Source organism: Drosophila gunungcola, unplaced genomic scaffold (genome assembly GCF_025200985.1).
Source record: "Drosophila gunungcola strain Sukarami unplaced genomic scaffold, Dgunungcola_SK_2 000127F, whole genome shotgun sequence".
NCBI lineage: Eukaryota > Metazoa > Arthropoda > Insecta > Diptera > Drosophilidae > Drosophila > Drosophila gunungcola.
The window spans coordinates 1-52145 of NW_026453288.1; the positions used below are offsets into that span (position 1 = coordinate 1).

General features: G+C 38.4%; 5 protein-coding genes and 1 long non-coding RNA gene across 7 annotated transcripts; 4 read left to right on the forward strand and 2 right to left on the reverse strand.

The window, feature by feature from the left end:
* The first annotated feature begins 8999 nt into the window (after positions 1 to 8999).
* LOC128265509 (uncharacterized) lies at positions 9000 to 10811 on the forward strand. Its single transcript, XR_008268879.1, has 3 exons — positions 9000 to 9392; positions 10174 to 10284; positions 10560 to 10811. It is a non-coding gene; the product is annotated as an uncharacterized LOC128265509 (long non-coding RNA).
* A 3008-nt stretch (positions 10812 to 13819) lies between these two features.
* LOC128265502 (clusterin-associated protein 1) lies at positions 13820 to 16286 on the forward strand. The gene is made up of 4 exons (XM_053001537.1): positions 13820 to 13912; positions 14009 to 15214; positions 15742 to 16035; positions 16096 to 16286. The coding sequence occupies exons 1-4, from the start codon at positions 13891 to 13893 to the stop codon at positions 16203 to 16205; spliced, it is 1632 nt and encodes a 543-aa protein (XP_052857497.1). The 5' UTR covers positions 13820 to 13890; the 3' UTR covers positions 16206 to 16286.
* A 451-nt stretch (positions 16287 to 16737) lies between these two features.
* Positions 16738 to 47871, reverse strand: LOC128265517 (uncharacterized). Its single transcript, XM_053001558.1, has 7 exons — positions 47452 to 47871; positions 34853 to 35410; positions 31601 to 32074; positions 31414 to 31535; positions 18501 to 18618; positions 18309 to 18440; positions 16738 to 17470 (listed from the first exon to the last, which is right to left on the reverse strand). Exons 2-7 carry the CDS (start codon positions 35345 to 35347, stop codon positions 16985 to 16987), a joined length of 1827 nt encoding a protein of 608 aa, XP_052857518.1. The 5' UTR covers positions 35348 to 35410; positions 47452 to 47871; the 3' UTR covers positions 16738 to 16984.
* On the forward strand, positions 19101 to 23692 carry LOC128265516 (protein phosphatase 1H). Its single transcript, XM_053001557.1, has 3 exons — positions 19101 to 19807; positions 21233 to 22707; positions 23110 to 23692. Exons 1-3 carry the CDS (start codon positions 19449 to 19451, stop codon positions 23226 to 23228), a joined length of 1953 nt encoding a protein of 650 aa, XP_052857517.1. The 5' UTR covers positions 19101 to 19448; the 3' UTR covers positions 23229 to 23692.
* On the reverse strand, positions 25994 to 31208 carry LOC128265515 (ribosomal protein S6 kinase 2 beta). Its single transcript, XM_053001556.1, has 2 exons — positions 28299 to 31208; positions 25994 to 27423 (listed from the first exon to the last, which is right to left on the reverse strand). The coding sequence occupies exons 1-2, from the start codon at positions 30535 to 30537 to the stop codon at positions 26840 to 26842; spliced, it is 2823 nt and encodes a 940-aa protein (XP_052857516.1). The 5' UTR covers positions 30538 to 31208; the 3' UTR covers positions 25994 to 26839.
* On the forward strand, positions 32670 to 34586 carry LOC128265518 (zinc finger BED domain-containing protein 4-like). Of its 2 annotated transcripts, XR_008268880.1 has the most exons (3): positions 32670 to 34001; positions 34057 to 34304; positions 34368 to 34586. XR_008268880.1 is itself a non-coding variant. In XM_053001559.1 (2 exons), exons 1-2 carry the CDS (start codon positions 33024 to 33026, stop codon positions 34554 to 34556), a joined length of 1470 nt encoding a protein of 489 aa, XP_052857519.1. In that variant the 5' UTR covers positions 32682 to 33023; the 3' UTR covers positions 34557 to 34586. The 2 variants fall into 2 exon arrangements, 1 of the variants encoding a protein (XP_052857519.1); XM_053001559.1 differs by having other exon boundaries at positions 32682 to 34304.
* Positions 47872 to 52145: the final 4274 nt, after the last annotated feature.

The following is a 52145-nucleotide window of genomic DNA, read 5'->3' on the forward strand; positions in this document are numbered from 1 at the left end:
TTAATTTATTTACCAAGCGTTTCAATTAAAATGTTTGTCCACCACTTGGACGAAAGTTTTTCTCCGGGCGAAATTATGGCCAGCGAAAAGTTTGCAACAGGGTGACCGGGAACGGTGTCCTAAGCCGCGACTGCGGCAATCCCCCAAAGTGCTGTTCAGGTGGCTCATAAATGCTAACTGACAATCGATAACTGCCGGACATAAATCACGCCGGAATCGACGGTCCAACTGGCGCCATCTGGGGGTCGCAATTGGATCCCAACAGTGTGACCGAGTCCAACGAAAATAGAGCGACCACACACACAATTCAACTTGCAAATTGCATTTGTGCATTATTCAGCGGCACTAGTAGCAGCAGCCAAAAGCGCAATTTGCAACTTTTGCCAGCAATATCAATTATGTATTTAAAACAGAAATTAGACGCGACACCGACAATAATAAAAACAACCTGGGCCACATGTCGAGGACACCAAGATGTACTCAAAAAAATTATACTACTTCGATACGTTTTTGGTCAATGGACTTCATTCTTTGCAGATCTTCCGAATTCTTAACTAACAAAAGTTTTCAATACAAATAATTGTTAAAATTAAAACAAGAAGTTTTTGATAAAAATGTTTTCCAATGTGTTACTTAAAATATTTGACACCTAACGACATTCTATTTTTTTGTGTTTAGTTTTGGAAACAAAATTTCCAATATTCTTCATCTGTTTATTTATATGGGAATAATGTTTTCTCCAAATAATAAATACATTTAATGTACATTTATTTTTTTTCAAATTGGCAACCAAACGAAACTTTTGTTTTTAAGCATGTATTAGATTTGAAAATCTTTTCAAGTGTAGTAAACATTTAAACAGCGCTGACAATGCCCGCCGAAAGGGCGCTGGAAAAATCACAAAACTTTTACAATTTCAACGGATAAAAAACGTGCATAGCGTCAAAGGGAACTCGCGCGACGTAAGTATATATGTACGTACATGTGTATTTCTGAGGGGTGCGGGGGCGTAGGCAAAAGTAGGGGCGTGGCATGTCGAGGTGGGATTGAAACGGGACGGGCATGCCCCAAACAAAAGCAGGCGGCCGAATTGCTTTAAGCGCGAAAACAACCGCCGCCACTGTCGCCGCTGTGATCGTCTTAATCAGTGTTGAGCAACTAAAAAAAAACGTAACTTAATAGTAATGATAAAATCATGTTTTAGGAAAAGCTACACAATTTGACAATAAAAACATTTAACGGCATAAAAGTCATTTTTGAATTTTTTAAATTATATTTTTAAAGTATGTTAAAAACATTTCAATTAAAATATATGTATTTATAAGCCATAACTGGTAACATCTTTAAATGGCTGAAAACAGAAAAAAAAAAAACCGTTGGTTTCATACAAATGTATTTAATAAATTTATGAGATCATTTTTAAAAGAACATTACATTGTATTGTTAAAAAAGCAAATTTTTTACAAATAACTATGTTAGAATCAATTATTGATAAAAAAAAAACCTTTTTTTAAGCTAAAAAGGTGATAAAACTAGATCTTATTATATTCTTGTATTCTTGTGATAACATTTCCGAAAATTTTTCATTTGGAAAACGTACTTTCGAAACCACATCCTCAACACTAGTCCTACGAACAGAAAAGGATTGAGAAGGTGTGAAAGAGAGGGGGATAGTGAAAGAAAGTGAAGGAGGCAACGATAGAGAGGAAAACATATACGAGTGTTTGTTACCTCTGTCCATGGTGCGTTCCTTTTCTGCTCGTTTTGCAAAACTTTTGTTTTTTGGAACAAAACTACAAACACAAGCAAACATGCGCTTTTACACACTCACACACACAGCCACACAGACAGGAAAACAGGACATAAAAGTGCATTCATAGCTGCTGTTTTGCCCGCAGTGTGTGTGTGTGTGGGGGAGTATCTGTGTGAGCGTATCTGTGTGCTCGTGCGCTTGCAGCAACTTCTAGTCCAAAATGAATGAATAAAGTTAGTCAGACAAATTGCATTTCCCGAAAATATTATCCCAAACAAGTAATTGAAAATTTGCTGGCCGTATTTATGCTTCCATTCCCCAGTAAAACGGATGAGTGACTAAGGATCGTAGGCTCAAAATGGAAGTTAAAGGCCATAAATAACTGGTCTTTAAAATTGCTAATATATGATCCAATGCGAAGAAAGTAGCATTCACTGCTTTTAAATTTATCAAAACTTATCTTATACTTATTCTATCTGATTAAAAAGGCTGAATGTGGCTTTCGAAAATATGAGCATATAAAAGTTATTTTGAAGATCATAGAAAAGTTATTTGGAAGAGACTTCACTTGCTTCATAGAAAATTGTGTTGTTTAATTCGGCAAAGCTATTTAAATAATTGATTTACAATGATTAAAGTGAATTATAAAAATTGAATATTAATAAAAAAAATTATTTAAAAATTAAATGAATAATATTTTAAGCATTTAGGAAACAAAAACAAATGTTTTATATACAACCACGGACAAACGTTCCCACATGCAATCATTCATTCAATTTTGTCCAAAAGGTTCTTAAACCGACTCTATAAAGTATATAAATTCTTAATCAGCAACTTTAGGAGAGTCGATCTAGAGTCGATCCGTTCTAAGATCAATGCCATAAGCTCTCAAAAGAGGAACAAACGGTATAACAATATTAACCGTATAAGCTTAAAATATTTTTTTTCTATCTATTTTTTCACTTAAAAAATTTTGGAAAAAATATCCCAGAAAATCACTACCATTTTACAAATTTGAATTGTTATTTAATTTTTTTTTACTAGCTTGAAACGCTTAAGTAAGTCTCCCTTGCCAAACTTAAAGTTAAAAACCCAATTTAATTGCTAAGTAAATTGCGTAACTTTCGCAAACTGACATATATGAGATGCCACACTTCTCCCTACTTTCTTTTGCTTTCTCTCACCTTTTTTTTGTTTGATGCTCAACCACAATGTCACGTGCCTGTGTGTCGGGTGTGTATTTGCAAAGTGGGCGGGACAAAAGGCGGTGGGTTAATTGTTAAGCGGCGTGTGACTTTTCCAGCCACAACTCTCAAGCCGCTCACACACAAACACACACACACACACACACGCGCGAACGCACACGCAGTCGGAAAATGCCACACGAATATTATGTCAAGAGCGTAATTATTGAATTACTTGACATACACACAAAAAAAATGAACAAAAACAAGGGGGTAAAGAGGTCCGTAAAAAAGTCAGGTGGCACATGTAGAGACTTGCTGATATTATGCAATATAAAGTGGCAACTTGTAAATGTGTAAAAATGCCTGTTACAACACAAACGCATATGTGTGGGTATTGGTGTGTGTGTGTGTTTGTGTGTGTCGCGCAAATAACAAAAAACCAAAACATGGCCATCCGGTTAGCTGACACCAAACAAGCAGCAGTAACAGTGCCAACGGTAATGGTAACGGTAACGGTAACGGTAACTGCAACGTCCGTGGGCGGCCAGACACGCCCCTAAGCCCCTTAGCATCCCCCACCTACCCACACAGACACAATGAACTCATACATATGCACAACCGCTCTGAGCATTCGTTTATGCGGTTAAAGTAGTGGCAAAAGTAGTAGCCACCAGAAAATAAAAAGAAAAACAGGGGAAAACTCCCAACATTCAGCACTACAAAAATCAGTACCAGTACAGTGAAAAATACCTATTATTATGACAAAAAATTGTAACTTAGCTGTTTTTTTAATTTTAAGGATTACATTTGATTAAAATCGTAAAACAATGTCATTTAGCTGCCATGGGAACGATCGAAAAATTCAGCTAAAAATCATCATAGCTTTAATGCTTTTTTACAAATATACGAATATAAATCGAAATTCAGATGTTTTAGGAATATTAAATTTTCGCAATAGCTGCTAGGGTATATAAACTTCGGCTTGCCAAAATTTGCAAATAGTATATAAATCGAAACGAGCCAAATCGGACCAATATATCATATGTTAATATTTACATAACGATTTTTGTTTAGTATTGATAAGAAATGAATGGTTTACGAAATATGAATGGTATTTAATGAACTTAAAATATTGAGACTGATTTGGACTTTTCTCTTTGTGTAATTTTTTCCGCTGCTACCTAATGTGCGTGTGTGTGAGTGAGGGAAGCGCGTGCCTTTTGCCGTGCATGTGGTAACACACTCACACTCACACCCACACTCACACCCACACTCACAGAAGCACAAGCGGCAGGACACATACAGAGGCACTTATTCAAGCTGCTCGCATATGGATAGAAAGAAATGTTTACCTTATATTACCAGTCCGCAGTCTAACCAACTCCTCGCTGCTTTTGGCCCCACTTTAGACCCCTTTTAACCATCTTTTTACCTCGCGTTCACCCCTTTTCACTTTTTACTTTACATCACCCTTGCCCAATTGCATCTGTGTGTTTGTGGAGGTGTTCCAGCAAAACTTTGTCATTTAGTTAGGTGTAAGTTAGTTTTTTGGCTTAGCCGGGCCAACACTTTAAACAGAGACAGAGAACATGGCCGAAAGGAGAGGAGCAGAAGCAGAAGCAGAAGCGGAAGCGGAAGCTGGGGCTTTTAATGGACGAACAGGGGAACCGCACGGAGTTACCTTAATTTAGTGCAGTTTGCAAAATGTGCGTACGTGTAGAAAGAAGCACTTCCTCACACCCACACGGCGTCCGCCAAAGTTGCACTTTCCTTTAAATCAAACACTTGGCGAAACATATGATCGGAAAAGTTGGGAAAACACACTTACGGTGAGTCAGGGAAATGAGTCAACGACAGGATGGATAACTTTAAACATTGCTTTTACAGCTGCAGCCACCCAAATCCGTAAGCGGTAAAGTTGAATGCAGCATATATCAAATGGGATGGTGTATTTCGTTTCTGGGAAATATTCAAGTAGATTTAAAAGAGACTACACAGAACATATTAAGAAAAATGCAACAAAATCACACATACCACACGTGTACCAATTTCTCATTGAATTCAATTTGTGATTCGGAAGAATTCACCTCCTTATTACAATTAAATTGACGGACAACTTTTAGCTTAATGAAATGTTCTAGTGAAGTTGTTGTTTAAAATGTTAACACTCTTAACTGTAAGTACTGTGTAATCTTAAAATATTTTGAAACATATTTAAGACGTTTCATAATAATACTGAATTTATACGACTAAAAAAAAATATTTCCGTCCTTTTTAAAACCTAGAAAAATAACAAAACAACTAAAAAAAATGTATTTTATGTAAAAACAAGAACAGATCAACAATTTACCATTTTAAGGTATGGCTAAGATAATTTTTGACCTTTAAGTTATTTTTGTTTCCCAATTAAATGGAGTTAGTTGGTAATGCTGGCTGTTGTCAGCTAATCGTCAAAAATCCGCCTTGAGTATATTCTTATAGTTGACAGCCTCGGTGGCATTCCCCAAGATACCTGGCAGCAACAACAATAACAAATTTCTGGGGGCCGACGATTAGCAATTGCTCCGAAAGTACTTCGCCTTGCGTTTGCCGCCTGACACGCCCACAAAAACGGCCGTTAAGCGAGAAGGGCGTCACCTGAAACACTACGGAGCATCCTGCTTATTTTCTTCTGTGTGTGTGGGTGTGCGGTTGGGTGGGAAAATTGTAGGGTTGGGGGCGGAAAATTGGAGGTGGAAGTGGGAGGGTGTGGCTGGCGTGTGCCTCTGTTAGAAAGGCGCGTGTAAAGCAACAGAAAATCGATTAACATGGCTTTAATGGCCCCCCATCTCTTGGTGCCAACAGTGCTGTCAGATTGGAAATGCTTACTCTAAGTTTGAAAAAGTTTTATTAAAAGAAAGGTTTATAAAAATAATAAAATTACATTTCTAAATAATAAGCAATTCATTTTATACATTAAATTAAATGTGCTGAATATAAAGTTACCATTTTAAGTTTTAAAGGTGTAAGTTTGTGATTATGATTTAAAGCAATTTAATTGATAATTGTAATTTGTGACTAAGACCACATACACACATTAAAATGTAGTTTTTATCTAGTTTTTTTTTCTTTCATAAAAACACAAATTAAGGGGTGATAATATTTATCCTTGTCGTATGGAAACATTATTTTGGTGTTGCTTAACATTTTCGAGATATTTGACCCAAAAAAAGTTAAAAGGTATTATGAAGGTACCACGTTTATTTTGCCCTGACTCAGCTTCGGTTTGCAATGAAAAGTGGCCAACACTGCCGCCAATGAGTGTGAGATGGCGAGGCGGCAAACTTTTGCACGCTTTAAAAACAAATCCGCACCCGTACCCCCGCACTTCCGGTGTAAATATGCCAACATCTGGGTCCCAGACTTCGTAGGCCCCTTGAATCGTGAATCGTGAGCGACTTTGGCGGCATTAATTGTGACAGATTTGCGCCATCATCCCCCAATCGCACTCGCTTTAAGTGCCGACCTTAAAGTCTGAAATTGGATATTAATGCATTCAAATTTAGCGTTATGGACGCGATTGTAATTGACTTGAAATTGTGTCGCCTTCTGCAATATGGCCACAGTTATCAGCTAAACGCGATTTAATTGATTTGAACTTTGACATAGCCTAAAATGTGTAATAAGCTTGCCAGTGAAATCCAGGCGATTAATAAATTTAAAGCAAACTGCCTAATTAATTTGCTGCATTTGATCTTTGGGCATTTTCTATGATCATTTGTCCTCTTCCAAAATTTTCAAAATTGACCTACAACTTGACTTTTTAAGACAGACTGTCGGTGCTCAAGTCACTTTAAATCTGTATTTCGAATACTGATTTTTGAACAATTTTGAGTGATTTTGATGATCATTTTTGAGAATTTTCAAAACAATTTCTTTACAATTGCCATTTTGTCCCTTTATATTACATATTTAAATCTGTTTGTATCTCTCCGAATAGAGAGAAGCCCCCAAAGCTGAAATTCGATTGATCGGTTAAATTGGCAACGGGGCAAAGCCCCCACAACAATAATATTTGTAAATCAAATTTACTAACATTTCCACAGTAATACCCGCAGACTCACGCACACAGGGTCTAATTGAAAATGCAAATTACAATCGGACATAAATGAAAAAAAATAAATTAAAAAAGGACTAACCAAACGAAAGTAGAAGCCGTAAAATAAACTATCGATTGCGGAAACATAAAACTGAAAATCCTTTTTGCATTAAGTTTTACGCCATACGCAGTACGATACAGACAACAGTTTTTAAAAAAAGCAACTCAAAAATTGTAATTTGTATAAAAAAGAATCAACCGAAAACTCTAGAAATTACATATAACTATTATATATTTTGTAAGGTTTGAAAAATGTCTTTAAAGTAACATTTAAAAGTCTAGCATTTTAAAAATGCAGTCCAGCATCCAGAGCATCTTGCCAATTCCAAATAAACTCTTTAAATGCAAAGCTTATTGTGGCTATCGATTACTTGAGTCCAAAAACAGCTAGAATATTCAACAGATATAAGCCCAAAAACAATTCATGTGCGTTCAGTTTATTTGCCTACATATTCACAAACATATGTACTTCTAATTCTAGTTTGGTTCAATTCAAGTTTTGCTTTTTGACAAATTGCCATGTATGTGGTGGTTGCTGGATGGAATGTGGGATTCATGCAGCTTTATTATTCATTACCAATGCAAAACGTTTGTAAATCGTGCACTCAACTGGGTTTTTAAGCCCGTAATCGAAGCTTGAAGGCCCTGGAAATATTCTAAATAAATACATAAAAAACATGGATTAAAAATAACATTCAATGGTTTCCTTGATTAAAAAAATGTTTAACATATTGCGTGGAATTTAAGAAGACCTGAAATAATATAAAAATTTGTAGAAGAACAAAACAGGGCTTAGGATGCCAAAAAATAAACAAATGTAACATACAATTCAAGACCTTATTTTTTTTAAATGAGATTATTATGTATCTATTATCATAAGATCTATCATGATTTCGGTCTATTTTTCAAGATTTTTAAAAGTTTTGTTTAGATTTTTTTATGAAAACTGGTTCTTTCTTACTATTCGTTACTGAAACTAATTATACATGTGTATGAAACTTAACAATGTTCAAACTAATTTGTTTTAAACAGTTCAAACCCTTCATGTACTAAAATTTCAGCACAGAATTTCGTTGCCAACTAGTCGTAATCAAACCTAATTACAAATTTATCCTTTCAGGAAGTCTAATTTATAGGCTGTGTCGAAAATCGAGCTCCGGACTGCAGTAAAAAAAATGCAAATGGCAGAGCTTTGCGAATGTCAACGCGAAATATTTATGCAGCATTGATTTGACAACAACACAGCCTAACAACAATTGCCGGACAATGAATTACCCAAACTACGGGTTTTCGCAATCCTGCAACGAAAACCACAAAGGAGGATCAAGTCCGCTTGCTAATGACAGGACATTCGTGCTAATGCCATTCAAATTAAATGAAATTAAGCAAGGCCATGCAAAAACATTTCAATATTATCAGGGCAAAATATTGGCTTTAACTAGAAATGCTGTCAACATTTAATTAGCGTAGCTATGGGAAATAATATGACTGAATAAATGCGCAAATATAAGCTTAAGAAGCAGTGAATGAGTGAAAATATAATATGTACATAATTAGGAAACCAATGTTGAAATATTTGGATATTTACTCGGAATTGAACCAGCTGAGGCCATTTGGAATTTATTAAAATAAAAAGTACAGTTTTGGTGTAAGCAGGGGCATTTGCAGTAAAGTAAAGTTATTTGAATATCAATTGCTTTCCCTACAGGCGTACTTTCTAAACAGCACGGTGGGTAGGTTTTGCTGGCTGAGTAATGCAAAACTATTTTGTACAATTATATAAGATATATGAAAATGGTTTAATTACTTGATGAGAAATTATTCTTAAACACCGAAGGAGAATGTGTAACATTCATTCATAAATACAAATATATATATTTAAATACATTTTGTTATCCACTCCACTCCATTAAATTGTGCCCCCAGAAATACCTTAAATATGTTTGTGTATGTCCAGCCATTTAAAGTTCAGGGGTTAATCAGTGGGCCATGGGTTAATTCAGATTGGGTGTTAACATCCTTGAAGTCCTGCGTCTCGGGTTTTATTCATCCGCCGGCTGGTTATTGTTGCACATGGTAGTGTTCATGGGTGCCAGCCCCTGTACCGCCCACGGCCCTCCGCCCACATTAACCCTTTAGCAGCAGCATCCTGATACGCCCCGAGACCCCCGCTTAACCCCTTAACGCCGGAGTGCGTGACTCAATGCCTGATTGTAGTCTGATGCAGATTGGCTCCGGCTGCCTCCCTCCACCCACACACGGCCGCCTGCCACGCCCACTCGACCTCAGTGGTGCCAATTATGGATGACAAAAGGTAGCTAAAAATATAACTTTACAGTTGGCCACTTAAATAACTTATACCTGTATTTTTTACTATTCATTCAAGAAATAATATATAAATTGAAAACCATGCCATACTTGATTTTATTTAAAGAACTATTTATAAATTATCTGTTTAAAATTATCTAAAACTAAGCCACAAAAAGCTGCTAGTTAAAAAAAATATACAAATTGCACCTAAAACTTAAGCTAGATTAAAAATAGTAATTGTGATAAAGCTAACTCCTTAGATTCCTTATAAAAAATTTTAAAACCGCAAATCTATGATGTAAACTATATAGTTTATTCGTGTACATTTTTAATAACCTTAACTACAATTGTTTCAACAAAGTTTAAGATCTTCTCTATGGCAGCTATAAAATAAATATTAAGTCGTCTGATCCCGAAAATTAAAATATAAATTAAGCTCTGAAAATATGAGTTTAATTATGAGTTTGCGAAAGTCACCGTAATTTTTCAATAATGTTTTTTTTTTTCACTGTAATAACATTGATTTCCACAGTCAAGGTTATCAAATCAAAAATAACATTCACAATTTAAGTTTAAATAAAATATGCCATACTTACGAATGGATACAAACAACTGTACACAAATGCAAACAAAGCATAGTCTTTTACCGGAAAATAAAAGCATCAGTGCACATGATAACTGCGGACTTGTTGAAATAATATTATTATCAAATCAGCACGCCAATTTAATACTATATGTGACAAACTAATTCAACAAGCAATTTGTATACATTATTTTTGGCAAAGATAAACAATGCGGGGCCATAAAAGCCAGGTATTTGAGTCCAATGCCCATCATTCAACTCCAAGATGCGTCTCTTTCTGTTGTTATTTTTGGCCCTCAGCTGCTGCCTGATGGTGAGTTTAAATTTGTGGAGGTTTATTAAATTTTGTATTAAAAAAAAAATAACTTTAAGATTTATAAAAAAAAGCAAGCACAACGGAAAGCTATATATTGTACAAATTAATCAGTAAATTAATTTGGCCCAAACGCTATATGATGTGCTGCCCAAGTGGGTTTAAATTAAAAAAAAATTTCTACCTTAATACTTTTGACTAAAATTTCAATATGCCAGTCAGTCATCAACTGTTGTTTGCTGTCCTATTGTCTAAAAGAATTCAAATATTTTTAGCAACCGAGCATGGCAGAAGTGGGTTTGGTTCGTGGACTGGAGACTGCCACTCATCATCACAACTCCACTGGAGAACAATTCAGAGCTCCTCCACCACCACCTAGCTCTACAGCAGCCGGATCGACAGGTTAGATGGTTCCAACACTATGGAAAGGAACATCTTTTGACCGCAGCCGAGTGCAAAAAAATATATCACGTTATTCACTTGAAGTGTTACTCAATTTGTACTACAAATAAAGGTCTAGCAAACAGTATGGATTTATTTTCGGATCATTAGAAAAACTTCAAAAAGGCCAGAAAAAGGCCATCATGCCAGAACTTTAGCGCAGTCGGACATTGCGACACCCGGGGCAATGCAAATATATGCACATGTTGACATAAGTACATGCAAGCCGACGCCGGCCACCAAATGACGATGCCAATGGAGTTGATAGAACCAACTAAGATGCCTTTGCCGGCCGACCCACCCGCCACCCACCGCCCACCGCCCAATACCACCCCCAACACACTGGATAAACACCATGCAGCCCAAGAATTGAGGTTCCCAGACAACAACAACACAGGTCTAGCCAATATCATTTCACACTCACGACCAGGCGACGTTTATGCGAGGTTATCAAATTACAAAGACAATATTACTCATGTTTATAGGTTGGGTTGTTTTTGAAATGAACATATATTTATACGATTTTTTTCCTTTTAGGCATTTGTTATTTCAATATCGCAAGACATTTCACACCCACAGTTTTACCAGTTTTTCAAGCCAAGCTGTGGTGTAAGTTAAAACCAAAGTCATTTGAGTGGAAATTACGCTGCAAAAACTTTTTATTCATTTTTCAATAGGGACCGTAATCATGATAAGTCATAAAAATCAGAATTTAATGATTATTATTTGAGTATTGTTTAATTGACCAAAAATAATGTATTATTTTGAGCAAAAAATAATCATTATCTAATCATAATTTATTTAAAAGATTTATGAAATTAACTAGCTAATGGCAAATACTTATTTTAATATTTCTTGTTATAAAAAGCCTCAATATGTTTAAGTAGTAGCCAAATCTTAGGCTATAAATGGCATATTACAATATTTTTTCTACAATTTAAAATATTTTTCACTCTGTTTCGGTGAATAAAGTGAAAATGGTATGTGCTATATATATTTTCGGAATTGTTTTTTTGCTTTTTTTTGGCAGGGACCGTAACGATTATAACTAAGCTCACAAAACCAACAGTAATTAAAAATTATTTGGATCATAGAAAAACTATTTGAACACATATAAATTGGGGATAAACTATTTTTTTGTTGTAAATAACCTTAAATATATTATTTTAGATTTATATAATTAAAATACCGATTATTTTTGATATATTTTCATAATAGTTTATCTGCTGTTTTTGTTTTACTTTTCAAACATAGGACCAAAAAAAAAAAAATATTCAATAGATATTGCATTATATATACTCTATGCTCAATTCCTTCATGGTGATATTTTGTATATCAATAACTATTGTTTGCGGGGTTCCTGCCGTTTGGAAACTCTGGCCGTGTAAACAGCCTGAAAAGCGAGACAAAACTGGCGGCCGAGCAGAAAGCCTTTGAGCCCTGAGGTCACTGCAAATGCGTGACGCGTGAAAATTCGTCAAATGCAGGCCAACTGACATGGGGGAGCGACTGACTGTATGCCCTCTTCTCGCCACCAGATGCTGCTTAAATATGCACAAAGACTCGGCCATGCGAGTTTTGGGAGGTGGACGGTGGGCGGTGGGTTTGCCACGGGGCGTGGCTCGACTGGCTGTCAACTGATTAAGCAGCTGAGAAGAGAAGCAAGGACCTAGGACCCGGACCACCTAGGACCAAAGACCAAGGACTCATGTGAGTGGCTGTCATCGCCGCGATTCGGGGCATTCATATGGTAACAAGCGATTCACACCACTTGAATTGCAATTAAAACCCAGAGACTGAGACTGAGCAAGAGACTGAGACTGAGTCTGAGTCTGAGTCCTATGACTGCCCGGAGTAAAGCCGGACATGAGTTAATCTACCAAAACTCCGTGTTACAGAATTCTTCTCTTCAAATATATAATCAATTTAATTGCATGCAAATGATTTGATTTTATACCGAAATAAAACATAAATGTAAGCGTTCTGTTTGCAGTAAAGTGTGCTATCAATAACCATCGATCCATTGTACCTCTATCGACTCATAATAGTTCTTCCAAATCCAACTATTATTTTAGAAGTAAGTAGCTTTTTCATACCGATTAATCCATTACATTTCCGTATAACTTTAAATTGACCCTCAGGCTAACAGGATGCCAAGTTAATTGCTAATCGCTAATTATAATCTGTCACTGGCACAAAGCGTTGAATTGAAACTTAACGGAAATTAGATAAAATCTTTGTCTTGGTAATAAATAAATATAAAGTGGAAAAGCATGAATTAGTAAGCATCGTACTGGGCTACTTTTGATAAGCAACTGGTTAAATCCAATCGCTTTATTAACTTGAGAGGAGCCCTGTGTCGGCGGAACTGAACAGTTAGATGAACATCCTTAATAATATCGTATAACAACAAAAAATGGACCTTTAAATCCCCTTAATTTCCAGTGGAAAGGAAGCCGCGCAACCGTTTCCTAGGTGAATTGTATGACCGACCACAGCAATCGAGTTAAAACAAGTCACAATTAGCCGGTAAACACTGTAAGAAAATCAAAATACCAGAAGAAAAATAAAAATAAGCACAACAAATTAAATAATTATGCAAATGTACCAAAATGTTAAAATGAAGAAAAAAATAAAAACATTCTTCTAAACACATTGTAACCGCAAATCAATGAAAAAACTTATAATAAAATAACTAAGAGTCATTTCCAAATTATGTTTGTATTTATGAATTTACCAGTGGAAAAGAAACAAAATAAAGTAATTACTAGTAATAAGATTTTAATGAACATTTTAAATTTAAATTCATTAACTTCAGTTGGAGATTAACTTAATATGACTTCTGTGATAATCCAATTTAGTTAAGTATTTTTTTTTTGAATTTTGTGTTTTAGAGGTTGCGCAAAAAAAGGGAGATTTTTGTTCTAAGCTAAGTATTGTTTTAAATTGTTTTAAATTTAAAATACTTATTAATAGTGTGTGCTGCTCTAGTTTTTTTTTGCCAGTGCATTTTGCGTTGCCTGGCAACCTTCAATTTGGGGTTCGGTGGCGCAAACAAAGGCGCCCGAGACCACAACAAATGACGGAGTGGAAAACGCAATTGGTAGCGCAGCCGGCGCAGCAAAGACAGGTGAAAACGGGTGCAAAACTCGTCGGAATCCAGGAATGTCCTTCAAGGATGTGCGAGGTGCGTGACTCTCTGCTTCTGCTTCTGTCCCCTCTAAATGGCCACCGACCACCGACCACCAACCATCGACCACCAACCACCGCATTCTTCTTCCAGATCTGGGGGAACATCTCAAGCTGTTGGGTTTTCCGCGGGTATTTCCGCTGCAATCCCTGGCCAATCCGCACGGCAGCCTGGCCAGTTTCCACATAGTCGCCGAGCTGCTCCAATGGCTGGCCGGCCTAATGGAGCCGGGCGCCCATTTGCCCGGCGGCGTGGAGTCCGAGGAGCAGCGGATTCTACTCGTCCGTTCGGCCACGGAATTCTTTGTGACCAAGGCGGCCATTCGCCTCAATCCCCGGAAGCTGTATGCAGCCGCTTCGGTCACGGCAGCGGAACTTCAGAAGGTAACCCGACTACTGACCGCCCTGGGCCAAAATGATGCCGATCGCGACGAGGACGAGCACAGGGAGCAGTACGGGAGTCTGAATCCCGTCGATATTGGCGATAAAATGGAGGACTTGCGCAAGGCTCGAGAATTGGCAGCAGACCTGGCGCAGCGGGGCACAACCATCTACGAGCTGCTCTCGCAGGAGCTGCTGGACAAGGAGGCGCGTCTGTCGCTGGCCCACAAGCCCCTGGAACTGCTCAGCGTGGAGAGGACGCTGAAGAATGCCATCCAGGCCAGCCAGGTGCGATTGCAGTCCGGCCGCGCCCAACTGGAGGCGTCCAAGGTCGAGCTGAATGCATTGGGCTCCAAGCTGCAACGACGACGGGCGGAGCTCGAGCGGACCCGCCAAAGATTGGAGGCCCTGCATCGCATACGGCCGGCGCACATGGCCGAGTTCGAGGAGTGCGAGAAGGAGCTGCAGCAGCTCTTTCAGCGCTATTTCCTTCGGCTGCATGTCCGGGATGCGCTGAAGTCACAGCTGGAGTTGCGCACCAAACGGGCCACGCCCATTGCCTCGCCCCTGCTGCAGAAGCCGGCGGAGACCTCCATGCCCTTCATTCCGGATGGACTCATCGAGGACGATGATGACGACGACGACGGCGATGACGACGATGACCAGGACGACGACCAGGACGATGATAACCTGGATGACGAGGGCCAAGGTCATGACGATGGCGGCGTCGAGGTCTCCGGCCTCGAAATGGTAGTAAATGGACGCAGTGTGTTCGGCCTGGACTCGGAAATACCGGACATACGGGACGAGGACAAGCTGATGCAGCAGATCAACCTCACCGCGGCGCAGGGAAAGCGTCCGGGTACCGCCACCTCCAGGATGAGACCCACCACGGGCAGGAGCAGGAAGGGAGTCGGAGGTAAGGAAGCACACTGGTAAAAAACACATAGTAAATTCAAGTATTTCATACACAATTTGGAAAGTTTTTCGCTTTGATTGAGTAAACAGTTGCATTGTGGGAAAAAAAAGCCAAATTAATTAAAATGATTAAAGGATATAATTCTTTTGCGCAAGTTTAGTTTCGGTTTTAATTGGTTTTCTAAACAATTGGACCGTCGAAAGAAAAGTATAAGTACATTTAGAGCGCTTTTTTTTACACACGAGATCATTAATCGATTAACCTCTTTCTAACTCAAAAAATTATATGTAAACTTACAATTCTTTTAAATTTTTGGGACATTTTTTGTCTATTATTTAATTAAGAAAAATTATTTTTTGAAGTATATGTACTTTTTCCCATAGTTTATTGCGGTTTTTAGGTATTTTAGATATGGCAACATTTCATTTTATTCAATATTTTATTTGACAATTTTGGAAATTGATAAAAACTGACACGACGCATCGAAATCAACTTGTTTGTACTGCTTAAAATTTAACAAATTATAGGGAAAGGGGCGGCAGGAGCAGAGGGAGGAGGTGGCGATGCCAGAGCCGCTCGAGGATCCAGAAGGGCAGGAGCAGCTGGCGGAGAGGCCGCTGGAGGTGGCGCCCATCGAAACGGCCGCAATGGCCCCGGAAGCAGTATGCTCAACTCTCGGGACGATGACAGCAGCTTTGGCAGCTCCGACAGTGAACTGGATGTGGGCGAGATCATGGGCATGAGCGGGATGAGCGGAATGAGCGGCATCAGCGGGCTGAGTGGCATGAGCAATATTGCCCTGGGCGCCGGCGATGATGATTGTAAGTCCTGCCATTATGCACAGTTTCATTCGGCACAACTTGTAATACTATTTTCCCCAGTTGACCTCAACTCCATCGATGACGTTAGCATTTTGAAGTTAACAGGCGAACTACCGCTGCGACCGAAGACGGCCAATAAAGCGGAGCACCACAGCGACGAGGATTTCTAGAACTAACTAACTAATCATTTTCTACGGATTTTATAAACACGGCCAAGAGGGCATTCAGGTTGTCACAAATAAATAATTATTCTTAGCAAATGATCAATTTATTTTTTTCCTACCAAACATTCCTTATGTATGTGCCAAAAACGTTTTAGTTTATATACCCTTGCAGCTATTGCCAAGATTCAATATTCTTTTAATTTCAATTCATATGCGTTTATGTTAGAATCATTGAAGCTATGACGATTTTAAGATCAGTTATTCAGTTAGTTATTAGATAATTCAGAATTAAGGTTTAAATCACATCAAAATCGGACGGATATATATCATATAGCTCCCATGGGAACAATCAAAACATTAAAAAAAAATAACACAATTAATCTCACATAGACATACAACAATTCCGCCCTAAAACTTTACAAAAATCTTTAAAAGATCCCGATCTAAAATTATTCTATGGTCCGAATCATTTTGTTTATTTTATTTAACAAACCTCTTTATCGTTTGTGAAGTAGATTACAAAGTTGAATGAATTAAATTAGTTTGTTTAATTAAACTTTATTCGATTCATATTCATAAGTGTCTTACAATTAATACGCATATGTAGATATAGGGATAGAGTTATGGATAGGACTAAAAAAAGGATAATTTGTATCGCAAGGGCAGACTAAGGAGAGCCTTCGAAGCTGCACAGTGGAAAATATATATACAAAAGACAGATGAAATGGGAGGGGGGGGGGTTTGGTGTTTGTTGGGTCCATAATACCCCATAATACCCATACCCCTTACATCACCACATCCCGGCAGACGATCTTCGTTTTGGACGAGGCCCTCTGACCGCCGTACAAGTCCGAGGATGCGGATGACGAATAGTCGATGTGACTGCCCGCCTGCGACTGTTCCTGTCTGGCCAAGAAGCTATCGGCTATGGCTCGATCCAGACCGGTGTACTGGAAATTGGGTGCTCCGTCCAGGACGTCCGCTTCCGATTTGCGGCGCTGCCGGCGATTGGCATCCGATTTGCCTGCCCGCCGGCGCCTCCGCTGTCCGTTGATCTCCGCCGACTTGGTGCTCTTGTGGGTGCGATAAGTGCCGCCCAGACTGGCCGGATGCGGATGGGCGTAGAGCACGGATCCGGGTCCGGGTGCGGTTCGCATGTACGGAAGGGTCATCCCGCGGTATTGCGGCGGCAGCGGCGGAACCGGCAGCAAAAGTCCAGCTCCGGCGCCCGGCGGTGGAGGTGGCAGGCGTGTCGGTGGCGGCGGAGCCATCTAAATTAAATCAAAACATGCATTACCATCAACATAATCAACATATTAACAATTCAACAGAATCTGGAGAAAGCAGGAACTGTTTTTCATAAAAGGTTCAATTTTAAAAACTACAAAATAATAATTATTATCTTCACGAAAAATGATCATTTTTGAGCTAAAAAAAAATCAATTTAAACAATTATGATTATTTTTGATAAAACAAAATAAAACTCAAAATTAATTATTATAAATGATTATTTTTTTTAAGTAAAATAAAACTTTATATAACATTTTTTTTTTTTAACTCTGCACATAGGAGTCCGCAGTTTCAAAATTAGCTTTTTTAAGAGCAAAAATCATCAATTATCATTTTTGATAACAAATAATGAAAAACCAGATTTTTATAGAATTACTCAAAAAATAAAAAAAATAATTATAAACAAAATAATATTACTAGGAAAAAATTTAAGATAATAAAACATATAATTTATTAGTTGAATACTTAAGAAAAGTAAACTTAATTATTTTAATTTGAATTGTAACAAGGTAACAAGCTTTTAAAATAACAAGTTCAGTAAATAACACAAAAAGATCAACTTCTGAACCATAATTATACAAAAAATAAAAATATAACTAGAACATTGAAGAAAAATAAAATATATAATTTTGATTTTAAATCATATTAATTCCAAAAATAATATTTTTGTAAATATACCTAATTAATATTATTAACATAATAATGAAGAAATGCAATTTGAAAGGTATGCCGCCAAGAAAAATTCAATTAAAGTGTAAAACTACTGTTCGAAATAATGTAATACTAGTCAATTATAAATAAATTATAAAACAAACTTACACCACTGCCAGCGGTCGAGGGAATAAGCATAATCTGGCGCGAAGGCGGCGTCAATTTGCGGACCGTGGGAGGCGGCAGGCTGCCCATCTGGGTGGCATACATCCACATTGCCGCCAGCTTCTCGGTGTTCACCTGTTAAAAAAAAAACCGATTAAAAACAAAGTCCATATTTTTTATTCATATTTGATCCACCTTTTCATTGCCATTTAAAGACATTGCCTTTATGTATTGATCAACCTTTTGTTGGTCCAAGGCAATTCCAGAGGCATTCGACTTTATAATGACATCGCGTAGCTCGCTGTGCTCCGATCTGCAAAAAGATTAAAAAAATGCAAATAATAATAAAGGTTTTTATTTTCAATTCAAACGTTTTCATAGTTAAGCAATACTGGAAAGTTGGCAATTTTATAGCAATCGATATTTGGTCTTATTTTTTAAAGTGCTGTATTTTGGGTTTTTTCTGGTATATTCTCGATACTCTCAAAAATGAGCGCCAATATTGAAATGTGTTAGCCTTTTTGTTTCGCTTAGATCTGGAAAGATAAGTAATTTCCTGGCTAAGCTCAAGTTAGAATATTTATGTAGCACACTCGCTCTGTTCACAATAGTGAACACAACCATAAAAGGACTTGTCAAGTTTTTTTTGACTGTCACATAATAAAACGTTAATGCGATAAGTTGAAATTAGAAATGTTATTAGACACTTTACTTCGTCGTATTGGCTTCACTGTATTTCTTTGTTCATAAGCGTTTTAGTATTTTTCTCCTATTCACTCTAGAACGTTGGTATTTTACGGCTCTGTTAGCACGGTCACACTGCAGCGCAAATCGATTTATTTTGTAAAAAAAAGAAAAAAAAAACCGCATAGATCCGCAAAGTTTTTGCAAACAAGCGTGTGCAGCTCGTTCGCCCTGTAGCCCAGTGCCGCAGAACGGAGACCCACGGCGCCGCCTTGATAAGTCCGCATCCAGTATATACCCGATAATCACGATATTCTGCGTATTATTCAAAATCAAGTAGAAGACACAACACAACGGCACAACAACAACGCAAGCTCGCCACGTCAGTGGGAGTGAGCGAGAGCGCAATAGCCAAGCGTACGGGAGAGGGAGCGAGAGGGATAGAAAAAAGGAGGAAAAATGTTTAGTAACTTTAAGGAGCGTTTTATATCGGCCATAGCGCCCGACTTACCGCCTCTGCCGGGCAGCGGTGAGCGGAACAGTGGCGGTCACCATCACCACCACCACCACAGCTCGCCGCACCAGCGTCTCCGGTTCGGCGGCTCCGGCGGACAACCGATGCCGGATAAGTTCCCATACGCGCGGCCCCCTTTTCTGCAACTTCTCACGCCGGATGAACTGCGCGCCTCCGCGGACCACAATGTGCGACCCATCATCGTGCCGCGGGACATCAACCTGCTGCCCTGGGGCACCGGATACGCCGAGTGCGTCAATTCCGGAAAGTCTGAGTGGAACGAGGACCAGGGCGCCTTCTGTCGGTGAGTGGTGCGGCCAATTTGGGTCACCGTCGCCGTCATCATATACTCATTTGTTTAGGTGTTTCTTAAATATTCCCCAAGATATGGCTGTCCTATCTGAACAATGATCTTTTTTCGAATCTCAGAGAAGACTATTTGATTGTCTTTTAAAATCAAACCAGGTGGTGTCCATTAGAATAATAGAAAAGAAATGCAAATACATATATGTAGATAGAATGTAAGATCATCCCTAAAATAGTCCCAAGGGGTCAACACATCTTTTCCTATCGATTTTGTCATCATATACTCATTTGCTCAGGTGTCTTTTTTAAATATATTCTGTGAGATATAGCTGCCCTATCTTAACAAAGATGTTTAGAATATCTGATAAATGTTATATACCAAGTTGTAAATGATTGTCTTTAAAATCAACTCAGTGGTGTCAATATAAATATTTAACAATATTTCTTATCCCTAAGAAAATCTTACTATCGATTTCGATATAAAATTATCCTTAAAATAGTCTTCCAAGAATCGAAACTAATAATCAAAAATTGAATTTTAAATTCTTATGAAAATATTTTATTTATTAAAAAAAAAAAAAACTTTCGTTAGAAATCTTTTTTCGTGCCTTTGTTTAGTATCATTGACGTATTTGTTTGTTTATTTCTCTCTTACATTTTAATTTAAACAATTCATTTCCCTCGCACTCAACAGAAAAAATTTTAACATTTTCTGAGTGTTAAGTATATTTTGCACAAATTCAGCCACTGCATTTATATCTTCAAAATAATACAAAGAAGCTACTTATTTGTGATACGAAAGACCAAGATTGTTTAAAGGTTGCGTCACTATTACCAAAACTAATAAGTTAGTCTCCAAGATAAATGTATTTGTTTCTCATGTTTTCCCAGAACAGAGTGTCAAAAATCTCTGAGAAGTAAGTAAGACTGCTATTTACACATGTTTAAGATAGTGTTTTGATTAGGTATACGTCGCATTTAAATCCTACAAACGGTTTTGGTAAACAAAAAACACCGAGAATTGTAAAATTAATATATCTGCTGTGAAAAAAAAATGAAGTATTACTTATGTATATTGTTCAGCTCAACTACTCATTTAAGCTTTTTGTTCAAACCAAATATAACGCATTCTATAGCAAATTAATTGGTAAACATGACTGGTAGCAAAACAATACTGAAACAATAGTGGAACTTCCTGATTCTAAGCAATTACATATATCATTTATTTTAGAGAGCTGATAAGAATTTCATTGTAGCTTTATATTGCGTTTTTTTACTATGGTTTTTAAATGTCAGGCATATTTTATTGATTTTTTCACCTTGAAGAATAAAATAGGATTTGTTAAGAAGAATAAGCATAGCTTGGAATTTGAGTTGGAGTGATTGTCAAACCTAATCTCTGTATTACCCTTTCTATCGCCAGGCAAGTTCTTTCGGATCCGGAGCACAAGCACCCGGACCTTCCCTACACATACTTCGGCATCTTCGACGGACACGCCGGATATGGAGCCGCACTGGCCGCCTCGCATCAGTTCCATCACATCCTGCACGAGAAGCTGGTAGACTGCCTGGAGCTGCTCCTGCCACGGGATGCGGAGGCCAACAGTGGCGGCGGCGGGGATGGCACCAAGCTGAATCCCACATTCCCGCACCCCATCTACTTTCAGCGACGGGTGAGCAAGGATGAGCTGATCGTCGGGGCGCTGGAGAGTGCCTTCTTCAACATGGACTCGCTGATAGCGCAGGACAGTGATCGTTACCGCGATGCCGGTGGCTGCACCGCCTGCGTTTCATTGTTCATCGATGGCAAGATGTATGTGGCAAATGCCGGCGATTCCAGAGCCGTGCTCTGCCAGCGGCGTGCCACGCCCGAGAAGCCACACACGAATGCTACGGACTCTGGCATTGAGCCGGACCCCCTGGAAGCTAGCTGCTACCCAGTGCCGTTCTCCGCGGATCACACGCCCGAAACGGAGCGCGAACGACTGCTGAATGTGGCCAGGTTGAAGCCACACCTCATGGGCCAGCACTATGTGGCCATGGAGTATGCCAAGCGGCCGCACATCAAGGACATGGGCCAGCGCATCCTCTGCCGGCAGGGAACCATGCGCGGCTGGACGTACAAGACGCTGACCAGGGAGGATCTCCGCATGCCGGTGGTCAATGGCGAGGGCAAGAGAAGTCGTCTGCTGGGCACACTGGGCGTAACGCGTGGCTTCGGCGACCACGAGCTGTTGGCCATCAACACGGGCATACAGATCAAGCCCTTCCTCACGCCCCATCCCGATGTGCGGCAGAGGGACCTCACGCAGGTGGTGTGCATTCCGGACGAGGACAATCGGGACGGTGACTACGGCGTCCTCGTCATGGCCACCGACGGCCTGTGGGACGTTTCCGAGAATGAGGCTGTTTCACGCACCGTCTTCCAGACGCTCTCCAAATATCCAACGGAGAAGCATCGCTATACGATGGTCGCCCAGGAGCTGGTGGCCCGTGCCCGTGGCAAAATCAACGATTCCGGGCATTGGCGACTCGCCGACAGCAAGGCGGCCGCCACTGTCGATGACATATCGGTGATTGTGATCCCGGTTAGCCAGTATTACAAGGAGCATGTGGAATGGACGCAGAACTACAAGCGGGATCTCGAGCACCGCCGTCGCCAGGCGCAGGCCAACATGGCCCAGGAGGCGGTCAACGTGCTCAATGGCGTGATTGCCGAGGAGGCGCACGTCGTCGAGGAGGAGGAGGAGGAGGGCGAGGTGGTCGTGCACGAGGCCCGGACCACGCAGAAGCAACCGGAGAAGCAGCAGCGTTCGCAGGAGGCAGTCGACGAGACCCTGGTGGTGGAGCTGACCCCCTCGCTGAAGCAGGTGCAGCTAAAGGACGCGGATGCAGCAGGTGAGCGCACACGCCCAGCCAATTCTTCAATTTAACTTAACAAACAAGTCTTAAATCTCTGAGCAAGAGTTCGAGCAGAGGCACATTCCAAATCAATCCAATTCAAATACAAAATTGATTACACACATTTATCTAGGAATGGCATGGTTAAAGCACCCATTCACAAAAGAAACAACTAATTTTTCAAGCTTTTTAAAACAAATTAAAATGAAGTTTATCTGGACTAAAAGCCAGTGGAATTATGTACACCACCATGTTTAGTGATCCAGATAAGTTTGTCTGTACAAAAAAATACCCAAGATTTTTGGCTCTACAAAAAAAATGCATGACTAAAAACAAACTCTTGTAAATATATATCTATATATATATACATATACTTAAACTATTTTTTTTACATTCCAGCGGCCGATTCCGGCAAGGAAGAGGATAATGGTAAGGAGAAGGAAAGGGAGGCGACGACAACGCGACAGCAGACGCCACAGCAGCAACAAAAGGGCCGCAAGGGCAAGGGAAAGCACTAGGACAAGGGTCCTGCCACACAGGCCGCATTATTGGGCTTATTTGGAGACACAGCAATATTCAAACGGATGCAGATGCGACAGTTAATAACACATCTATATTTTTTTACACTCCACACACAAGAACAAATTCAAAACATTCAAAGTTAATTACATAATTTGCTTATGTACAAAAAAAAAAAAACAAAAAAGAAAACAAAACAAAATCGCAAGTCAACTTAATTGCATTGTACAATAATTTGCTTTAACTAAGTGTATTTATTTTGATCCAAATTTGCTAAGGGATGAACAAAGCCTGAGAATAACGGCGAGATTTTCAATTAAAACAAATCAAAACCTTATGATTCCAATTAAACACATACACGAAAAGAAAAAAAAAACTAAAAACAGAATTAAAAAAGTATTTTAAGCAGTGAAACGATAAAATAAAATAAAACAACAATTATTGTTACATAGAAACAAGCGAAATAATTATTGGGTTAAGAAAATATTAGAGAAAAGAGCCATTTAAACTAAACAATATTAAAGTTGTGTGAGTCAGAAGAACGTTAAAAAAAAGTCAAGAAGATAATAAATAAAATGATATAGTAGTATTATAGTACATAGCTTGAGTTGGCTAAAAAGATTTCTAAAGTGGTGGGAGACCTTCCCACCCAATTTTTCAGAATATTTTGTGGTAAGACTTATCTAAAACGATAAGAACCCACAGATAAGAACACGATTCATTTGCTTTACGTTTATTAAATCATAGATAAGCATATACCGCAAATGAACTAAAGGTTTCATATGAGTAAACCCCATTTTATCAAAACAATTTCAAACTTCGAATTTAATTTATTTTTCACTTCATTTTCTCCTGTTTTGGTTTCTATGATTCAACTTTACAATAATTTCGAATCGATTTCGATTACAATAAAATGTTGCTCATTAAATTTTTCAATAATTCATTAGGTGTGATTTCGGATTTCATTCATATTATATAGTTGTGGAAGCTGTAAAAATCTACTAAGAAAATATATGTACGTAGCATCCATATCTATACAAATTTATTTTGTTTTTTCAGGGAGTTTAGTCGATGTCCAGGTTTAGATCGAGGTCCAAGATTATGTATAATGGTTTAAGTGGCTGTGAGGGTATAGTATTTGGTTCCAAATACTTGGTTAGATTTTTCTATGTTTTGGGGACTGCCTGCCATCTCTGTCTATCTGGTGCAAGTTCAAAATTTGGTTCACAAGCCAGTTGTAATATTGTTTCATAATATTTAGTTATGGTATTTATCTTGATCATAAGCATAAAGTACACATTTTAAAGAAGTGCCAATTATCGAAATATATGAGTTTTGAAATGGCGATGCTACGATAATTTCTGTACGAATTTTTTAAAACGTTAAGAAGCGTTTTGAAAACCAGCAATAATGCTGAACTATTTGGTGTGTCATGAGCCATGATTTTCTTATAACTTCTTAAATCTTTTTTAAGGCGCTTTTTTGAAGTACCCGCATATCATATATAATATATATTTTTAAAGTTTAACCATCAACGCCGTTAATGGCTTTGGGTACATTTTTTGAAACTTTCATATTGTTAAGCTATTGTTTTAGAAATTTAGCAATATATCTTGACTGCATAACCTTTTTATGATAATATAACCTTTATCTTAAAATGTTGTTGTATATTTGAATTGGAGAATCATACAAAATCCTCCCCTCCGTTCGCTTCCCTGTTTTTTTGTTTTTGTTTTTTTGGAAGTTATTTGTTTTTAAAAATTTGCAAGTTTAACTAACATTTTCTAGGTGGTGTATATACTTATGTATGTATATGCAATTATTGTTTTTTTTTTTTTTTTAGCAGTAAGTTCAGTAGTGGCACAGCGCATAAATCTTGTTAGCATACAAACACACGCATACACAGCACACATACACACACTTTCAAAGCACACACACATACAGCTAAATAAGCCCCAAAAATGTCGGAGAAATTTTTGTGTTTCATACATAGCTTGCTCAAAAATTGATTACAATTTACATTAATTTTGTTCATATTTTTATTCGTTTTTTTTTTTTGCTCATTTTGTTTTGTTTTGTTTTTTTAAATTTTTTTTTTAATTTTTATAATTCTTTGTAACACCATTTTTAACAATGTTTTCTGGGCAAAAATTGAAACGAATTAAACTGCAAACGAAGTAGCGAAGAATTTGCTTATAAAATCACATTTTTAGTTGTCTTTCGAGTGGCAAACAAGTTCTTGGGCAGATCGTTCATTGGCGTATATTCTCATATATATATATATGTATATGTATATATATATATATAATTCGCTTTAATTGTTTAATCGTACGGTGATAGTGTATCATATCTGGATTTGTAAGTTAGTGAGGGCTTGGAAATGACTCCAATCGAATTATTTTCTGCGTCATCCTATTGTAACTCGTAACTTTCTAAATCTAGTTACAGTGCGTTATGGTATTGTAGAACGATACAACTTCAGTTGGAAGACATCAGCGAACGAAATGGGAAACCAATTTTGTGTGATCACAACTGTTTTTCCTTTGAATAAAATGTTGAAATAAGAGCGTAAATAAGAGTAGCAAGTGGGAATAAAGTGCTGGCTTTTTATATCCCTTTCCTTATGAGCCCAAAAAGCTCCTTTTTCGCCTACGCTTTTATGTACATTTGCTGTATAAACTCGTAATTATGTATATTATTTGTTTTTCATTTTAGTTATTTGTGTAAAATTGACATTCCAAGTAAAATTTGTGGGAAATTTTCATTTTCATTTTTTTTTTTTTTTTTGTTTGTTATTAGGCTTATTATCTCTTTACACAGTTTTTCTTAGCTTCTTTACGATTTGTTATAATAGTTTGGCGACAAAAGTAGTTAATAATAATAGAAAAGGATCGTGGTTTTTTCCCTTGTTTTTCTGTTAATTATTTTTCTTTTTTCGTTTAGCTTTTTAATTAATTAGTCATACAACAATAACAAGGTGATGTTGAAAAATTTAGCTACGATTAATTTAATTAAAAATATGTATGCATTTGTTTTATATGTTGTAAAGTTGTGGTGTGTGCGTGGGGATTACATTCGATTTCGATTTCGATTTCGAGTTGTGGATAAATACTGGATGATCAGGCATTATCTGGGTTGATCCTGGCGCCACGAACACACACACATGCACGCACTCGAGGCCCTTGCTCAAGGATTTGTTATATAAATAGCTATATTTATGTATATAGATGTATATCGGTATCTGTATAGTTATATATATATATATGTGTATATAGATGCCCTGCACTTTGCTTTTTGGCCTTGGCATCTCGGTATGCTTTCATATAAAATAAATAATCAACAATTGTCGTTAAATACTTAAAGTCGGGCCGATTACAGATTACACGCCACTAGCCTAAACCACGCGCAGCTTGGCGCTGCGGCAGCGCTGGCGAGGATTGCCCAGTGGATGTGGATGCGGATGTGGACCCAGCCTGTGCCCGTTGCCATTGTGGACGAGGCGTCGCGGTATGGCACAGCAACATTGCATCAGAATACTATAGAGTCGGAAAACTAGCCGGTTTATCTGCCTCTTGGCCTGGCGTCGCGCACACCATGCTGCGGCCCAGGATTAGGAGTGCAAGTTGGCTCGGTCCTTGGCCCGCCTTTTGGCCAGCATCGACAGTTCCACGGGTCCCACATTGGCCGCCTGCGGTATGGCAATGGCCCGAAACGTGGCATCCACAGCTCCCCGCAACGCCATCGAGATGTGATTCTGCTGCTGCTGTTGGGCGCCCAGCGAAAGCTGTGATCCGGGTGCCATTGCATACTCCGTGAGCTGAACACCGCCGGCGAATTGCTCCCGCAGCCATGGGTGCTCAAGAATTCGCGCCGCCGTCGGCCGATTCTCTGGCACTATGTGCAGCATCTGGCGCAACAGTTCCTTGGCCGGCACACTGACCAGTGCCCAGCGACTGCTGGTGAAGTCAATGTGTCCCGACCCGATGCGCTTCAGTATCACATCCGGCGAATCGTTCGGAGTGCTGGCGAAGGGCGTCCGTCCCGATAGCATGATGTACAGCAGCACGCCCAGCGACCAGATGTCGCAGGCCAAGTCGTATCCCTGCCGCTTTAGAACCTCGGGCGCCACAAAGTTGGCCGTGTAGCAGGGCGTCATCAGGAGTCCATTGTCCGCGCGCAGTTGCTTGGCGAAGCCTGCATAGAAATACATACGTCATTGATACTCCTCATCAACGGGAACAAAGACCCCAACAGAATATAGCCTTGCATTTCAATTTTCAGATTTATATCTAGAGGTTCATTTAAAAGTCGTTTGGAATCGAAACGTAACATCCATACAAATTCCAACTGAATTAGGTTGCAAGAGATTTCTGGAGGTCACCAATCTTGATAAATAAATGATAAATATATCAATCTTATCTATTGATAACCTGAAAATCTAGCCAAGGCAAAGTTAAAAGCCTATTTATATTATAGTTTTCCACAAGCCTTTAGTATAAGCATACAAATTAACCAAAATCGGTACAAATATTAAAATATATACGTATAAATATACAAATGTTTTTATGAAAACAAAAAAATATTTGAAATGAAATTTCCCTTTTTTTTAAATCAAATTGCGGAACTGCAATTAAAAAAAAAAAATTCCCTGTTTATCACGAATCTCTTTATTTTATTTTTTAATTCTTTTTCAATTTTTTTTTTGCAGGAATTTTTGTAAGTAAGAAAATTAGTTTTTTTCTATTCTCCCTTAAAGGTATGTTGTTTTCGACCACTTAACATTGGCTCACTACTATTATTTTGACCTCAACTGTATAAGAAAATGCATCTTAACTTCAATTAAGCCCTTTACTTTTACTAATAGTTTTATACAAGCCATATAATGGTTATTGAGTGACTGCAACATATAACCAATTTTTGAACTTCAACAGTTGATATTTATATTAGGTAGTTTTTAGATAATATATCGGATTGGCAACCAGTAACCTCCTTATGCCAACAAACTGGAAATTGCACTACAAGGCCATACAAAGTGGAAAGTGGAAAGTGGAAAGTGGAATCACACTCACCCAAATCACAGAGCTTCAGGGTTTCGGGAGTTTGCCGCATGCTGGCATATATCATATTCGAGGGCTTCAGATCCCGATGGACCACTCCATGCTCATGGAGATAGGCCACTGCGGACGCAATCGTCCGTAGAACGGCACTGGCTTCGCTCTCGCACATCTGACCCACGGCCAGGATGCGATCGAGCAGCTCGCCGCCCTTGAGCAGCTCCATTACCAGATAGGCGGAGCCCGCATCCTCGTAAACGGAATACAGGGTGACGATATTGGGGTGGTTGCCATACCTCAGCATAATCTCCACTTCCTCCCAGCAATCGGCCGACGTGGATGTGGACGCGGCGGCCACGGCTGCCTTTTCGATTACCTTCACCGCATAGTGTTTCTTGGAGGCGCGATGCTCGCATAGCCGGCACACCGAGAAGGTTCCTCGGCCCAGTTCCTGCAGCAGATTGTACTCGGCATGGAAGTTTCCGGGCAGGACACCTGGCAGCGTTCGGGGCGCACCGCCCAGCGGAGCGGCGGGAACGGGAGCAATGTTGTGCAACGGGCTGCCGCCAGCGGTGGAGCGGCTATTCGAGCCGGCTCCACACTGATCCTCCAGGAGGACGGGTGCCACAAAGCTAAAGCCACGGAAAATCTCGTGCGCCGAGGCGGAAATGGGACCACCCGGCGAATCCCTGGGTGACTTCGAGGTGTATTCCACATCAAAGTAGAAGGCATCGTCACGGCTAACCGCCGGTATAAAAGGCGGACGCACCTGCTTTCGTTCCAATCCCACCCAGTCGATGGTGGCAAAGAAGCAGTGCGCCTTGATGTCCAGTATTCCCTGGGCACCAGCACCCAATCGGTTCTGCGGATTCCGTTTAAAGAGGGCCCGCAGCAGGGATTGTGCCTCCGGCGATAGATTCTCCGGCATGCCCAGCTTGCTCCTGAGGATCTGGTTCATGGTCTCCTGGCGGGTTTGGCCATGGAATGGCAAATTCCCCGTCAGCATTTCGTACATGAGCACACCGAAACTCCACCAATCGGCGGCAAAATCGTGTCCCTTCCGGTTCACGATCTCCGGTGCCATGTACTCCACCGTACCGCAAAAGCTGTAGGTCTTGGAGCCATCCAAGGGCTGCTTGGACAGGCCGAAATCCGTCAGGGCAATGTGCCCGTGCTCGTCGAGCAGTATGTTCTCCGGCTTCAGATCCCTGTAGATGATGCCCAGCGTGTGCAGGTGATTCATGGCCAGCGCCAGTTCCGCCAGATAGAACTTGACATCCTCTTCGGTGAACATCACCTCTTTGGACAGGCGGGTGAACAGATCGCCGCCACGAAGGAAGTCCAGTATCAGGTAGAGTTTTCCGGGTGTTTGGAAGGCGTAGTGGAGGCGCACGATGAAGGCGTGACCCACATCGGCCAGGATCTTGCGTTCGTTGGTGCTTCTCACGCGATCCTTCACCTTAAGGGTGGCCTTCTTCAGCACCTTCATGGCGTACAGGGTGCCGGCGTCCTTGCCAATGATCTTGCGCACCAGGAACACCTTGCCGAAGCTACCTTCGCCCAGGACACGCAGCAGTTCGAACTGCGAGGGATCGGCCTTGTCGTGACCCTCCTTGATGACCTCCTTCAGCTCGAATTCGTTTTCGTTTTCCGTTTCGTCCAGATTTTCGGTGTCCTCTGAGCCAGTGGCTCTGCCCACAACGGCTCCTTCTCTCCTGCCTCCTCTGCCACCGCCACCGCCACTGCCACCGCCTCCCTGGGACTCGGAGTCACTCAGCTCCATGAGCTCTGGTGGCGGGCATAGTGTACGCTGGGCCGCTGGCCTTTCTCTGGGGGATTCCTGCTGCTCCGCCGCCGCCGCCGCCGGTGAGATGTGATGCTGTTCCAGGGCCGCTTGCAAAGCGGACTGCTGTTGCACCTGCTGGCGACGCTGCGATGAGGTCACCGTAGTCACCGAAGAGGTGACCCCGCCGCTGCTGCTGCCACCGCCGCCGCTCTCCTCGTCCTCCGTGGGCGTGTGCTCCATGGGCGTGACCGCCAGGCTGCTGCAGCCGGAGGAAGTGATCTGCATGCGTTGGCGCAGCTGGAGGCCCAAGCCGCTGCTGCTGCTGCTGCACTGCTGCTCCGCATTGTTGTTGCTGCTGCTGTTGCTGGTGGAGATGGAGACGTGATGGTGGTGCTGATGGTGTTGGTGCTGCTGCTGCTGCTGCTGAGGCTGCTGGCGGAGATCCTTTTGGGAATCGGCCAGCGGCATGACGTCAATGGCTGCGGGCGTCGTGGGGCTGCTGCTCCTCCTCCTCCTCCCCGTTCCCGGTTCCCAGTGTCTCTTCTTCTTCAATTCCGGCCGCACCTCCTCCTCCTGCTCCTCTGTCCTGTTTATTACTTCTCCTCTTCCACCTGCTTCTGTGTTACTCCGCCCCCTCTGCCACAATACCAGCTCCTCCCTCTCCTTCTCCTTCTCCTCCTCCGCTCTTCCCACTCTTTCCGATTTCTCTTTTCTTTTTTTTATTACTTCCGCTGCGTGGGCGTCGCTGCCGACTGCGCTGTTGCTTCTCCGGATTTCTCTGCTTTCCGTGCTGCCCTTTTTACAGCCAATAAGTTGCACTTTCGCAATGCCTCGCGTTTTATACGCCGTCTGCTTTGCTATCCGCTTCGCAATCCGCACAGCTGTGTTGCTTCTTATCACTATTATTTACACATTAAACAATAAATAAAGTTTTTTTTAATATTTTTCCTACGCAAGTGTGACCGCGGCTTTGAAATATACCGAAAAGTACAGAAAATACCAAACGAAGTCAACCTGCCTTGCAAGTCGTGACTTATTCACGATAACTCAAGTCACGGTCACGGTGGTCTCCAATACTCTTTTCGCATCGACCGTTAACCGAAATTAGTCGATTTAAATTCGCGAAACGAATCATTTAATTTGGTTCGGGATGTTTATATAATATATGCCAGAAAAAAAATCAAAATTGATAGTCGCTGCTGATGTTCATGGAGAATGTAATTAGGCGTATGCATTCAGGATTTGGCTAATTTCCGTTCATAATACACCAATTTTAAGACTTAATTATTGATTAAATGTACTAAAAAAAAATGAAACTTGAAATATTTTAAAAACTCTACTCACTTTGTGCAAATCTGGAGGGCGCATCTGTACACGGAAACGATGCTGACCACAAAGTGGAGAAATAGGGCAAAGATGAGACCGCAGGCGGCGGATACCTCACTGTTGGTATTGATCAGATCAAGCTGGAAGGTAGGGGATAAAGCTATTAATGTGAACAAGTGCCTTAAATGGGAATACCCAGCTGTACCTGCTCGCCCTTTTGTTCCGCCATTCTGTTGAGATCCCTGGACAAACCAACGCCGGAAATGGCCAGGGCCAAGGTGCTGCTGGCGATGCAGACCAAACTGAGGGCCAGGAAGGCCGTCTGTGTCTTGCGCATGCTCACCACTCCAAGGGAACCAGTAACGGCGGCTATCAATCCCGTCCAGATGCCGCATCCAGCCATGGAAAGGGCCGCCTCTCGAACGATCAACAGCGATCCCAGGGCCACCAGTGAAATGGCCAGGAGCAACTGCAAAGTGCCCAGCACTATTTGCAGTGGAAATGCCGAGCAGCATTCGTTACTGGCCTTTCGCTTACGCCGATCCTTCGATGAAAGCGATGACGAGGCACTGCCTCCGCCCTCGCTGCCCTCCTTGTACTTGATGAATTCCGGTGGGCAGCGCTGTTTACGGCTGATCCTGGAGTCCAAAGTGTTGGCCGGACTCTTGGTGGCATTCACCTGCACAGAATTAATAGTAGTCAATGTGTTATCACTTTGGACCACATACGAGCATATTAAATTTATATGCAGAAAATTTAAATACATATTCATTTATTTTGAAATTGAAACAAATTTAACCAACTACAAAAATGTTTGCGTGGTTTAGTTTCGTGGCATGTGGGCAAGGCCAACAATTATTTTCAGTTTATCGAGACTATCATGATAAGGTCGATACCGCTGTATTTTTCGACTTCCATTTGTTTAAGCAAGCTTGTGCTGCATAGGTGTTCAAAAAATCTGCAACCTAGTGTAGTGGTGGAGAACTATCGATGGCACTATCGACACTATCGATGGTTGGGCGCTATCGAGCCACTTTCGATAGCAGCAGACACCTTCGATAGCGGCCCGTCCACTATCGATAGTGCCATCGATAGCGGGCGTCTCACATCGCTAAAATACTTTAACGCGCATTTCACACACAACTTCACACAAACAACTGAAAAATTGTTAAAATTGACGGGAATTATAAAAAAAACTATTAAAAATGGAACGCTTTTTAAAAAAGGTATGTTTAATGTATTTTGCATAAGTATTTTGATGGATAATGTGTTGCATTTAAGGTACACGTCGGAGGTCCGCAACACCTACTGCGCCAAGTCCAAACAAACAGGACTGTGATTGCACCAGCACGGACTCTGAAAAAGATGTTCTCCCCGAAAGCCAAAAGAACTCTAAAAGGAGTAAAATATCAACTGTTTGGAAGTATTTTAAGAGGTCCGACGACAAAAAACTTGCCAAATGCCTTGACTGTGGCAAGGAATATAAAACAAGCGGCAATACATCAAACTTGCGCGACCATATAAAAAGGTTTCATCCCAGCTTGGAACTGGCTTCCTTGTTCAAAAGAGCTGTCCTGTACGAGTCGAATTCTAAGCGAAAGACCGACATCGACAATGCATTGACAGAAATGGTCGCTAAAGATGTACAGCCATACAACATTGTGGAAAACGAAGGTTTTATCAAATACAGTCAGGTATTGGATCCTCGTTATAAATTGCCAAGCAAGACATACTTGCGTGATGTGCTTATGTCCAATCTGTACAAGGAAACCTCTGCCAAATTGTCATTGATATTTCAAGAAGTGACGGATGTATCAATAACTTGTGATTTGTGGACATCGAGTGCCAATGACAGTTTTTTGACGGTGACGAGTCATTTTGTTCATAACTATGAACTAAAAACAGCATCCTTGGCTACAAAAAAACTGTTAAATGTAACAAATCACTGTTCGCAAAACATTGCAGATACTTTGCGAAATATTCTAATTGATTGGAACATTTTTAATAAGACCGTGTGCATTGTAACTGATAATGCCAGCTCCATGCTTAAAGCATGTGCAATATTGCAAATTCAAAATCTGCCATGCTTTGCGCACACAATCAACTTAGTTGTGCAAGATGCATTAAGAGTTGATGACGCAGTCATAAAAAATTTATTTACCAAGTGCAAATCAATAGTTAGATTTTTCAAACAAAGCCCGATTGCTAATGAAAAATTTAAATTAGCACAAGAAGGTACGATTTATACTTTGCTGCAAGAAGTACCAACAAGATGGAACAGTTTCTTTTTCATGATTGAGAGAATTTTAAAAACAAATGATGCCATTGCCAAAGTCCTATTAGGAACCACAAATGCACCTCAGCCATTTACGGCTGACGAAATACTTGTGTTAAAAGATATGGAAAAAATATTGTCTTTCTTCCAGCAAGCAAGTGAAAAAGTTTCTGGTGGAAAATATGTAACCATATCTCTGATTATACCCATGGCATATGGGCTTCTGCGGAAAATCGAAAAATTCTTGCCAGAAACTATGCAAGGAAAAACAATCCAAAATATATTAATGGAATCAATAAAGAAACGACTCTCAATTTATGAACAAAGAAATGTATGTATGATGGCAACATTATTGGACCCACGTTTTAAAAAAAATGGTTTTCAAGACGCTTCAAACGCTGAACAAGCATCAACCTTTTTTGAAAACGAACTGGCCCATTCGTCAATCGAAGAGTCCAGAAAGGATCTGACCATCGCAGCGGACACAAGTACCCAGGACACATTTTTTGATTTTTTGGGTGAACGATCAGATAGCAAAATCGGAAACGCACGAGTGGATGCTATACTTATTAAAAGGCAATATCTGGAGAGGGCAATTGTCAGTCACGATGTGGACCCACTGTTATGGATTAAGGTATGATTCGAAAACAAATTATAAGTTATCAATATTTACATACGTATTTTACTTTTATTCCAGGTTAATCAAACTGATCTTCCCTGCATAAAGGGCCTCTTTTGCAAATACCTTTGCATTCCCGCAACATCCGTAGAATCGGAAAGAGCTTTTAGCAAGGCAGGGCAAATTGTTTCCGAGAGACGCACCCGGCTCAAAGAGAAAAACATTAACATCCTGTTATTTTTGAATCAAAACTTTTGGTTAAAATAAACCATTTTTCTTAAAAACTTAAAAAAAAAATTTTTAATTTCGGACGATATTATCGGTGACTATCGATGGTACTATCGACACTATCGATGGTTTGAAAAAAACAATCGCTCACTATCGATGGCGCCGACTATCGATAGTTCTCCACCTCTAACCTAGTGGTGATGATCCTGTATTTATACTTCTAAGGGTCGGAAATATGTCCTTTTCTCTGTTATATAGTTTTGCTTTGCTTAAATACAATTTTCTACGAATAACGTGTATTTATTAAAGAGATGTTTGTTTTTTTTATGGCTAACCTGGTTGGTATTCCGGGAGGCCATCGCCTCCTCAAGCTGCTGCTTAAATTCCTGGTGCGAAATCAGTTTGGGCTTCTGGTTATCCTCGTCAATCCTGGCCTTGGCCTTCTCCGTATCCAAGTCCAAAGCGGCGGAAAGGACTTTAAGCGCCGGCGGCTTCTCATCGTAGACGGGACTCGAATAGATGTGACTCTGGGCATCCTGGCGTGCCTGATCTTGGTCGGGATCATCGTGCTGCTTCCGCTGCTCATCCCGTTGCAGCATGCCAATTTGGGAGTTGGTCAGACTACCCGAACCCGTCGTGTTGGTGGTATTCGTGCTCTGCTCGATGGTGGTCACCACCTGGTGCAGTTCCTCGCGGTTCAGACTGCGATCCACAATGGTGTCCATGCTGCCCGTGGTGGAATCATGCGAATCTATAGTGCGGGCTGGCGATGCCGAGTGGCGGCCATTGAAATCTCCGCCGGCTGGCTGCTGACTGCTGGTCTCTATCATTTCTGCTGATTGGCTGAGATGATTGGCTGAAGACAATGGTGATGTCACTGGTTCATTGACAAGCTACAGGCGGAGGAGAAAAATAAATGTTGTTATTTATAATGCTCTTCAAAATATTATATAATCGGAATTGTCGTCGAAATTTGAAAACAATTTACTGAGCCCAAAAGAAAGTGTTTTGCACATTATGATAAAAACGGTTTTCCATCACAATTTAATCGTATATGCTCTGCTACTTCTGTTATTTGAAATGTAAAGAAAATCAAACATTAAATTTTTTATCTTTAAAAATCTGCTAAGTTTTTTTCAATTACAATTTCATTCTAGCGTTGAGTTCGTTTGAGTTTAAGCCTTTATCTTCCTTTTTTATTGCAAAAAAATTAATTAATCTTGTTGAATAAAATTTCAAAATATTTTGTATTTAATAAAATTATGAAAACAACTTTTTATATTATAATTTTTTTATTTACGCCTTTATAATACAAAAATAAAACTGAAAAATATATTTAAATTTTAAATATCGTCATTGTTTCAACCTTAAGAGAGGGGTACTGATAACCCTGGTTTACAAATTAAAAATATACAAAATTTAAGTTTTTCATATTTTTTCTGTTTTCCTTTTTTTTTATCCCAGTTCTGCTTAATAGAACGTTCTTTAACTGTATGGTCTTTAAAAATCAAAGTACATCAAATTCAGCAATCATGTGAATCATATTGATTGCTCTTTGGACTTGATTTAAAATAATTTTTTTTGGGTTGTTAAAAATCGCTTTACATTTACTTAAAGGTGTTTCTATTTTCAATCATATGTATATCCTTTGCTTGAATATTTTCGAGTGTAGCATATTTTATGCTTTGCCCAAAAGCCATGGTCTATGGATTAGCGAATCGACACCGAAAACACCGCAGGCGTAGCAGGTTCGTTGCCAGAGTCTTTTGTTTGGCGCACACACTTTCGAAAGGCGCTCACTTATCGCTTACTTATCCATCGATCGATTGCTTTTGGCCATTCATCGATCGATTATTGATCTCTTAAGCCGCAATTTGGTCGCATAATTGCCGCAATAATCGACTGTTCTCCGCCAGCCATTAATCCACTTATGATACCTGCTCAGAATCGGATCCAACATCAACGTGTGTCAACCGGCTGGCATTGCCAGTGTTCTGCCATCGAACACCTTGACATTTGGCTGAATCTGGCCGGTTGTCATTGTTCTTGGCTTTTGCGAACCGGTTCGCACTTGGTTGGCAATTAAACAAAAACCGAAATTCAAACCGAAACCGAAAACGAAAACTAAACTGAAATCGAAAGCCAAAACCAATGGAAAAGGCCAAAACGAAAAAGTTGCTATTGGCATAAAATTAAAATTAAATTGACAGGCTAAATAATTTTTGTTTGAACATTGACAACACAAATGTTTTTTCTTTTAATTATCAAATAAATATAATTCATTAATAAAATTGTTATAATTTTAATTAACATTCAAAGTACCCTTACATCAACATTCTGCACATACCTATTTTTTTAATTTAAAAGTCGTTTGCTTATTTAAATCGATTTCCCAAATTTTTGTTTACAAAATGAAATTTCTTTATGAAATATTAAGTTCTATAAATAAACATTTTATTTAATTATTATATAGAATCAGAATATTGAAAAAATCAATAATAATACAAAAACAAGAATTAAAAAAAAATGTTCGGTGCATTTTAAGCAGCCGTTAAACACTGTCGGAGAAGGGAGAGTGGCAGGTTTTTGAGGCGGGCCATGGGGTCGCATTGTTTTGGTGGTGCCATGCGGCGTATGCGCGATATCGCTTAGAGGTAAACCACTTAAATGGCATCTGATATGGCAAATTGTTTGGTGCAAGTGGCAAATTGGTTTTTATCTGGGGGAGTGGAGCAAGTACAGCACAGAAATAACAAAAAGCTAACTTACACAATTTTCCAACGATAACAATGAAACAAATTAAAGACATCGGCTTAGACAAGATTTTGGCATTGAAATCAACAAAAACATTACATAAATAACTTATAATTGTATATTCTTTGGTGGCAGTCAGTCAGGCACTCAGTTTGCTTCACAATCCACAATCAATGATGACAGTGATTAAGGTTATTTATACCAATAAAGAATTATATCTGCTTCTCCGCTTTTTAAGCATTGTTTGGGCAATTTGAACACTGTTAATTTGTTGTATGATGGCTTATAAATCATGAAAGTCAATTTTTTTTAAATCAAAAGAGTTTTTATTGATCTATTCTCCAAATGGTAAGATTTTCCATTTAAAATTGTATCGAAGAGAATATATATATATCACAAGACATGTTTTACGGTTGCGGCCGATTATCTTTATACCTTTATATCTTTAATTCCAAATCTTTAAGTCAATAATTAAATATAAGTATCGTGTTAGTTAAATCAATATACATATATGTTTAAAATTGTAACTCCATCTTCATTACTAGATTTTAGCTTAGAAAATTAAAACTAGGTCACCAAAAGCCAAAAGCAAATGCAAAACTTGCCAGAGCAATGATAAAACACAAAGTTGTACTGTGAGCTCAGGAAAGTTGGTATTTAGCTTGGTATTTCTCGGTTTGCTGTTGACATTTCGCCACTTTAGAGCCAGCCAGCAGACTTTTTTCCTCATTCCACCGATTTTCCCCCGCTTTTGCACCGACAGACGACAAAGCTTTCCACTGTCCCGAGTCCGGCTGCTCATTTGTGGCACTTTTCATTTTCATTTTCACTGTTGTCGCCTTGACAGCAATTAGGCGTAATTGGCCAGACACACAGCGCCATACGTGAATGTCTTACACTTCAATTAGCACAGGAAAATCGACCCGGCTGCCTTCGATTTGGATGCAGGGAACCCGCCCTTCCACTTCTCCAGCCTTTCAGTGCTTGAAGCACTGTTTTCCATTTTCCAAGCCCCAAAACTCCACAAACCATTCCCACACTCGCAAGTGCTGCTATCTTTTTATAGCCAAATTAGTAATTTTTTAAAGGTCGTTGTTAAAAATTACTTTAGAACTCAAAAATACTTTTGAACATAGGATTACACCCGACAAAATATTAACTACCAATATCTATTAATATTATAATTACTAAGGTAATGCTTTTTTAGCAATGTTTAATGATTGCTAGCTCTTTTATTTTGAAAAAAATAAACTGCTTTAACTACTTGTTGTAACATTTAGTGGCCAACACTGTTGCCAAACAGCAGCTGTTGCTGCACTCGAAAATCGCCCAAGCGGCTAACCAACCAAACCGCAACTGCAACGCCAGAAACTAATGCAAAAAATTCAAATTTGTTTATAGATCAGCAGAGCAAATAACCAAAACAAAAATAGCAAGAAGATTAAGATAAATAGAGAGACTTAAACAAGTTAAGCGATTAAAGTTTCGATAATTAGGAGTATAAATACATATGTGCAATACAAAGGGATTATTAATAAATAAGTTTGTTTCTTTTTCACTGCATATCCATTTTACCATCTCTTTGAATAAATAACTATAAATCTTATTTATGCGGGAGATATATCAATAGATAGACACAATAGCCCGAGGGCAAAAAATGTAAAAATATCTTTGGAGAAACCAATATCAAATACAAATAAAACTGCAAAGTCACAAAGCAAAGCAAGAGAAGAAAGCCCAATCGCAGCAATGGAAGTACTTACAAAAAAATAAACAATATCAAAACAAACTTTCAGCAAATTTAAACTTATGCCTTATATATAAATTCCCATTATATTTTTTAAACGTGAATTTTTCACATATATAAAGTTAATTCCTTCGCGACATAGTCCAGATACATTTCCAAATTAAAACTAATAATTCTCTTTGTGTAATCTTCATGCTTATTTATTTTTCTTTTCTTCCCTAAATTTGTTTTATTTCCCTACTGGCCAAGAAAGGGCAAGTCAAACGGAAATATGAAAAGATAGATGGAGGGAGGCGAGGAAAATGAGAAGCTGGTGGCTGGTGGCTGGTGGCTGGTAGACGACCATTATGACCATGATGGCATGAGGGGAAGTTTTTCCTGAAAGTAAAATTGCACCGGTTTGGCGGCTGAAAAAACTTCACTGCTGCGGTCAGCTATGTTGTGTTCATATATACACACATACATATACCCGTATTTACATGTAAATATATCTACACTTTCACTGGCCGGCGACTCATGTTGGCCATAATTTTGGTGGCCAATTGATTGACATACACCAATTTTTGCCCAACTATTTTTTAATGGAGGAGCCAACTTAGATAGAGGATTTCCTCACATTAATCGGCGTTGCCTTTTCCAGCGGAACCAAATAGAAATATGTTTTCGAAACCATTTCTTGCATGCCAACCACTGAGGTAATCCATTGGATTTGCTAATTATTCACATATCGAAAGGTTGTTATTTCTCTCTGGTATTTATTTATTTTTTTTTTTGGCGTAAACAAAATCAAAACTTTGCAAATTTGATTAAAGTTATGACAGCTGCGCTTAAAGTGGAATGTTTGCGCTGCGCTGAGCGTTGGCTTAAATTATGCATTGAGGTAAACATCAAGAAGGGGGTGTGCACTCGTTGTGGGTGTTGAAGGAAGGTAAGACTGAAGATCGGCGAAAAAAAACCTAGTACAGAGAACAATCTTACAACTATATCATAATAGCTGCCATGCAAATGTAAAAATCTAATAAGGAATAATAAAGTAATTTGTGGTTTTTATAGAAGCATAACAAATATATATAAATGTAAGAAAAAAAAATTGATGCCCAACATTATCAACTTTAGCAACTGTGAATAAAATGATTTTTTTTAGTTTCACTAAGACACGTTTTTCTCTTTGTGTAGACACTTGAAGCAGCTGCCGCTGTTTAAAGTAAGTTTTAAGTGCTGCTTTTCTTTACATTTTGGGAGCGAACTTAGATTGCACAACTAACTTTAAACTTTGCTAAAAGCTTAAGTCCCACTATTGAAATGTACAGCATAGTTTTTTTTAATTTTAACATTTTGAATTAAGCCCATAAATGTGTTTTGCAATATATATATATATATTGTATTAAAGCTCTTATAGTAAGTGTTTATTTACTTATAGAAAAAAAACTACACTTTTTAATGAATCTGAATCGCTTGATAATAAACTCATATATTTTTAGCATTTGAAAACAGATCATTAAAGTATAATGCATATACATAAGTATTATTCTAAAATCAACAGGAAGTAAATAAGGGATATCGATTTCTTTTTAAATGTATGCTCTTATTGTGTAAAGTGTACTTTGCAGAACGGACGAAGTTATAGAAATAACCCTTGAAGTTACTCAAACAGGCGATTATCAATTGGACAACCGCAATAAAACCTACGAAGAACCCTTCAGCTGCGTTGCATCAAAAGAAAAGACACCTGCAAATGTTGTGGAGATGCCGAAAAATAAAAACAAGCAATACCAATGTTTCGAGTATGTGAAAATTCCCACAACATTGACTGACTGACTGACTGACTGATTGACTGCCTGACAGATGGCTATAGACAAAGTCAAGACACGAGATGCCGTTGCAGATGACGGAGCTTCCTGCTACCCACGCAATCGGGGCTCGTTGTGTGCACTGCAGCTGTGGAGATATTATATGATTAGATGTGATGCATGTTTACGTCGTCGTCGGCTGAGGTAATTAAAACGCCGCCTGCCGTGACAGACAAGCGACAAAGGCAAATTAAAATATCAAAAGTGCACGTGCAACAATAACAAATAACTGTGAAATGTGACACTGCTGCAGCAACGACTTGCAACACTTGAGTTGCTCTGCGTTGCATCACCATCAGCACCACTATTATCATCGTCATCCAAAGACAGCAATCAAAGAAAACAATCTTAAGAACAATCCGAAGGCAAGTGGAGCAGGTATTTCAAAAAGGGGGAGTGGGTGGCCAAATGGCTTGACAACTGTTTGACTAAATTGCGTTCCATTTGCCAATAAGACCAAGAACAACAACATCGGGGGATACATGTATGTATATCTCTTGCAGCAGGTTCGTTGTCTAAGTCATTCGTTTGCGGGGGTAATTTATGTGCCCACAATCTGTGATATATATGGTACAAAAAATAAAGAACAGGGTATCGTCAGCATCGGACCAGTATGATCCGCATGTAAGCTAACAAAAAGGGAAGGGAACTCAAATGATTTAGATGCGAAAGCTTACCAAACTCGTATTATAACTGAATTTAAAAGGTTGTTTTTTAATGCAATAACCACTTTTGTATTCGATAAACCTTTTAAGGCTTAAAAAAAACTTGAATACCAAATCAAATTAAGTGAATTTAATAAACAAAGTCATTAGACACTTTTAACACCTAATAAACCGTTTAAATACCCCTTATTCTTTGTAATAAAAAAATTATTTTCAAAAAATTGTAAAATAAAGACACAAATGTTTTGACCTAGAGTTTTCTAAACACTAAATGTTTGATAGATACATTCCAACAATTTTCAATTACTCTTAGATTTTTAATTAATTTTCTTTAAATTTTAAAATCCCCTAAAATCCCAACAATTTGTAATTAAGAGGTACTTGGTATCTTTTAGTTCATCACTAGTTAGTTGCTCTGCTGCAAGATCTGGAATTTATGCATCACACATGCATGCAGCTCGAACTCTCCGCTTGAGGTCTCTTAACCCACCACACCACTCTTAACCCACCCCTGGCCCCGCAGTTGGTGTATTTTCTTGGATCAACATGGGCTGGAGTTAATTTTATGCAGGCATTCGGACAGACAAATGAATTGGAATGAGAATAATTATGATCATGTTGATGATGGTTGCAAGTTGAAGTTAAGGTTGATTGCCAGTCGATGGGCGAGAGGGGGTTAACACACACATGAGGTGCATTTGGAATGCAGACAGACAAAGGTTGAAATGTCAAAGTATTTAAGTCACACGATCAAAGAGTCGCTGGCCAAATGACAATTTTGCATTGTTTACCTTTTCGGCTTTGTTTTCTTTTCATCTCGGTTTCGGATGTTGGGCAACAATGGGTTAAGAGCAGCCTTCAAAATTGTGGTCAGCCAGCATTGCTTCGTTTTTTTTTCGGTTTTTTTTTTTTTTTTTTGTTTGTTTTCCTTTGGAATTTAGTACCTGACTGTTAATTTTGGCCAATGGCAGCATGGCGTATACTTAATATTTCATATTTTTCATGTTTATTTTTTGGTTATATTTCAAGGAGGGCCCCACCAATGACAATCAATTGTGTGTACCTCGTTATTATTATAGTTGATTACAAATTAAATGAAAAAAATTCCGCATATAATGATAAACTTGTCTTCCAATTACAGAGGAATATTAATCAAACGACAGCTCCGCGCAATTAACAATTTTTTGAGGTAGTCGTAATCGTTTTCGGGTTTATTTTGAAAGCACCAAAAACTGGATCCACATCATTAAAAAGTCGGACTTTGATATTTTGATTAGATCTTCGACGCATATTTACCCTTAAGCTAAATATCAGTTTTTGTGGACAATTAATTTTCGATTAGCACAACGATGAAAGCTACCAGCATTACATAACAATGTTAGATATCTTTTAAAACTACATACTAATATTAAGAGAGCCTTGAAATCACCGTTGAACTTGAGCAGATTATATTCCTTTGAAATGTAGTGTTTGACTATTAAACAAACTACAAAATGCTATTTATTTTATTGTCTTTAAATCTATTCCTATATATCTATATTTACATACATTCTGTTCATCGCTTTTGGTTTATATGAACTGTGGAATAGCTTTCAATAGTAAATTAAAATTTTAAAGCGTTAAAAAAGTCTTGAATTATTTTTAATATTAAGCCGGTACTTTTAAAACAATACAGAGTTTAATAGGTGTTGAACTGACTTTAATTTACTCTAACAAAGATAAGTTATTAAAGATTAAAGCAAATCATGATAATTATTTTGAATTTTATTTTATAGTTGCTAAAATGTTTGTCTACGCCATGTGTTATATTTCTTTTCAAAGGGTGAATGATCCTAGTTGGTCTTTGGCAGAAATGCTTGAAATTCACTGGCTGCTGTTTAAATTTATGGATTAGTAACGTTGCCAGGTGTAATGGTAGTCAAACCGAAAGCCCCCTCGACTTTGTATATATACTTATGTGAAGTACCATAATACAGTGTATATATCGCATAAGGTAAGCCCGCAACGTGCTGCCTAATCTGGTTTGAACAACAATCGTTGCACGCATTCGAATTCGCATTCGCACTCTCATTGCCCGATCCGATCCGATCCGAGCCCCCCGTGGATACGGCCCCTACACACACAAAAAAAAGGAGTGATGTAAAGTCAACATTAATAAATTGTTACTTAACCTTACTTTACTTACAAAAATGTAAAGTTTTTTTTTTGATTTATTTTTTGGGACCCTTGAATAGTATTATAATAATTAAAAAAGTAGAAAAATTACATTTTAACATTTTGGAGCCTTGATTAGAATTATGACAGTACAATAGTAGACAAATATTAATTATTTCTTTTTCCATGTATTTTGTTGTTTTAAAAAGTACCATTCTGAACTATAGATTACGAATCCGACCAATAACGTTATACAAAAATAATAAGAAAATAAAAATAGGTAAATTTCAAAAAAATTAATTTTTTGAAAAAAATAAACCACGGTTTAAATAATTGACTTACTAACCATTTAACTATTTTTCTGTGTACCTAAGAATTGAATAAGCAAACTACTATTTTCATGGATGATTTAAGATATGTTTTTTTTTTTCTGTGTGTATAAACCACGGTCTCCGGTCTCCGCTCCCCGAGCTCCGGAAAATTACGGCGGCAAGGTCGTCGCCGTTTGCCGCCGCTCGAATTAACATTTGAAATGACTTCATACGAAAATAATTGCGCGAACGGAAAGAGATCAAGCGGGGTGTTTTGCGGAAAATGGTGGCTGCAAAATTGACTTACGCACTTGCCACGAACACTCGGAATCGAGTGCAACGCACGCGGCTAAATAGCAGCTGGCCAACTGGTAACTGGTACTGGTACTGGTACTGGCCAACAGCCTAACTGGATAACTGGCCAATTTATGGCCGAGCTTATGAAATATCAAAAAAAAAAAGTGGCCACAAAACATTAGACATATCTCGGGCACAATCAAGCGAATCGAAACGAAATAAATTCAGAAACGAAACACTTGCTTGAGACTGCGAGGAAATGAAGTGGCGGACCAGGCATATCATTAGATGGAACTGTCGATTTTCGGAGGTTCGGCCAATGGCCAATCACTGCAAAAAATATCACCAAACATGAAATTTTTTCATGCCGGTTTAATAATGCGAATACACATTGGATTATAGGCAAACCCGTATTCTAAACGATTCCAAGCAAACTTTGATTGGATAGAATTAAGTTCATTAATTCAATCGTAAGATTGTACTTAAATCTAGTTATGCTTTAATGAAAACAATGTTTTTTTGTTCAAAGTTAGCTTGGAATCTGTTAAACAATAAATGATATAATAGACCTATCAAAAAAAAAAAAAACAATGTTAGATTTTTAAATTTAAAGCCATACCTTATCTTAGCTAGTTCAAATTGTTGAAACTAGTATTTTAAAAGGCTGACATGAGACTGAGCCGCTTAACAAAGTTTTCTATCTGTGCAAATCCCATTTCTCGCATTTCATTATATTTGTTACAAATTCTTCGTATAAATAGTGGACATTAAACTTCAAAAATCATATTTTGGCTGACATGAAACTTCAGACGGCTTAACAAGTTTTCTGTCTGTGCAGTCGTCCCATGTCTCGCGAACTGCGTCTGGTTCCCCCTTTCACTTTCAATTAGCCAGTGGGCAGCCACGCGGCTTTTTTGGCCTCTTTGCAATTTTCTCGTTTTCGCTTCGCATTTATTATTATTTATAATATGCGCATTCAAGGAAAAACTTTCGCTGCATGCAAACTTTTTGTGCGCGGAGTGTGCTGCATTTCCTGCAATTATCGCATAAGTACGCGTGCTGAGGGTGGAAAATGTAGTGGTGGTGGGTGTACATGTTTTATGTCTCAGGTGGATTATGAAATCACAAATCCAAATGAGTATCCGTAAATTTACTAAGCGCAATTATGCAAAGTATGCACTTGTAAGCGAAGTTCCAATCAAAAATGGCAAGTGAGGAAATCATAGTTTCCAAAAAAGGTCCCAAGACCCTTAATCGAAATCAAGTATTTCCTAAACAACCATGCAATAAAAATAAAAACTTAAAACTCTAGTATGGTTTTATTATGTTATTTTTAATTTTATATCCTGATATTAGTGAGGATCACAGCCAGTGCTATTTAATCGCCGTTAACCCGTTTGCTCTGAGCTACGAAACTTTAAATATCATTTAGCAGAAACTAATGATCTCTTCACCATTTAATTTGTTTTTTCATAAGATAGGATTTTCTCTTTTTAAATGAACATTTTTTGTAACTATTGCAATAAACATACGTTTTTTAAACTTGCAGCAATACAGTATGTGTTAAAGATCCGGATCCATTTTGTTCTTAGCGATCCATTTCCATCTTGGGTCCTATATACATCAAGATTTTGGGAACAATAAAGGCTACAGTGTTGGGAACTAAAATGGAGACTTTTGTAATGCCTTTAAGGTGGTTTTCCAAGTTTAAACCACGCCCAAAAACCCGGCTCTGAAAATGTTGTTAATCTTCTTAATTTTGACTTTTAAATCAGTTTAAATTCTCATCGAAACCTTTAGATTATTAAATATCAGAAGCTCAGCTGATATATATGTATATATTAGACTGTCTAATAAGATATAGTCTGAAGTAACACACATATGGTGGACTTTTCAAATTTTGTGGGTACGTGTAGGCAACACTATTTATCACGGGTAGCGAACAGGTAACTAATAGTCGGGAAACTTGACTGCAGCGTTCTTTCAGGTTAGTACTGTGAAGCTTTAATTATCATTTGAAACTTAAACTTCATGAAGGCCGTTTGCACAATTGTTTTTTTAAGACAGAATAGCAGCCAAAAATCCAGACAAATAGATTGCGCTTATTATTTTGACCAAATCGATTACTCCCAATATTTGTGACTCACAAACTGCTGCATTTCATAGCATTTGTAGCCTTTAACATTGTTTCCTAACTGCCAAAAGCCAATGCGAATAATTCCCATCCAAATCGGGCCACAATCCATAACGAAAATCTTAAAACGAGTGCAGTTTCTTCTGCAAAAGTATTTTTATGATTCTTATTTTGTGCGCTGGTCAGCCCAAAAGAAACAATTCCATTTAGGAGGTTAGTCCGAAAAATGGAAAGTATTTATGAGCAATGTTTAACTAGTTTGTTGGTTAAGAGAAAAAAATTGACAACCTCAACGAACGAAAATTTGTTAAGTTTCTTAACGACTTTGCCCCGGGACTTTAAAGCACTTAATGTGTGCTCTGGTCAATAGGTCACTTTTAAGCCATTAGATTTGAAAAAACTTCTCGAACAACGAAAATTAGGCAAAGTTGAATATGTATTTACTTGCAGGCAACCTTGAAATTCCAATAAAATTGAATTCATCATATGTTTTAAGAGTAAACCAAACCCCAAAAAAAAAAAAACAAAACATTATACCTCTTAACATAACTTTTCATAAAACTAACATTATTTGAATATATAATGAGCAGTATGTAAAGTAATTTTGTATTTTAGCCTTTTGTTGCTTGATTGCTGCAAAAATATTCGCTTCATATGATGTAAATTTAAGCAATTTTACGATATTGAATATAAATTTGAATGTTACAAGTTAATTTTAAAAAAATCGCATGTATGATTTATGTATACAACTTTTTTATCTGAAGTTTTGTGTAAGCATTTTTTGTATAGTATCATAAATTTTTAGTAACTTATTTACTGTTAAAACAATTCGTAAAACGTTTAATAATATGTACGTGCTGAATTTTCTACAGATTTTCATAATCTTTTCTTACTGTTTTACAGGTTGCAGTGCACTGCATTTTGCACGTGCTTGATAATGTCATTTGTAATTCATGATTATTGTTTTCTTTTACTCGTCGCTCTTTCTATTATTTTCTTTCATTTTCTCTGTGCAAACTTACGCTAATTGAAGCGGCGTTTGTGGCCTTTGTATGTATTATTTATTTATTGTTGTCTATTTATCAGCTATTTTCTCCTGCTGCTTCTCGTCGTTGTTGTTGCTGTTGTTGTTATGTTTTATTGTTGTTGTTGTTTTATCTCAAGTTGAATGAAATCTGGCCGCTAATTGTGTTGTTGGATTCGCCGGCAGCGTGCTGCGTGCAATTAAAATTCAACAAATTCCATTTCACTTCGACACTCAACTACAAAAAAAAAAAAAACCATATCCAGCGATTGATGAGCGATAAAAGAATCGAAACAGGCGAAAAGTCATGTGATTAATTCGCGATCCACACACAGTACCGTTATTCGAAGGGAGAAATAGGCAGAAAGAGAGCGCAGTGAGATTATGCGCGTGCGCGTGTTGCTCGGCGGCGCGTTCGATGTCGACTGAATTCAAGTTGATCGCCTCGCCGCGCTTTCAACCGCCATTCATTCGGTCGACGTCTCTGCCCAAAAAAGCTGGCACAGCAAAGCGGAGCTTTAACTTTTTGGTATGCCACCTTGTTGTTGTTGCGGCTGCGATCGGAGATGCCCGACCTCCCAAAATGGGTAGCTGAATAAGAGGCTAGGAAAAGTTTCAGCTAAAGACAGTTACTTATTAGGAATTGAAATTCGATCCCTTGTGACATTAAAAACCAATATCCTTGGCAAAAAGGCATCCGGGTAAAAGAGTTTTCCAAATTTCTATCAAGAATAATTTTTAATTTTATGAAAATTAACCAACACACATTATTCAATGTTTTAAAAAACCAAATCGGGCATCAGTTTAAAAACTTAGTTTAAGAAAAAAAAAACAATTAAAAACTTATAGGTTAAATTTAATTTTTCTAATCTTGTATTTTTTTTTTTTACGTTTTTATTACGGTTTTGCTCGATTCCAAATATTAATTTATTAAAAATACTTGGAAATTGAACAGTTTTCTGACTTCCAAATTAGTCTGAAACAACTTACGAAAAGCTACCGCCATCACTGATTTCGACTGCTTTACAACCTGTTCGCGTAAATCTGCGTTTAAAGAAGTGCCGACAAGCAACAACAAACGGTAATGAGCGTGCAGCAGCCGCAGCAACAACAACGCACTTTCGAATGTTGAACTTTCTGCCAGCATCTTCAATCTGCCACAGACATTCAATTTCAATTTCAATCTGCTCTTTAACTGCAGCTGCAGACGAAGGAAAGCACTTGCTGACGTCACGACGGCATTCTATGACAGGCGAAAATAATTGAGAGTGATTTCAGGTGGAAAAATCAGGTGAATTAGTGAAATCATGAGAACTAACGGGAAAAAGTAATGAATGCGCTACCTATGTATATCATAAATCATAAATCTGTTGATTTATAGACAATATAAAAATAATAAAATAAAAATAAACTATGGACCTAAATATTAAAACATTTAAATGATAAGCCAAAGCAGTAACGGGTATTATTAGATCTTAACTACATATAAGTATGTTCTAAGTATATCTACCTAAATGATATAAGTCTACTGTTCTAACAATCTGGTTTTGTTTCAATCATAAATAAAAAAAATGGTATCATTTAGGTATAAAGATCAGTTTCCCACTTCACTCCATCCTTATGGCATTAAATTGAACAATCCATTACCATCCAATCATTGCACTCTTAAAAACGAAACCCTTCGCTTCAGTTACCAAAAAGCGCTCAAGTGATCTACATTTACAATTAGGCCAAAAATTAAAGAATGTTATTCGATTAAACCAAGCACGAAGTTCGTTGGCGATTGCGATCATGATCATGATCATGTTGATTTGTTGTTATTCGTTGATGATTCTGGGCACACAGCCGAAAGTGAAGTTGAAAACTTGTTCTCCGCCATTGTTGTTGCTGTAATGTGTACTTTATGTTAATTGAAATCACATAAAAAAGAATTCAATGCTGTTGCCTTGGGTTGGATTGGAAAAATGCGTTTTGTTTGTTTATTTCTTTTTTTTTTGTTTTGGCACTTGTCGAGAGAGACGTGACTGGAGAATCTTTTTTCGGCTTTGGTTTTTGTATTTTTTTTTTTTTTAGGCTAATGGCGTTACATAACTGAAATCGTGTTTGAGTATTTCTGGTATGGTAAAAACATATATGTATATGAATATACCTTTTGTAAATTGTAAAAGGCGTGTAACGGTTGCATTGCGAATGCCTAGCGGCGGCAACAGCCCACAAGAAAGGTAGTAAATCTATAAACAAAAGACCACAAAAAATATAATACGAAATTATAGGCCATATAAAATAAACCGAACGAAGAAGCGGCTGCCATTTGAGTGTGCAATTAAAAGTTTTGATCACTTTTTGGCGCGCAAAGTAGACACAACAACTACTTTATATTGTTTGCCAGTAAAGTGTCTTAAATAGAGCGTTCAACTCGCATTATGTGAAGGCAACTACAACATTAACGGCTAAACAAAAGAGTGCCCACAGCGGTAACAGCAAAATTGAAAAACATTACCAAAACATCATCATACAACTCCAGGAGATGAGATTAAAGGATTCGAAACAGCAGCAACATGAACAAAATTAGTAAAAAATAAAACAATTATTTTGATTTTTATTTAACTATTATTAAATCGAAATATCGAAAAGAAAGCAATTTTAAATTTATTATAAAATGACATCCAAAAACAATTGAAAAATGATAAAGTTCCCATAGTGCCAAAAAATATATTACATTTACACGAAAGCTTTTACTCTCATAGTGATTTTTATAATAATTAATAAAGGAAAATTCATTACATTAAATTACCTTAATGATAGAATTTTTGGGAGAATACATAAAATATTAGAACAAATATATAAAGAATTTATAATAGCTTTTCTAATTAATTACTTAAGATATATTTTCAGGGTATTAAAATGAGATTAGAATTTAGACTACAAATTTTACGATGATATATAAAATAAAAACAATAATTTTAAGCTGATATTTTTAGATGTTTTTTTCCGTGTTGCAATCAAAATAAGCAATTAATAATAGAATAAGCATTTAACGGCAGTAATAGCCATTAAAGAAGCTGCATCAAAAATTTGCAATCAGACAGACATCAAACACTCCAAAGATAAAAGCAAAAGTATGCCAGACTTAAATAAAATAAATACAAAAACCAAAAAAAGTAGACACCACTCCCGCGCCTCTTTAAAGTCTGGCGCGAAAGTGCAGTTAAAAAAAAAATTTACGCAAGGGGTAAAAAAAAAACGGACAAGAGACAAAAGAAACTAAAGCCCAAAAAAAAAGGAAAAATATTTAAGCAATTGAACAAAAACTCCTGGCCGGTAACTTCATGACTGGTTTTCCACTTGTTTTTCAGCCTTTTTTTCCGCTTTTTCTTTATTTTGGCTTTTGTTACTTCTGGCACTTGCTTTATGTAAGTTGCAACCTGCTGCAGTTGCTGCCGCTGCTGCGACAAGTTTGTGTCTTAAGTCTTTCGTTTTGTTTTACATTTGGCGGCGTGCTCATAAATCGCTGATCACATTGCGAAAGGTGACTGCATGATAAGCAGAATGGATATCCATAAATGCACGCCAATACTGTCTGTCCAAATATGTCGGCAGCCATTTGGACGACCGAACAGCTAGCACCGAAATATAATACTAAAATGGAGACTTAAGGTGGGGAAAACGGGGACTTTTTAAATAATTTGTATAATTATAATTGATAATTGATCTAGGGTTATAAAGCAAGATCGAATATAATATTACCAAAGAACAGATTATTGTATGGCCCTTCAACTATAATTTATTTCAGCCAGCATAATTGCAGTCACTACCAGATTCCAGTGGGTTAAATGCACACTATATATGCCCACACGTATCCGATAAATTCCCCTTAGCCATTGACCAGACATTCAATAAGTCTAAGGCGGCTAAAAAACGAGTTCACTACTTTGATCGCCGATCGGGCCAAGCCCAAAAATGAAAATGAACAAGCAGCAAGTGTGTGGCATACACACAGGTACAGCTCAATCCCACACGCAGGCAAATAAAATCACACAGATACAACAAAATCAGAGATACGAAAATCACACAGATACAGCGACAGTCAATGATCTTTGGGAGTTTTTTTGGTTTTTTTTTTGGGGGGCAAACGAAACTTGCGCATTTTGCCGGCTGCTTTCACTCTCCATCGGATTTTGGAATTCTTTCATAAAGATTTTCAAGGTGGCGAAGGGAGAGAGAGTTGAAGAATTTCGAAAACGTCGCCAGTTAACGACGTTTTTTCCTCTCGTTCACATCTCAGTATCTTTCACTTGGCATGCGGGGCGTATGCGCAATTTGCAATGTTCATACCTTGGCCACTCCCTCCAGCCTCCCGCCTCCAGCCCTTTGACCCCCTTCACCGCCCGCAATCGAAGTGCGTAATTAGCTTCAGGTGAGATCAAACAATGCACAGCTCCGGCTCATTGGACACATGATTAATGAGTCGCCTTTCGAAAGGCAAACCAAGCAAATGGTCAACAGGATGGTTATCGCTCTCTATAAAGAGCACTTCAAAATCATACATAGATGATGGTTAGCATGACCTTAATTTATAATTTAAATGGAAAATACTACAACTAAGCCGATTTCCCCTAACTAAGATACAAATTATGCTTTATAGTCAAGAATGTTTTTCAATTTTGTTAAAATAGATCTTTATGCTATGCT

Excerpts from the sequence above, each read along its gene's own strand:
- LOC128265502 (XM_053001537.1), top strand. The coding sequence starts at position 13,891 with ATGTCCTTCAAGGATGTGCGAG. Across the intron at positions 13,913-14,008 it reads GTCCTTCAAGGATGTGCGAG|ATCTGGGGGAACATCTCAAG; the intron begins GTGCGTGACTCT and ends TTCTTCTTCCAG. Across the intron at positions 16,036-16,095 it reads GGGCGCCGGCGATGATGATT|TTGACCTCAACTCCATCGAT; the intron begins GTAAGTCCTGCC and ends TATTTTCCCCAG.
- LOC128265516 (XM_053001557.1), top strand. The coding sequence starts at position 19,449 with ATGTTTAGTAACTTTAAGGAGCGTTTTATATCGGCCATAGCGCCCGAC. Across the intron at positions 19,808-21,232 it reads GACCAGGGCGCCTTCTGTCG|GCAAGTTCTTTCGGATCCGG; the intron begins GTGAGTGGTGCG and ends TTCTATCGCCAG. Across the intron at positions 22,708-23,109 it reads AAAGGACGCGGATGCAGCAG|CGGCCGATTCCGGCAAGGAA; the intron begins GTGAGCGCACAC and ends TTTACATTCCAG.
- LOC128265515 (XM_053001556.1), bottom strand. The coding sequence starts at position 30,537 with ATGCCGCTGGCCGATTCCCAAAAGGATCTCCGCCAGCAGCCTCAGCAG. Across the intron at positions 27,424-28,298 it reads CCTGAAGCTCTGTGATTTGG|GCTTCGCCAAGCAACTGCGC; the intron begins GTGAGTGTGATT and ends ATTTCTATGCAG.
- LOC128265518 (XM_053001559.1), top strand. The coding sequence starts at position 33,024 with ATGGTCGCTAAAGATGTACAGCCATACAACATTGTGGAAAACGAAGGT. Across the intron at positions 34,305-34,367 it reads ACCCACTGTTATGGATTAAG|GTTAATCAAACTGATCTTCC; the intron begins GTATGATTCGAA and ends CTTTTATTCCAG.
- LOC128265517 (XM_053001558.1), bottom strand. The coding sequence starts at position 35,347 with ATGATAGAGACCAGCAGTCAGCAGCCAGCCGGCGGAGATTTCAATGGC. Across the intron at positions 32,075-34,852 it reads CCTCCCGGAATACCAACCAG|GTGAATGCCACCAAGAGTCC; the intron begins GTTAGCCATAAA and ends AATTCTGTGCAG. Across the intron at positions 31,536-31,600 it reads CGGAACAAAAGGGCGAGCAG|CTTGATCTGATCAATACCAA; the intron begins GTACAGCTGGGT and ends CCTACCTTCCAG.